This window comes from Tachypleus tridentatus, chromosome 4, assembly GCF_004210375.1.
Source record: "Tachypleus tridentatus isolate NWPU-2018 chromosome 4, ASM421037v1, whole genome shotgun sequence".
In the NCBI taxonomy this organism is placed as follows: Eukaryota; Metazoa; Arthropoda; class Merostomata; order Xiphosura; family Limulidae; genus Tachypleus; species Tachypleus tridentatus.
Window position 1 is genome coordinate 62,460,245 of NC_134828.1, and position 72,089 is coordinate 62,532,333.

At 32.4% G+C, this 72,089-nt stretch overlaps 1 protein-coding gene across 1 annotated transcript; it reads left to right on the forward strand.

Annotated features, from left to right (window-relative positions):
- Positions 1-7,984: 7,984 nt before the first annotated feature.
- On the forward strand, positions 7,985-58,050 carry LOC143249267 (uncharacterized). The gene is made up of 3 exons (XM_076498801.1): positions 7,985-8,226; positions 55,384-55,519; positions 57,259-58,050. The coding sequence occupies exons 1-3, from the start codon at positions 8,174-8,176 to the stop codon at positions 57,475-57,477; spliced, it is 408 nt and encodes a 135-aa protein (XP_076354916.1). The 5' UTR covers positions 7,985-8,173; the 3' UTR covers positions 57,478-58,050.
- The last annotated feature ends 14,039 nt before the right edge of the window (positions 58,051-72,089 follow it).

A 72,089-nucleotide genomic window follows, 5' to 3' on the forward strand; every position in this document is an offset into this window, starting at 1 on the left:
AAATTAAAACGTCATTACTTTTATGCTTCTGATTTTTTCTGGAAGTGGGTGTAAGAATTACTTTTACATCTATGTTTGAACATAGATTTTTATATGTGTAAATAAAGAGGGTGCTGGGCTTTACAAACTCAACATTTAGTTGTTATCTACCTATAACCTAATCTCTCGCTGATCAGACTTTTCGCAGAAAGAAGCTGTTCGTGTACATACATCCATCTGTGGCGTCCATAACTGTATGAGCATTGAATTGCTCCAAATATTAAATGTAAGCCAAATCTATTTAAAGGTTTTAAGAATCGCTACACGTGCTTACATTAATAATATTTAGTTAAAATATGTAATTTTCTGTGCAAATTACAAACGATCAGTGTAATATTAGATAAAAATTGATGTTTATATATCGCTTATTATGTTACTTGTCGTGTATGTTTTATGCATATATATTGTGTGCATATAACGTTTTCTGTAAGCAGCACGTATTTGATTAAAAGTCGCGGAGGTCGAGGAAATAAGGGGTCACGTGACTTCCTGGATCTGGTATTGACAGTCTAATCTCCTAACACGATATGCTCATGTTATATTAACAGTGAGCGAACGCTTTACCACAACACAGTGTTTATACCGTCGTTGGAGGAGATTGCTTCTCATACCTTATTATACGTTACACCACTTGTTTGTACGAATCTTTGGTGACATATCTGAGACGAAGAAAATCAATTAATGGTAGAGAAAAATAATCATAGAGTTTTTTTGGTCTGTTTTTTTTACCTTTACATAACGAGAACTATTTTGAAGTAACAAATTAGGGGGATGGTGGCAAGTTCAACACAACCCCCACCAACTCTCGAGCTACTTTTGTCAGATATGATAGTGGACTTTGACCATCACTTTGATAATTCACCCACAGCTCCCATGAAGAAGGCACATTTTTGTTTCTCATGGTAATGGAACCCAAACCACGTTACCTCAGATCTAGTGTAGGGAACACCAATTCATCATTTAAGCGTTTTTATCAAACAAGACGGAAGAAAGATATGGTAATAGATATTAATTAAACATTGAAATTATATATATATATTACCAGCCTTTTATTGTCTTTTTGATTCTGCTACAAGACATTCTGCTAATAGTATTGGTGTGGAGAGAGTACACAGTTATGGATAAAGGTTTTCGATCACCTTAGAATTTTAAGAATGACGCGTACATAAAAAGTAATTACATAAACATAACTGAGTTGTTTTTTTCTCTTAACATCGTTAAACCAAAGAAAATGCCAAATTATATGGAAAGTCTATCAGAAGTCATAATGACAGTACTTAATATCTACCAGAAGTCGTAATGACAGTACTTAATATCTATCAGAAGTCGTAATGACAGTACTTAATATCTATCAGAAGTCGTAATGACAGTACTTAATATCTATCAGAAGTCATAATGACAGTACTTAATATCTATCAGAAGTCATAATGACAGAACTTAATATCTATCAGAAGTCATAATGACAGAACTTAATATCTATCAGAAGTCATAATGACAGTACTTAATATCTATCAGAAGTCATAATGACAGAACTTAATATCTATCAGAAGTCATAATGACAGTACTTAATATCTATCAGAAGTCATAATGACAGAACTTAATATCTATCAGAAGTCATAATGACAGTACTTAATATCTATCAGAAGTCATAATGACAGTACTTAATATCTATCAGAAGTCATAATGACAGTACTTAATATCTATCAGAAGTCGTAATGACAGTCGTAATGACAGTACTTAATATCTATCAGAAGTCGTAATGACAGTACTTAATATCTATCAGAAGTCGTAATGACAGTACTTAATATCTATCAGAAGTCGTAATGACAGTACTTAATATCTATCAGAAGTCGTAATGACAGTACTTAATATCTATCAGAAGTCATAATGACAGTACTTAATATCTATCAGAAGTCATAATGACAGTACTTAATATCTATCAGAAGTCATAATGACAGTACTTAATATCTATCAGAAGTCATAATGACAGTACTTAATATCTATCAGAAGTCATAATGACAGTACTTAATATCTATCAGAAGTCATAATGACAGTACTTAATATCTATATCATAATGACAGTACTTAATATCTATCAGACAGTACTTAATATCTATCAGAAGTCATAATGACAGAACTTAATATCTATCAGAAGTCATAATGACAGTACTTAATACTTAATTTATCAGAAGTCATAATGACAGAAAACTTTTTCAACGTATTTTTTTTTTGAAAACTCTTAAAAATTGACTCAAGAAGGATCGAGTTATTGTTTAAATTCCTATATGCAGCCTTTAAACGTAACATTATCTTCGGTCCACAAGCATTTGGAGCAATGAAACATCAGTCAACAGTTATCAATTCAACAATCCAAGAAGATTAACCACATGGAAACAACCCATACATTCAGAGAATTTCATATAATTATATCCTAGCTAAAGTCAACTTAACAAATCAGGTCGGTATTTGAATGATACGAAAACCTTATGTTGGTAGCAAAGAAGAACTTAGAAAATCTTAGGAGGGTGGAAAATTCGACTACCAAGAACAAACTTAAAAATAGCCCTGAAACTTTCGCAGGAGCTTGTTTAGTAGTTGGACATAGACATTGGCACAAACACATAGCCGTTTTTATTATAGGCTTTGGTGCTTAAATGGTTTCGAAGAGAAATTTAATAGTAACGATAAAAGATTATTAAACTGTCTTTCTCTCTTTCAAGAATCAATACAAAAATCATCCTACGATCTGCTCAAGAGGTTTCTTAGTAGGTTGAATAAAATATTCATAGTTTTCTTTTTCTGTAGGCTTGTGAAACAACAATGATAATAATATGAAGACCAAATGGATGAATTCTGTCAAACAATCGAAAAATTAAACTTTTTTGCTATTTTTAATATTTGAGCAGCCTTACTCATTGAGATAGAAGATCTTGAGTGTTGGTTTTGGAACTAGCCTACTTTTAAGATGGCTTTTTGTCCGTATGTTATATTAGAAGTTAACTTCTTGGACGACCCCCATTAAGAAGCACTATCGTGACGAATGATTACGTAAGATTTTATTTTAGAGTTTTAAATCTGTAATATTAGCCTTTAATTTCGAAACTTGATGCCTATATTACTTTAATTAAGTTTATGTTTAAGTTATCAGAACAGAAAATATTTTAATTACATGAAAAATTAAATTAGCTAAGGGAAAAAGAACTTTAGCACTGTAGATGGAACAGCAATATATAATGGAGTAGAAACAATTCGAGATGAATATATTATCCTTGTTCAAGATAATTTAATAATTAGTAAGTACGTGATCTCTGCTGTTCGTGCGTTGCTTTTTAATAAAACACATAATGTTTCTATAACTCTTTACAAGACTACACACCCAATTTAATACTGGCGCATTGTTGATAACAAGTAGCTGATGACAGTAATAGCATGACAGTGACTCCATGAATTGACTGGAGTTATACAGTTGATTTGCTATGGCAACGTTTAGAAAGGTTAAAGCACGCAGGAAACAACTCTAGAGACAAAACTAAGTATCAGGAAGAGATAATATTTTTTAAGAAACCAGCTGTATCGACCATCAACACCAGTAGACTAGTAAGTTCATGTGACTTGATGTAAGTTTTCTGAAGTGTCTTTTTTTCTGCAATTAACAACTTCATTATTATGAAGAAAAAGCATAAAAAAAGGCTACACTAATGAAGCTTTTGAAAGAAAATGAAAATAACTTAGGCTTGTGCTGTGTACTTGAGTAATGTGAACTTCAGCAACGTGTGTTTTATAAAGCTGAACATTAACACAGTAAATGCCATACTTCTTGGCATACATTCAGTTGTATCAGCTGTATCTAACGCATAAGTCATTGTATTTTGGAGACGTGATGTTTCTATGAAAGAAACAAGAACTTCATTAAACAATTTCGGAACAGTAAAATGTATGATATTTAAGTTAGAATGACCATAGAATAGCCTTTGAATAAAAATGAGAATACTCCAGAAATTATTAGTGCTGTCAATTTATGAATAGTTCTGATTGAAAAAAGATAAAACAACCTTTATTTCATGCATTACACAATTACCAATTACTAAGTCTTCTTGCATTAAGTTTCAAAAGAATTGGCAAGATATTTTTTTTTAATTTTGCGCAAAGATACACATGGGATACTTGTTCCTAATGTAACAGTGTAAGACTAGAGGGAAGACAGCTAGTCATCACCATCCACCGTTAACTCTTTGGTTATTTTTTTACCAACTAATAGTGGGATTGATTGACACATTAAAACGCTCTCACGGCTGAAAGCGCGAGCATGTCTGATGTGACAGGGATTTGAACCCGCTAACATCGGTTTATGAGGCAAGTGCCTTAACCACCTGCCCATGCCGGACCGCGAAGGTTCATTATCTATAGTTAAGATACGTACGTTGTGTCCACCATGTGTATTAAAATCCGGATTTTTAGCATCATCAGATTTCAGGCTTACTGCTGAGCCATTGGAGGCTCTATGGTAGAATGAACTACAAAATGTGTAAATCGACTATGAATTTTTATACATTGACACTTTATATTTTCTGTCTAGAAATATCCAGAAAATGAATTATATGTGTTCTACTTATCAGATTCTCTGACTAGAAATATTCTGAAAATGAAGTGTATCTGGTCATTCATCAAGATCGCTAACTAGAAATATTTAGGAAGTGAAACAAACAACCCATCATTTTTTTCTAAACAGAAGCCCCTCATTAGCACAGCGGCATGTCTGCGGAATGACACTGCTAAAAACCGGGTTTCAATACCAGTGGTGGGCAGAGCACAGACAGCCTCTTGTGTAGCTTTATGATTAATTATAAACAAATAAACAAAAACACCACTAATACCCATGCCATTTAAATAACATAATATTTTGTGTTATGCTTTATATATTTAATGAAGACGTTAATCACGGATACATAAAATAATTAATTTTAATTACGAAAAGAGAAGAATGACATTCTTTCTTGTTTATAACTTAGTCTCTAGTCTCAGCGACTCTGAATATTCTATACTTCTTATTTTCAATCATTTTTTTTTCAATAAAATCTCAATACAATCATTTGGAGTAATTAAAAAGTACTTTCCCCAGATATTTTTAAAGTTTATGACTCGTTTTCTAGATTACCATTAAAGCTGTCACGTTTTAATTATGATAATTATACCTTCTGGCAGTTTCGAGGTTAAATATTACACACACTCTCTCTCTCTTATAATTATCTTGAAGAGATTCACTTACAAAAAGAGTTGAAGCAAATCAACTGGTTTTAATAGTTATTGTCGAAACTAGTAACTACTAGTATTAAAGTATTTGGCACACAATCAGCTTAAAATACTGGGTTTGATTCTTCGTGGCAAACAGAATGCAGATAGCTCATTGTGTAGTTTGCGCTAAAACAAACAAATCGAAAGTCACAAACTAAGTCATTCTTATGGCATTCCAAGTTTCATATTCTGGTTATGTGGTTTATTAAATAATCCAATATTTAGTTCAGTAGGCATGTGTCGAAAAATGACGCATACAATTAGATGAGTAACTGAGTAAAAGATTGCTTCAAGCATCAATATAACGTTTTGAAACAACATGGGGATCTATTGGTCCATCTTGGCTGTTCCATCTTCTATACTAAACTAAAACGATTAATAACTAAATAAAAGACATCTTAAAGCCAGCAGTTGTCATTCATATACTTTTCAAGCTTTCTCTTAAACCCATTTAAATTTACTGCTTTCACAACATCTGAAGGCAACCCATTCCAGAGGTCAACTACCCTGTTAGAACAATAAAACTGTCTTAGCTGAAGATGACTCCTACCCTGCCAAAATTTATATTTATGTCCTCTAGTCCTTAATACATCAATACTACCAATTCCATTTACAATCTTAAACATCACAATTAATTCTCTTCTAACTCTTCTTTTTTCAAGAGAAAAAAGTTTGAAGATCTCATCTCTCCTTAAATGATACACCTTCATCCCAGGCACCATTCTAGTAACTCTTCTCTGAACCTTTTCTAACAGTTTAATGTCTTTCTTAAGGTAAGAAGACCAAGACTAAACACAATAATCCGAATGTGGCCTAACCAGTGTTTTATACAATGAAATTATAGAATTTTTAGACTTGTGTTCAATATTTCTGTGGATACAACCTAAAATCCTATTTGTTCTACCTCTGCTTGGTCGGCTTCAGACTTATAGATTACAACACAAAGATTTCTTTCTTTCATGCCAGTGTTAAGATTATTTCCAACCAAGTTATAATTTGAATTATGATAACCCACATGCATTATATTGCATTTATTATAAATTAAAACCCATTTACTATTTATTTGCCAATCTCACTAAACGATTTAAATAATTTTGTAAATTAGCAGCATTCTCGTAACAGTTAGTAACACCCAAGACCAAGTTACCAACTGCACATTTAAGTAACTTATTGACCACTCCTTCACCTATATCACTGATGTAAGTCAAAAAGAGCAAAGATCCTAAGACGAGCCCTGAAGTACATCACTTGTGACATTAATCTAGTTTGACTAAACTATCTTTGTAACGATCATCTGCTTTCTTCCATTCAGCCACTCTTCTATCCAACTTGTTAACTTATCTCCTACATACTATGCATTCATATTTATTAGCATCATCCGGTGTTTCAAAGGAAAATTTACAGAATTGCAGGGCTCAAATATCTCGCAGTGGACAGGACACAGATATTATTTATTGTTACGCACAAAACTATACAATGGGTTATCTATATTCTTCACACCGTGGGTATGGAAATCCTAATTTTAGTGGTATAAGCTTTTAGTTCGTTGTTTGTTTGTTTGTTTTAGAGCGAAGCCACATCGAGATATCTGTTTTGTCCACTGTGAGGAACCTAACATTCGTATTTCTGTTCTGTAATTTCGTAAAGTCACTGAACCATTGGGGGACATAAACACTCGGACTTATCGTTGAGCCAAGGGGGCTAGAGCTTATTGAGCCCATATTATACCTTTATTTTTACAAATAAGAAAAACAAAAACATCATTAATCGCTAAGAGAATATATATATATATATATATCTTAACGATCATTCATATGCTGATTTATATTTTACTTAATTACATATTAGTATATTTTTGTTTTATTACAATTTAATTTCGGAGTTGTTTGAACAAGGAAGGCACTTTTAACCATCTGGGTGAATGAACTTTAAGTTTATGACAAGGAATCTAATTACCAATTATAAATTGAAAAGTTAATTAGTAATTCTCAGAGCGATATAAAAATTATGCGTTTGAAGATTAGTTACACTTTTGTACTTGAAGAGTAGAAAAAATAATGCAACGTATTTTCTATACGGCTGGAAAGAATATTAAATCTTGGAACTAATGATCAAAGATATTAATTCTAAACGAAAACAAAATTCCTCGGAAGCTCAGCAGGCGATATTTAATCAACTCCTGAGGACAAAAGAAGCCAAGGTCCTTTGTTAGCTGTACCAAAGAGGATTCGTTCACGAAAGTCATTAAACTAGAAGACACCACTTTGTAAACTAGAGTATTATTATTTTTTAATACATGGATTACGTAATTATAAGTTTGTGCAGAAAAGATGAAAATTACGGGTTCTGAATGAGCCCAGTTTTACAGTAACATCTTTATTTGAAAAATAACTTCTTATTAGATTTCAGAATAATGAAGTTATTATATAATACAACATATAGCAAAGACGAGCAGCCGTTTAGGCATGCCGTGCGTTATTGTAAAGCCTGTCATTCCAAGACTCAACATAATTAGGAGTGTAAGCGAGAAAGTTATGTCGCAAATAATATTTATCTCAATCGCGAGATGGCGCCCTCATCATTGTATGAATTGGTTAAGTTTTCACAATTGTATGGGGCGAGTAGTCCGCGGGAGATCTCTCTCATATGAGTAAAGTGTTCGGACAACACTGCGTGAGTTAAAGATTATAAGGGCCGACCTGTGTCTTCAGACTTGCTGAGCAGCTAGTGCCTAGATTTTTGTCAAACTGCCGAGTGCTAAGTGTACAAAAAAAAGGTATTTCATTAATGAACTATCTGTCAATTTAGTTTGTTTTGTAACAATACCTAGTATACCCTCGACCATGCCTTACCTTTACATAGAAACGGCAAAGGAGAAGTTATGTCATGGAGCAAAGTAAGTTTCAACGATCTCTTCTTTTAAATAAATTATCTGTTAGTTTAGTTTGTTTGTCTTGTAAAAATACCTAGATTGCCATACCTTACCTGTAGAAACAGCAAAGTAGAGGTTATGTTACGACACAAAATAAGTTTCAATTCGTACTGCTTACCGTCGTAAAGAAATGAAGTATATTATGAAATAAAGCTTTCTTAAAGTAATGTTGTTTTATAATGCAAACGAGCCGTCTCCCAGTGGCTCAGCTGCATGTCAGCGGACTTATAACGCTAAAAACTGGGGTTCAATACCCGTAGTGGGCAGAGCACCGATAGCCCTTTGTGTAGCTTTGTGCTTAATTCAAAACAACAACAGCAAACGAGCTTTAAATTATGAAAATACCAACAAAATAAAAACAGGTTTAACGCTACAACCAAATAGTAAGAGTTATTTGACACTACTCAGAACAGTTGAAAATGTACGGGATTATTTGAGGATAACAGGATTACATGAGGATGTAGTGGTGTAACTGAAGGGGTACTTGAGGATGTACACAATTAGTTGAAGATGACAAGGTTACATCAGGATGTACACAATTAGTTGAAGATGACAAGGTTACATGAGGATGTACGGGGTCAGTTGAGTATCACAAGATTATTTAAGGATATACTGGATTAGTTGAGAATGACAAGATTACTTGAGGATGTTCGGGTTTAGTTAAGGATGATTGGATCACTTAAAGATATTCGATATTAGTTGAAGACGACAAGATTACTTAAGGATGTATGTATTGGTTGAGAATGATTGGATATTCGCAATTTTACGATCAGAAACATGCAATAAAAACTTGTAAAATTCTGCCTCATATATGTGATGAGAAAATGAATTACATCAAGGGAACAACTTTAGTTTCTATTTCTTACTCAACAGAGAAATCTGTGTTGGATACTTTTTGAAAAATATTCTATATATATATGCAGTCACCTACAAAACCTAGGATATATTTTATAATCCCACGTTGTAGCTTGTACCCTAGGATCCTTTTAAAATATGTAGGGTATTTTGTTTAATTTTAATGTGTTTTGTTTATGGCTTAAAATTTATGGTTATAATATATATAACAAAAGTGAGGACAGTTCTATATAAACAATTCAGTAAATGAGAAAAAGAAGCTGACCGAGCTTCCTAAGATTGGAAAAAAAAAAGATGAAAATGATAAATATATAAATACTTTTAGAAGACAATTGTCTATTCCAATCAGCATAACTTGATGTATTTCAGCTATAAAACAATGTTTTTAAGACAATTAGACCAAAATGTAATTTCTAGGTGTTTTTTCTAATACAGCTAAGGGTAAATTATCTAAACTTGTTTATTAAACATATTAAAATCAAGTGTGAAGACAGAAAACTTTATGTTCTATTACATTTTCTAATGTGTTTTGTTTTATGTGGCATTACGTTTGTTAAATGTAACATTTGGAGCATAAAAATGATGCTAAGTTGATTAGTAATGTTTTTTACTTTATAATTTTGAGGAAGTTATAAATGAAGAAAGATATGAAGTGTGATTTTAGTTTCGGAATTAATATCAATATCATATTTCTCGCATATGGAACTGACTGTTAAAGTATATACTTTTAACGAATGTCTCTTAAGATAACTTAGTGTAAAAAGTAAGAAGTAAATATGTTTACTCTTCTGTTGAATATATTTTCAGTTTGCTTTTTTGTTATTAAGTGCAAAGCTACACAATAGGCTATCTGAGCTTTACCCAACATGGTATAAAAACCCAATTTTTAGCGTTATAAGCCTTCAGATATACCGCTAAGTCGCTGGGGGTGTGGGGTGGGCTCAATATTCAGTCCAATGATAGCAGCAGCTTGGCATAGCCAGGTGGGTAGGGCACTTCATACGTATTCTGAGAGTCGCAGGATCAAATCCCCATCACACAAAACACGTTTTCCCTTTCAGTTGTGGGGGCGTCATAATGTATCCTTCAATCCTACTATTCGTGGGTGAAAATCTAGCCCAGAAGTAGGAGGTGGGTGGTGATGACCAGCTGCTTTCTTTCTAGTCTTTCACTGCTAAACGAGGAACAGCTAGCGCAGATGTCGCCTTCGTGTATCTTTGCGCGAAATTCAAAACAAACAATCAAAACTCTCAGCAGCTTTCAAATAATCTTTTTTTTTTTCAATTCATCAAGTGACATTCACGTCACACTACACAGTCATTTGTAAGAAATTTTACTTTTGTCTAATTTAATTAAATAGAATAAGGAATGAGCAGAAAATACAAATCATACAACATATTGAAATACATCTACAGAAAAAAATCAAAAGTATCTCCCACATTTAAGTTACATTATATGTCCAGTAATAACTATTTTTTCAACAAATTATTTAATAACAATATAATCTTGAATATTATAAACACTTTTAGGTAAACCTACAACTGATGAGCCGCTAGAAGCCCAAGATGAGAGTGTACATCATCGTTTGTATATTTACCAGTCACATAAGCACACACTTCTAAGTTTAATGTATAAACATAAATAATTACAAAAATTAATGAATTAAAGTTCCATATTTTATTAATGCACCAAAATGTATTACAGAAAATGTATTGTAGTAAATGTGTTGTAGTTATTGTAAACACGTTGAAATGTTCTTTGTTAACTATGTCAAAAAATGACTTTAAACGACTAAACAACAAATTTACAAATTAGTGTTTCCGAACAGATTTTTAAACAAAGAAATATTGTTACACTCATCACCAATTCCACAAATAAGTTTGCAAAATATTTGTTTCTTATGTCAGAAAGCTTACGTATCACAGTTCTCAAAGAACTATGGTTTACTTCCCAAGCACTAATACAAACAGCTAATTGCTGTTTACAAATAAATGAATATATTAAGATAAAGAACTATTAATTAATTTTTGCATTATTTCGTGAATAATCTTACAAGGAGAAACAAAAATATATTAATTCTCAAACTAAGCCAATTGATATTCTGGGCTGCAGTAAATTTGTATATCAACTTATCCATTCTCTTGCATATTATTTTCATTATTCATTAAGCAATTGTTATTCTTTTCGATTGTTAGTTTCACATAAGAATATAAAATGAATCTAAATCTCCCCAACTGGCTGAACCTTGAGGGATATTAATGGACTAATGACTGAAAATATCATTAATAGCGAAGGTACTCTTATGACGAATCAATGCGTTATACATTTTTGTATCGTTTTATAATATTACCTGATCATTGTTAGATTGTTGTTTTGTATCGTTTTCATAATTATGTTTCAAATTATAATATTACCTAAACATGTAATAATCAGCAACAAGATGACAGAGTAATTGTATTTATGATGCAGGCTAAACATGTATCAGCACGGCCTAATACAGCACTAAGCCTACATTGAAGAATCGAAGTAGTTAGTGAGAATCGAAGTGATTAGTGTTAATCGAAATGGTCAGTGTAAATTGATGTGGTTACTGAAAATCGAAGTTTCTAATATGTATCAAGGTTGTTAGAGTTAATAGAAGGTTTAATATCCCAGAATGTTGGAGAACAGTCCGAGAAACAAAAATAATTATTCTAATATCTTAAATTACTCTATGTTTTAAAGATGTGTTTTATTAAACCTATATGGTTTAATTGTACTTGTCTAATGGTTTAGGCAAACAGTCTGAAATTAATTGGATGTTGCTACGTTTCACGACTTCAAACATTGTTAACATCAAGAATTCTTATCCATTGGCATGATGCACCTTTATCATTATTTTATTTTTAATATGTTATTTCCATTATTTAAAATTATAAGCTAAAGTTATTTTTTATATAAGTCTTCGTTGAGAAAACGTGTCTTATAATGAACTTTTAAGCCTAAGTGTTTCAAAAACACAACCTCTCTAATGAACTCAAAATTAATTATTTTTAAAAGTGAAATTCTTATATTTTCTTAAGTTCTAAAAACTTATTTAATACAATACTTTCAACCACTCATTTTCCCTTATTTATCGTCTAAAAATCGAGACCTTGAGGAATATCGGTAGGTGAAGGATTTTGTTTTTCCAAAGGGAAAGCAGATAGTCATCACCGACTCTTGAGCTACTCTTTTACCAACTAACAGCGGATTGACAGTCACATTATAACGCCCTCACGGCTGAAAGGGCGAGCATGTTTGGTATGACAGGGAGTCCACCCTGCCCTCAGATTACAAGTCGAGCGCCCGAACAACCTGGCCATGCCTAGCCTATGTGAAGGATTTTTTTGTTTTCTTTTAAGCACAAAACTACACAATGGGCTATTTATGATATGTCCACTACAAGTATCAAAACATTTCTTTTACAGGTATAAGGCCTCAGATTTACCGCTGAACCATTTGGGAGCATTTAGTCATATTTAAGCAAAAAGCTGCCTAATGGACTATCTTTGCTTTTTTGATGTACGAGATATCGATACCTAGTTGTTTTGTTTTTCATTATAACACTTTAGGCTTACCGTTGAGCCACTGTGGGGTATTGGGAGAGAATGAGGCTAAAACTTGAATATTTCTTGTAAGGAGCATGGAACGCTTGCGGTTGTACGTTTGAAAAATAATTGTGGATAAAATCATTAAATGACTTGAGGTCTGTGTTGGTCTTAAGCTCAAAAAGAGTGTCTGTTTAAGATGGAGATATATTTTATTAATAACCTGTAATGACGTTTCGCACGTATTCATACATTCATTACGTTCATTAAGTATCAACCACATCAGCCACATAATCCAATTTAAAAGTACAGTATGGTAAGCCACCTATGTTAAGTACTTTGTTCCACAGGAGTAGCACTTATTCGGATGTAAGGTTATTGTATAGAAAAAATAAAAGAGAGAGATATATCCATATCACACACTTATGTACTTTCTTACATTGTTTTTAAAGTACATTATAGTATATTAAAACAAGCCTCCATATTATTGCTTAGCCTAACAATTTAAAGTAGGCTGGAAATGCTCTAGGCTCTTTCACATAATACATTCACTCTTATTCATATAAAAAACACGAATATTTAACTTTTCCCTTAAAGCTGGATGGGCTGATTATACAATGAACTGTCGAAAAACAAATTATTTTAAATTCTAATTCTTATCATGTACAATATGCTAAATCAGCCGAGTAAAATCTCTAAGGATTTGAGTGAAATAACAGAGACAGTGTTGTTCAAAATCTATACACACATTCACACCACATCAAATGAATATTTCACACACTCTTCACCAAAACTACTGCGACAAACTGAAGAAACATAGTTTGGACTTCTCAGTCCTGGACGATAATATCAACTATTGTTTGGATGTTAACATTATCACTGATATCCACTGGATAATGAGGACTTAACAAAGAGTTTTCAAACCCTCTCTGTTAACCTGAAGATGACCTAAGAAGGTCGAAACTTTGTTATCTGCTTTTTCAGTAAAAGTGTTGATAGCCAGCTCTCTTGAGATACATTTTTTACCTCTAATTCTGTTGTTATCTGAACTGGTAAATAAAAAAATTCTGATTTAGCACCAAAATTTAAATAAAAGTCATTAAGTATGTATTATTAAAAATCCAAGGTTAAATACGTCAAAATAACGTTATCATGAAGAAAAAACCCTAATTCATGCTAATTTGTACATGCATCGATGTCACTCCTTGAAATAGGCTTGTTCATCCTCAGAGTATAGAAACACAAGGCAAAGATGACATGAGTTTCTAGTCATTGGCTTTTGTAACTTTTACCAGAGAAAAAGTATCAGTACATGTTAACAACTATTCAGTATTTAGTGAAGAAAAATGTTATAACTACATGCAGAGCATCTGCACGAAAATTTGCCTGATTATATGCAAAGAAAGCAATATTCTAAATTACTTATGGAAAATTGCAATCCATAGCTTTTCCAATTATTATATAATATTATAACACATTGACAAGGAATCTTAATGTTGACAATCCTCACACTGACAAGAATACTTCTGTTAATTAAACCTGATAAACTCCACAACGGCAAAAACACTTGTCTTACTTCCAATTGACAAACCTCACACTCACAAAGACACTTCTGTTATTTTAAATTGTGTGAGGTTTATCAACATTACACAAGCAGGGAATCTTCTGTTTCCCGTACAATGTATCAATGCGCCAGTTGTTTACTATTCTATTTCAACAAAATGTTGTGGTATTGTAACGATTGACTTACAAAGTAACTTAACACAATTTATTATTAAACATATCCTTTCCTCTTATTTCATTTGAATGTATTTCATTTACATCTGTATCTCTGTATAGCTTTATGCTCTTGTTAAAGAATAATAGTTGAAATGTTAAACGCAAAACAAAACGAAACTTGTGTTAAAGGTATAGACCATGTTTCTATTTTAATCAAACTACAGCATTATACTAATACAAAGTCTATAAACTGGAATTGAAAAGGATGCATTATTACTTTCAAAATGACTCAATCCACTGACAGTTAAAACAATATGCACGGTTTTGTCACATAACATTGTTTTAGACACACACAGCGCTGATTATTACAAGGTTTTTGTTTCAGTTATCAGTATCGTTCTAAGCAGACATAATTCAATGAAGACTAACACGATTCATATGAGTTGCATGGTTTTTTTTATCATATCCAACCAAAGCAACAGGTATATCAGAGTTAATCTTATAAAGGAAAATTAATCAAACGCTCTTTTATTATCCGCCTGGTTCGTAAACCATTTTCTCGAGTTAGAGTTGGGAATAACCTAATGTTTTGCACGCTCGAACCGTGAATCAAAAGGGTATCGTTTGTGGTACACTGCCACAAAAAACAAGTTCTCCGTATTTTGGCGCCACTGGTGATCTGAAAGAATCTTAAACAGTACAACGTTAAACGTATCACGTATCTTAATTCGCGAGGTTTAACAATACTTATAGTGAACTCCAAGACATACAAAACTATTTTTCAAGACAGTACTTTGGCACTTTCGAAACAGCGGTCAATACATGTAAGGAAATGTTTGGTTTGGTTTTGAATTTCGCGCAAAGCTACACAAGGGCTTTCTGCGTTAGCCGTCCCTAATTTAGCAGTGTAAGACTAGAGGGAACGCAGCTAGTCATCACCGCTCACCGCCGCCAACTCATGAGCTACGCTTTTACCAACGAATAGTGGGATTGACTCACATTATAACGCTCCTACGGCTGATAGGGCGAGCATGTTTGGTAAGGAAAAGACCTTCTCAAACATTAAATCCACAATACAGCTTTATTTTCTGTCAAGTAGGCTACTTAAATGGTTTCACTTTAAATTGTTCTTTCGTTAACAATTTCGTATTTTTTTGTTGCTCACTCTCCAATTGATTTATCTTTTGTAAATATTTGTTCGCTTTAATACTGAGAAAAGCCTGATTTTCTGGTTTATATATTGGAATTTTCTTGTAATATAAAATGTCTAGAACTGAGCTGCTCATCTGTCAAATAATCTTAAGAACGCTTTAGAACATAGCTCATTACAACCAGTACAATAAGTGGGATGTGAAAATTACTTCAGTTTGGCGATTTTTCGACCAATCAAAACACGCTTGTCTGTGATAGTCATACCCAATGGGCTTAGGTTTGAGAAAAGGAATTTCCTGAAATCTGACAAACAAAATATTTTAGAAAGGTACGTATTTCCTCTCATTTTTGGCACTCTTTATATTTATGCTTGTTCATTAGTTATTCCATTCTGTATTTCTTCATCTTGATGACAAAGTTTTATGAACTTTACCTTTACTTTCAATTTTTTATTATAGCAAAATCCTTTTCTAGCATAAAACAATAACTATTGTTCAGCTCAACTGAACTGGTTAATCCATTCTTTAATAGACAATTAATGTTCTTAAACTTCCAACCCAGTTATGTTACACAAGATTCAAAGGATATATATTAATACATTTATGTATGTAATGAGCAAGTTTTCAAAATATTATACACCACTTAAATTGTAACTTAATATTCGACTCAAATTACCTGTTAACAGGGGGATTTTAAGTGGTGATGATAATGCAAAAGGGCCTAGTTTTGCCCCTACCATCATACTTATCATCCGATCTCACAGACTTACATGTAATCATCTCGATTTCCTTTTTTTGTAGTTTTGGTTCGTTTTGAAGATAGTTTGATCCATTTCACGTTTTCTTTTTTTAACCTGTCTTTTTTATTCGTTTTCTGCGTACCGTAATTCCCAGTTTTCATGTTAATACCTCGACACTGGAGAACAAGTGTTAAATGTGGAAAGGAGCACATATTTAATAAGATAACTGTACAGTGTTAATAGTGAAAAATACAGTTTTTATTTTAGTGATGATGAGGAAGACGGAAGTGGTAGAGTATGCGAAATACAAACGTTAGTGCTCTGTTTCTGGTATTGTTGTTATTAACTAAATGTTTTTGCTAAGTTACAGAAAGTAAACTGCCATAGTAACGGTTGTTAGTCGTAACATGAAATATAAACGTTTACTCAAATTTTGTAAAAAATGTTTAATTATTCACGTTCAAGTTAATTGAGATGCAGGCCCGGTATGGCCAAGCGTGTTAAGGCGTGCGACTTGTAATCTGAGGGTCGCGGGTTCGCATCCCCGTCGCACTAAACATGCTCGCCCTTTCAGCCGTGGGGACGTTATAACGTGACGGTCAATCCCACTATTCGTTGGTAAAAGAGTAGCCCAAGAGTTGGCGGTGGGTGGTGATGACTAGCTGCCTTCCCTCTAGTCTTACACTGCTAAATTAGGGATGACTAGAACAGATAGCCCTCGAGTAGCTTTGTGCGAAATTAAAAAAAAACAAAAACAATAATTGAGATGCAAGTAACGGGCAGTTTTTTACGTCCCTAAATGTTAAAAACTTGCAAACTTCTTTAGACTTTACTTCAGGATTTCCAACATACAATTGTTCTGGGTCCCTAGGGCAGGATTCATACCTACGATTTGCACCTCCCCCCCCCCCCTTAGAGAAGTTCTGATTATCTATGACTGCTCTTTGTATAGAAAAGCTGTGCATTTTGTCAAAATTCAATGACTTTTAAACCTTTCATTATTGTTTAGTGTATAAATCTTATTCACTTGACACTAAGTCAGTTTGCTTGTGAGTTATGCAAATAATGCGTTGGCACTACGTAGCTGTATTTACCCTAATACATTGATAGACTGTTAAAGGTACTACAAGATAGTACGAAACAGATACATAAGTATAAAAAAGAACTGTGCTAGTTTTGTTTCTACTTCTGAAATTTTTGATTTAGTCTTAGGATATTGTTTTTTTGCATGGCAATGCTATGTTTCACTTGTTTAAAGAATACGTACAATATCCTAGATTAGAGAAATAATTAAATGCGATAACATCGGTTGTTATTGTTTTGAAGACAGGCACAAAGCTATACAATGGGCTATCTGTGATCTGCCCACTGGTAAAGAAATAGTTTCTATCGTTTTAAGGCTGCAGACATGCTACTGTGCCACAAAGGATAATTCTGGAATAATTACCGTATTTTTCGGTGTATAAGATACTCTTTTTCTTCCAAAAAAAAAGTATCAAAACCCCCCTGCGTTTTATACACCGAAGGTAAAAATTTCATGCCTCTACTACTTTTGAAATATTCTAAAGAACAATAAAGATTGTGCTGATGTTGAACAAATAATAAATAACTGTGAAAAATATTTTATTCCCTGAAGATAGCCTTGAATATAAGGGTACATCTTATACAAAGGTGGGCCCGGCATGGCCAGGTGAGTTAAGGCGTTCGACTCGTAATTTGAGGGTTGCGGGTTCGAATCCTCGTTGCACCAAACATGCTCGCCCTTTTAGCCGTGGGGGCATTATAATGTGACGGTCAATCCCATTATACGTTGGTAAAAAGAGTAGCCCAAGAGTTGGCGGTGGGTGATGATGACTAGCTGCCGTCCCTCTAGTCTTACACTGCTAAATTAGAGACGGCTAGCGCAGATGGTCCTTGTGTAGCTTTGCGCGAAAAACAAAAACAAAACAAATATACAAAGGTGCGTCTTATACACCGAAAAATAAGGTATATTTATGTTAGTTAACTTATTAAAACAATCATTTTAATAGGTTATCCTCTCTGTCTACAGTTGGTGATAGTTCAAACGCAGTGTTTTCTTTCACGTTTATTTTTCGTGATAGTTAATCTATTTCAGGAGAATAATGTATCTTTGAATAACGTACGTTTCATAATTGAAGTTATTATTTAAGTGTTCTCATGCTTAAACTTAAGTGTTATTTTGATACGGTATACTCTTCTACAGATTAAATTTGACTTTTGGTAAGGAACAAATGTCATAGTTGTTCTTAGATACTCGTAGGTTTAAACATTCATGAATAGGTTTGACAGTTGAAATTCTGGCATGTTACAACTTTTCATGGTCAGGTTTTTATTGTTGAAAGTTGAAGAATATATGCTTTCCCACAATTATACTTGACACAGTTTGGCAACTTCGTTAAGTATATTTTTGTGTGAAAAAAAAAGTTGAAATTTCAGATTTGTTGAACTTTGACGGTTTTAGTTTTGTCACGACTGTATTTAATGGTTGAAACTTTGCTTAAGTATGACTTATCGACTAGAACTGGACACTGAACAATGTGTAGACATGACAACTCTTCTCACCATTAGCGACTAGCACTTGCCGTTCAGGATTTCATAAGTGAGCTAGCTAGACTGTCTACCTTCATAAAAACATGTTTTATTATGATAAGATATGATAATTTAATGATCGCTAAAGCAGCCGTTTTTATTTTATTTTTTATGATTAAAATTACCAAAAAAAGTTTTATTTAATAAAATGCGCCATCTTATTTCCAGTTATTACATCGTTTGGCTATAAAGCCTTATAGATGTATATTTACAGCGCATCTCATTTGATAAGAAGAGAGTTCCTTCGTATGTGAAAAAAATAGCATCTTTCTTTCATACCGAAGCCAGTCTTATTACTGGTACCAGTTGGAATTTTAGTTAGAACAGCTTAAAAGTCATATGCATGAAATTAATTTCTATACAATGACGTCGTATTATCAAATATGTTTGTATTACGTCAGACCATTCAAAAATTAAGTTTATATTTTTGAAATATATCTTGCCATGCATTTAATACGAGATTTTTTAAAAAGGGAGTTCATCGAATGGAGTATATTTTTCCTTTCACTATCATAATCAGGCCCCGTCATGGCCAGGTGGGTTAAGGCGTTCGACTTGTAATTTAAGGGTCGCGGGTTCGAATCCCCGACGCACCAAGCATGCTCGCCCTTTTAGCCAATGGGGCGTTATAATGTGACGATCAATTCCATTATTTCTTGGTACAAAAGTGGCCCAAGAATTGGCGGTGGGTGGTGATGACTAGCTGCCTTCCCTCCAGCCTTATACTGCTACATTAGGGACGGCTAGCGCAGATAGCCCTAGTGTAGGTTTGTGCGAAATCAAACACAAACCAAACCAAATCCACAGAGAAAGAGTTTTATATCATTCAGACTTAATCATCACTCGATCTTTACACTACTTAATACTACATCTTCAGTTAACTGTCAATTCAAACGAGAGGGCAGACCGAACAAATATCAATTATCTCTACCCTCTAGTGACGGTCAATCCCACTATTCGTTGGTACAAAAGCAGTCCAAGAGTTGGCGGTGGATAATGATGACTAGTTTCCTTCACTCTTGTCTTACACTGCTTAATGCAGCTTAATATTTGAAGAAAAAGTTAGACATACTAATTATATCATTTTGAGTTCGTTTTTTTTAAATACAATTGTATGACCTCCAATTTATTTTCATGTTCATTTTATTTGTCGCCTTATTACCTACTTGATTATCGGTCATATTGTGAGATAAAAGAAGAATAAAACCTATATAACCTGTGTTTTGTTAGTACACATATCTATAAATATATATTATTATTAATTAACTTATAATACTTGTGCTATTCGAAAAAGACTTCTGAGATTTGATATCGAATTGAAATAAACATTTTTCGTCATCATTTCTCTGTAAACATTTCGAACTTTAGGAGAATAAAGACCAAAATTTTCTCGGGTGTATTGATGTACTTGTATAAAATATACGTTATTTAACCAAATATCTGTGTTTGTGTGTTTTCTTATAGCAAAACCACATCGGGCTATCTGATGTGTCCACCAAGGGAATCAAATACTTGATTTTAGAGTTGTAAATCTGAAGACTTACCGCTGTCCTAGTGGGGGCCCTAATCCCATGAATCTAGGTAATAAACACAAGGGTAAAGAAAACAATGTGAAAAAGACAAAAGAAATTACACAAACAGGTAGAAAATATTTTGCAAAACAGTACCAATAACGGCTAAACCAAGCCTAAACCAATTATTGAAGTCATGTAAACCAACTGATTTAATAATTACACTGTTATTAATACAGTTTTATAATCAATCGTTTACAATTACTATTCATGACCAGATAGTTAGGGCACTCGACACGTAATCTGAGAGTCACACCAAACACGCTCGTCCTTTCAACCATAGCGGCATTACGTAATGTGACTGTCAATCCCATTATTTGTTGGTAAACGAGAAGGCTAAGGGTTGGCGGTAGTAGTGATAACTACTTGCCTTCCTAATAGTTCTTACACTGCTAAATTAGGGACGGTTAGCGCAGATAGCCCTCGTGTAGCTTTGCGCGAAATTCAGAAACAAACTAGACAATTTCTGTTCAACATACTGTTCTGTTTATTCTTTTTTTATAATTTGTTTGCTTCTTACATTAATATAATTTTGTTTATCTGTCTGTGTAATTTATGTGCCTTTATTATCTGGATTAAATTAATTACAATATAACCAACAATACCTATTGTTATTAATTAATATTGAACTTGTCTTAACCACGTTGAAACTAATTTTGATTTAGAAATTTCTCCTGACGTCTACACAGGTTTTACAAGATATAACTTGTCTTATTTTTGATTTTTCATAATATTGCTTTTATCGTCCCCTAACCTTCATGTGTTTCTAAAATTGCCTTTCATACAAATATTTTATTAAAATTATTTTTATCGAAATGCTTCGACTTTTAAATTCAGTTTAGTATTCTGTCGTGTTGTAAATTCGTTTTCAAATTATGCAAAAACACAAAAAAGTATTATAATAACAATCAGTTTTGTTTAAATTAAACAATCTAATTTCTATTTCCTAATTGTAGGTTCCATATAGATTACATCAACCATGAAAACTTGTTTCTTTTATAAATTTAGACATGCAAAAGATTTATAATTTATCTTTGATTTAAATATACTGAAAGCATATATATGTATAAAAAACACTATTAACATTTTTAGGTACCGTAATTTATCAGATACATAAGACATGAGTTAACCCTAGAAAAGTCATTCAATATTTTGATGAAATTTTCAAAAACTTCATTCGGTAAAAGCACTTCCATTAAATACTTTGATATATATACATATTCCACACTACTAATGCATGATACTTTTATGTTCTTTATTCGGAACACATAATTGATGATACTTAACCCTAACGATATTGCTTTTGATTTCGTTTTAAACGATTCCATTTTATATCAATGATACAAACAATATGTTTCTTGTTTTAGTAAGACCTAAGCTTCGCAATGTATTTTATTTAAACTAGTAGTGAGTCTCTCCCGGAAGTCATCTTTATGTATGAAGGTTTATAATGCTAAAAAACGAGGTTTTTATACTGTGGTGGGGGCATCACATGTAGCCCATTGTGTAGCTTTGAATTTACAACACACAAAAACAAATAAACACCTCTGTTGAAATGTTAATAAGTATTTCATTTGATTAATAAACCAGAAGAACCACCAGAACGTACAGGTGACACTTTAAAATAATATGGAAATTTTCTAATTAACCATCAATCTAAAATATGAGATACGAGAATATTCATATTTATTAAACAAGAATTTTACTTCAGACTGGTAACTAGTCACCTCTTCTTCCAATTAATAATCCTGCACATAAAATAAAATTTGCAGTAACATCAGTTTTACATGTATAACTCAGTACTTTGTCTTGTCACAAGGTAAATCTATATTTGTTACTGAAAAATGAGTTCCTTGCATTTTTTTGTTTATCATAAAGCCATACCTGTCATAACTCGATAGCTATGACGCTATACTCACTATCCCTGATCGAACCCCTATAACCAAACATGCTTCTCCAGTATGGTTACTGACTAGGCCAGCCACCTGGGTGTAAAATTTCTTGGCTCACAAATATAGCGGTCGACGTCAAATTAGTTGGGATAAAGTCGTTAAGAAGTTCACATATAGGTTTTCATTATATGCAAGTTAAAATAAATTATAAACTCTTTGCATGAATGATTTAAAAATGACACAAGTTTATTTTCCAGGCTATTTAGCCCATTTATCCTATAAGGTGCAACCAAAGTTGAAATTACTAGTTTATACGAAATAATTTAGTTTTCAAAAGTTGCTGACGTGATTTAGGATTCCATAATTTTTTTTCACACATGTATTCTAGCGTTTGTATTACTTGATATTACAGTTTCTCTTACTTTATTTAAAGTAAACCTTACGTTAGTTATTCAATATTTAATTTTGAATCCACTGTTCTATATATACTAACATAAAATGTGTAAAATATCTTTGTAAACATATTTATTGACAACAATTAAAGAGATAAAACTGTGTGTTACAAACGTCATTTTATATACAAAATATCTAATGAAAAAATGCTAAACAGTATTTTGTTGCTTAACACACTAACTTTCACCCATAAATAAACCTGTAATTCGAGGGTCACGGGTTTGAATCCCCGTCACACCAAACATGCTCGTGTTGGCGTTATAATGTGACGGTCAATCCCACTATTTATTGGTAAAAGAGTAGCCCAAGAGTTGGCGGTGGGTGGTGATGACTAGTTGCCTTCCATCTAGTCTTACACTGGAAAGTTAGGGACGGCTAGCGCAGATAGCCTTCGTGTAGCTTTGCGCGAAGTTTAAAACAAACCAAACAAACCATAATCCCCTCCCCCCAGCCAGTGGCACGGTGGTATGTCTACGGACTTATACTGCTAGAAACCGGCTTTCGATACCTGTGGTGTACAGAGCACAAATAGCCCTTTGTCTAACTTTGTGCATAATAAAAAATCAATCAATATATTCACAAAATAAACGCTTCCAACAACAATTCTTATCGGCATTTCACAATCAAAGTACTTACGATTTCTTTAAAAAAGCTAAAACCATTTCCAGCCTAAAATAAAACAGAAAATTTTATTAAGTTTTCTTAAGAAAATTGAACAGCATTTTTCAATTACTTTATAAGTTTTACACAGCAAATTTGAATCTATACTTTCTTTTCCGTTCTTCTAAAAGTAAAAGTATTATACTTTGTTGTTTACTTGTTTCAGAATTTTAGCAAAAATCTACATAAAGAATTATTTTTACACAAACGTCTCTGAGAGGTGATAGGTTTGTGTGAGGTTTGTTTGTTTTTTAATTTCGCGCAAAGCTACATGAGGGCTATCTGCGCTAGCCGTCCCTAATTTAGCAGTGTACGACTAAAAAGAAGGCAGCTAGTCATCACCACCCACTACCAACTCTCGGGCTACTCTTTTACCAACGAATAGTTGGGATTGACCGTCACATTATAACGCCCCCATGGCGTGAAAGGGTGAGCATGTTTGGTGCGATGGGGATTCCAATCCGCGATCCTCAGATTACGAGTCGAACACCTTATCCCACCTGGCTATGCCGGGCCCTATGTAAAGTATCTGATCAGCATCAGCTTCCATCAACTCTTGGGTTACTTTTATTAGGGGTGGCTACATCAGAATTTTAAGGGTTCAATTATCTGGCTGTTTAGCCCACTTGTTGTGTAAGGTGCAATTAGCTTAAAAATACTAAAATGTAGTTGTAACTCCTCTGGAACAAAATGATAAATATACAATTCTGTTTTCAATTTCAACAGTTTTACCAATTTTTGTATTATCTCAATTTATTTAAGAACAAATATTTTCTCTGTATCTCAGAACGACTGGCATGTGTATAAACACTTTTAATATGAGGAGAGAACAACGTTTGGACCTTCCTAAGTCATCTTCAGGGTAACAAATATGTTCTGTATTTCTATATAGTTATTTTATTTCATCACATACGGCCTAGCTGGGTTGAGGCGTTCTAGTCCTACTCTGAGGATCGCGGGTTCGAATCCCGGTCGCACCAAACATGCTCGTCCTTTCAGCCGTGACGGTCAAACCCACTATTCGTTGGTAAAAGAGTAGCTTAAGAGTTGACGGTGAGTGGTGATGACTAGCTGCCTTCTCTCTAGTCTTACACTGCTAAATTAGGGACGGTTACCACAAATAGCCCTCGAGTAGCTTTGCGCGAAATTCAAAAAACAAACAAACAATTTCTTGTACATTTCTGTTAACTCCTTTGCTCTTCATTGCTGTTGTACAACTAAATAAACGTTCTTCTAACTTATCTAATGCGCTAAAAGGGTTCCAAAAACCTTTCGTCACAAGTAACCCCCTCCCAAGAAAAAAATAAACTTTTCTCACCATGACTGAGGTTCCACACTCAATAGATTTATAGATACCGTATTACTGTAGTCTAGTTGCTCATACCTTTCAGTTGAACTATAAGGAGGTCTTTACTGTACAACCCACGTAAAAACAACTACTAACATGTAAACTAAAATACACTACAGTTGTATTATATGAAGGTATTCATTTTCCCGCCTTTTAAATTTAATGAAGCATCCCTTGTACAAAACAGCTACTAAATGAGCGAAAATACACTTTTAATTGAGTTTATACAGAGTACTTAATGTTTTGCTCTTGTAATTTAATAAAGTATTCTCTGCACAAATGAAAATAAACTTTCCAGTTGTGTTATACGAAGGTACTTATTGTATTGAATAACAATAATAATACTCTGGTTGCTACAGATTTTTAAAAATTAAATATTGCAGGTTGCTTCTGCATATATTATTATCAATTATTATCTGCTTAAATATATTAGGATATATATATAGCGTTAACAGCCTTGAAAATTAATTACGAGTGACTCGTTCAAACCTGTCTTTCACAGTTATCAACTTGTCATTATATTTCTACTTAAGTTGTTTCATATTAGACCAGAAGGCCAATCTATCGTTGAAACTCTCTCAAGATGGTTTGAAAACGGAAAAAAGTATAAACCCCAGAACATTTATAAAGGATGAAAGCTGAAACGCTGAACATTTTGTATGACAAAGATCTAATGCTTTATTAGCAGAATTTAGATGATGACCATATGGTTTTATAATGGTTCGATATGAAGTCACTTTAAATGAAGGTATTTAAACATTAGTTACAAGTAGCTACTAGAAAATATGCTTAGTAACGCAACGTTTTCTCATTTTTGAACTACACACCAACCGTTACAGCTAAATAATAAGATCAATAGTCCGCGTCGAATTGACCTTCAAAGCTAAACTGAACTTTATGTTGCGGAAATATTCCGTCTTTTCATACCCAGTTAGGTAGAAACTGAATCTTTGAACCCCAAAGTCATAACTTATTTTTAATTATACTGAGCTAAGCATTTGTAGGATTGTGGATCTAAAGTGTTCAAGGCTTTGTAGACTTACCACAGAATCGTGCTCTGCACTTTGGATAAGATTTAAGAGTAATGGTCAAATAATAAGAGTTTGCGATCGGTGATGTTATCTGTTTGTCTTTCTTCTGACCAATAGTTCTAAATTAGGAATATAATTTTCATAAGATGTATTCAAAAACGGTTTTCTTAGCAAAGAACACCACATTTCGGCTAATATTTGTATGACTGCGTTTTTGTTGTATCCTTTAATTTCAATTTAAGAAAAAAAAACCTTCGAAGGTTTTTCATTAATAACATTTTTTAAAACGTATATGTAAGCTAACAGGCCAAACGTTTCATGTAAACTGCAGATCTTTTCTCACGTTGCTTTTAATTTGTCTAATTTGAACCCCAAATCAGATGTAGTAAAAATAATATTTCAGACCTATCTCTTGTCTCTTACCAAGTCTTTCGTTTAATACCAAAATTCATAGTCTGAGTTTTGGAAACGAGAGAGGAATTTTTTTCCTAAATGGTGATTGCTTTCCACCTGAAAGCTGAAGGGCCATCAGAGAGATACGTCCTCTTTTCAACCATGAGAGAAGTTCGATAATGGATAACTGCAAATTCAATGGCTGGACAGGAGAAACGAAGAAGGAGGTGCTCATGATATAAGAAAAGAAGGTGAGTGCAGGAGACAAGTGCTTAAAGAATATCGAAACCTTACTCTGGAAGTAACCAATCTCAGGAAGAATAAATATAAGGAGGAAGAATTATGGCAAAAGGCTCTCTCAAACGCTATTTATATAGAAAATATAAGCTTTTACAGGTTGCGGTTTAAATACCAAAAACAAGTGAAGCAATATAAACCAGTAGGCGTAATATTTAAGAAAAAATTACAAAAACTGCACATTTTCTCCACGTTTCTAAACCACTTAATAGCTCAGCAGTATGCTTTGGGTCTTATGACGCATGACTCCAATCATCGGATTTTGATATCCGTGATGGACACAACTAAAACAGTCTGTGATGTACTTTCTTGCTTATCGGCAAACAAACAAAAAATTCGCATCTTCTTAATTCGGCCATTTCTGATGCTTCATCTACTTTCTTTATATAAACCATAAATTCTAAAGTCTTATACCGCATATATTTGTATTTATGTCAAAGCTAACAAGGCTATTTGCTGCCGTCTCTAATTTTGAATAACTGACTACAGAGAAGGTAGACAGAAATACCCTACCCAACATTTACGCTAAAGAATTTACCATCACTATTATAACACGCCTGCAGCTTAACATGCAAGGAATAATCTGGGGTACTATACGGGTCCGAGCCTGGATCGCCAGTTCTGAGATCTATACGTTCCACTGTTGAGTAAACTCTTGCTCTACTGCATATAAAAAGAGGTTTTAGATAAATTTATGTTTCTTATTGTCCAGTATTGAAACTCGTCAAAGGCCTCTTGTGCAGCGACTTGTGAAAAACAAAAGGTAGCTCTGAAACATTTTTTTACACAACTCTTATTCGGAATTCGAAGTGAATAAATTAAAAAGAATGTGGAAGAAAAACCCTTACAGCTTACGTAATTTTTGCCATAAATATTAGGCTTTCGGTGTTTAACCATTGTTTATAAACTATATAAAATAACATTTTATGATAAGGTATTTAGCGATAACAATTGATTTATCACCTTTTGAAAATTATCAAATCGTCAACCAATAAATGATAATTTTAAATAAAAAAAATGTGGAGGAAAATAATGTATTTGAGGTACAAATGTGACATAACTCTCATGGAGGAATGGTTTTTACCATCTACAGTCAGCTCAGTACAATAATATTTACAGTTAAAAGTAAGATAGAGAATTATTCGTTATGGAGCTGTAATCAACGTTGATTGGTACATGATACAATACTTTGTCCATTACGATCCACCAATATTTCTGCTGTACTTAATTTCTATTAGTACAAGATACAATACTTTGTCCGCTATAATGTAATAGCATTGTGGTTAAACTACATACGTATTGGTACTTGGTATGGTACATTAAACGACATTGTTGTTTTTTTCAATGAACAGCTACTGTAACTGGTAGATTGTAGATTATTGGTAGATAAAATAATGTTTGAGAAGTCTTTAACTTTCTATAGTACACACTACAGTTTCTGAAAAACCTGTAAAGCGAAATGTTGTCTCATTAAATAAAACAAAATTTTGGTATTATTTCTAGTATTGTTATGCTTGGGGTGTCATACTCTCAGGCAAAAGTGGTATAGACTATATCACTGTACTTATACGTGGTAACTTGACGTACTTTACTAACAAAGATCATCCACAATTTTGGGAACATCAACCGTGAAATATAATATATAACAAATTGTTTCTAAAACATTCAACCTCTCATTATGGATTAACATGTATCCCTAATCTACGTACATAAAACTGGAGCTATAAATATGAAATCCATGGCGTTAAATACCAACCTGACGCTTGTGATGGAATAAATACAAGGATATTTCATTTCATTATACCATTCCTTGATGTACCAAAGTCCATTTAATATTAAATGATTCACTTGTTGTTCAGAGTACTCAAAAATACCTAGTAGATTGAAAAGTTCTATAATAATTTGTTAATGCTGACAAAGTAAATGTTCAGTAGAATGAAAAACTATGAGAAGTAATCCTCTCCACTTATAACTAATGTATTGTTCAGAAAAGAAAGTGTAAGAAGTCAAATAATTTCTGACGTCATTACAAAAGGGCTCAAGCGTTTCATGATGGAAAATTTTCTTATTTTTCTACGTACTGTAAAACTTGTCAATTGAAGGAAATATGTCGGCTACTGAGAAAACTTACGACTGTTAGCTGTCGGTGACTAATCAATAGCCTTCCAAAGAACAAAAATTTCAATATATAAACCAAACTTCAGTTTATTCAACAGTGGTTAGGAGTTGAATATCTCTCCTCGTTCCATGTGAAAGTCAGTAAAATTATTCATGCGGTATTTGGTAATCAATTTAAGAATTGTTCATCTCAGGTGAACAAAAAAATAGGGGTTTATCAGCAGCACTGCTTTGACCACAATCTATGATCAATGATTGACTGAAAGTGAGTAATTTCAACGGATAAGACTTGTTTCAGTTTCCAATGTTTTGACCATAAACTTAAAGCATGAAAACTGTCACACACACATCAGGTAATCGACTATTGTTGTTTCAGCTTTCATGCAGTTGGAAGTGGTGTAATAGTATGGGGAGAATTTTTAAATGTGCAATATCCAATTGTGCTGTTTCCGCCCGTAATGGAACTTTTCTCTTTGATTAGTAAAAGCTTTCCCAAGACGCTAATGCTATTGTAAACAGTGAAACCATAACTTTAATTTTACTCATTCTCTATGACAAAACACAATTACAGGAATTTAATCCAAATGAGCTTCTCCAAGAGCATCAGACATGCCATCGCAATTATTTGTCATATCTACAAAACATTTACAGACTATAACGAGTGATAAATGAGCTAATCTTATAGAGTTTACGTCATATCAATTTCGGGCTATCATCAAAACGAACGGTAGTGTATGGTCAAAGAATTTATTTCTGTCAGGGTGCGAGGATATAACATTAAGAAACAGTTAGTAGCTTTTAAGCTTGTTTTACTCTGTCGACTAATTGCAATGGCTGTATAAATAGTATTATTGATTATTAACACTACTTATACATAAACAACAGAATAATAGTGATACTTGATGGGCTTTATAGCACATCTTTTTGTTAGGATTAACACATACATCCTTTAATGTTATTGATATTGTTATTTAGAGTTCTGGATATCTTATGAATATGTAAATTATCTGGGTTAGGCCTAAGTATTGATATACCAAAACTCAGCTAAAATGAATCAACCATGTAATTAATACATGAATAATACAAGCAAATATAATTTCTAACAATAATTTATTTTCTTAATGCAAGGCTACATAATAGCCTATTAGCACTCTGTCTAGATGTGGAATCAAATCCTGGATTTTAACATTTTAAACCATAAAACCACAGACCTACATGAGAAAAGCTACTCAATAGACTATCTGTTGAAGATATCGAAGCCATATTTATAAGTGTTATAAGTACGAAATCCCACTGCTAAACCCCAAGACAACATTTGAGCTAACTGCACTCTGTAAATCAAATCCTGGATTTTAGTATTAGAAATCCTTAAACTCGGTGCTTGGAAATATGTAGCGACAATACATTGCATAGTGATGTCAGTTTTTACGTGGGCTGGATTCTTTACTGTAGGTGTCCGGACCTTGTTGGCGATAAATTTTACAATAAACAGGCTGCACACAATCCACTTGTTTTAAAATGTATGTACAAAACTTTTGTCACACTATCGTTTACCACAGTTGAATCTAAAGCTTTAAATAATTTTTTTTTAAATTTTATTATTTATTCTCTTCTCTCTTATCACAATGCAATTTGTGATAAATTCACTTAATATACCCCATGGGTTACCACAGTTGTATATAGAGCTTTATATAATTTTCTTTCACATCAAAAGTCCACAGTAACTGATTCAATTACATTAGAATCCATCTAATAAAAACGAATCACTCTTCTTGATGTGCGTTGCTACAATACTAACTGTGAAATTCACGTCACCACTATGACTGCTGGTTACCACAGTTGTATCCTTTTCGTCATAATTGTTTCCTTTTCGTCAAGGTCCAAACAGGTGGTTCAATTACTTTGAAACAATCTTTGACAAGACAAAGTATTATCCTCTCTCTTTGTTATTAAAACGTAAGCTGTGAAACTCACTTTTAAAATTCGTCCATTATGGCTAAATTCATATGCAGGTTAACTTCACATTTCTTTCACTTTCTTTAACTTAATTTTATTTTCACTTACTTAACTGCACACAGTTATAACACACGACAGAAAAGTCTAGAAATATTAAGTGACAACAATATTCACATCATGAGAAAACCTAGAAGCTTCGAGAAATATGACGCCAACAATATTTCAAAAACCTAATTTAACAATTAAACTGCATACACAGCTTACATAATCCTGTACGGATTATGTAATGAAAGTAGTCGTAACTACCGCTTTTAAAATAATTAACGATTAACACTTGTTATGAAAACTAAATAATTAAATGTTAAACCATTAAATAAACTAAATAATAAATCTTAAACTGAACTTTCCTCTATACCCAACAAATGGCATATTTCATCCTAAAACGTAAGATTTACAGAAAGTAGATGAAATACTCTGTCCTTCGGCGGCTCAGTAGCAAGCTTGAAGTTTTATAGCGCTATACTTCTGGGGTCGATTCTCTCGTGGTTACAATACAAATAGTCCATTTGGTAGCTTTGCTTTTAAACAAATGAAATAAACCAATTCCAATATACTGTTGTATTCTTCAAACATGAATTTTTTTTCACATCCAGAAAATGAACAAGATTCTTATTTAAAGTAGTTTGTTAATTGAAATTTCCCTTGTGGGAGAGGGATAAGTTAACAGACTTACAATACTAAAATCCGGTGGTCGATTCCATCATGTAGCCCAGTGTGGTTTTACTCTAAAAATAAAAACGAACTGGATTGAAATATATTATGTCATGATTACCAGGAAAGTAAAAAGTTGGTTAGTTATGGATAAATAATAATATTGTAGGAATATTTTCATTACTTTAAAAATTTAACATTATCATTGTAAAGGAATACAAAATAACAAACACTGCATTTAGCTAGGATTTTCTTTTTAACGTTAAGCACGAAAGTTGGTCTTTATTAAAATAGCCTCGTGTGATTTAGTTGCAAAAATAAATAGCATGCATAACGGAAGTTTGCTCTAATATCGTCTTAATTAGAGAGAATATAAAAAGCTTAATTTTTTCACTAATATTAATATAGATTTTAGCTGTTGTATAAACTTGTCGGGTGAAGTTTGTACAATAGAAAGAATAGAGTTTAACAAGTTAAAAGATGTTAAACGAAGTACATTGCTATTAAATAAAGAGCATGTGGTTATTACGATTACAAAGATTATAGAAAGCTATTATTCAGAAACAATACCTATGAGTACTTGTAAACAGAAACTGGTGAAAATTTGAAACAAAGTTAGGTAATTAAATACTTTAAGACAAATGGAGTTTCTATTATCAATAATAACAAACCATGTGTTAAATCTCTCAGGGTCTAAGTGCTCATTGAATTTTAGTAATAGAATGTGAGTAAAGGTAGAGTTATCAACAACAAGTGTTGCAGACGTTTCTACATTCGCTTGGATATCGTATCATTAATCATTTTAATCTTTCGAGAATATTCCAAACATCAAACCTTACGTTTTGCTTCGCTACAACTTTTGGTCTAGTTTTCACACAAAAGATCCGATAATTTATTGCATTAGACTGTTTCTTCCTTAAAACAATAACAGGAAAATACACATGTAATATTTCTCGCAGGATTTTGAACACAAAGCTTCTGAAATCAGTAAAGTACCAATAGGGGTTTTCAGCAACGTTAGTTAAAAATATGTTTTGAATATCGTTAATAGGCCTGGCATGGCCAAGCGCGTAAGGCGTGCGACTGGTAATCCGAGGGTCGCGGGTTCGCGCCCGCGTCGCGCCAAACATGCTCGCCCCCCCCAGTCGTGTGGGCGTTATAATGTGACGGTCAATCCCACTATTCGTTGGTAAAAGAGTAGCCCAAGAGTTGGCGGTGGGTGGTGGTGATGACTAGCTGCCTTCCCTCTAGTCTTATACAGCTAAATTAGGGATGGCTAGCACAGATAGCCCTCGAGTAGCTTTGTGCGAAATTCCAAAACAAACAAACATACGTCAATAATATGTGTAAAGTTACTGGTGTGTACATGTGCAAGAAAACAGTTTTCTACTTTAATGTTGCAAGAAGAAATGAAATATGTTTTCTTATTACTAATAGTATTTCTCCTTTGTTATAAAGTATACCTGTGGAACAATCGAAGGAAATATAAGATAAGGAAACAACACATATTAGAAACAGTTAGCGAACGAAAACTTGGAAATTATATGTGCTCATAATAACTTTAAAACTTAGGTGCCACATCAGTTTGAAATATAATCTTGAAAATCATTCGTTTGAATAGAAAACACAGTAAAAACAAACAAAAATTAAAATATTGAAAAAAGGCATTTAAAGTTACGTATTTTAAAAATATATATATTTAAGGTAGATTATTTGGTATTTTGACACTTTATAAGAACTGATATACTTATTAACAATCGATATTTGTCTATATGTTTGTTGATTTATATTTATACACACTTGTGGAGATATGTAATTTCCATGTCAGTGTTCTGCAAAAGTGACAGATAACGGAAATTTAAAACCAACGTCAATGAAAGTATGCTCGCCATGTGTACGTTAAAAGCAAGTGGTTTTTAAAATTCTTGCTTCTCTTTGACTGAGCTACATAGTAGACACGTTTTAATAATACACATACTATTAATACACACCTCTTATTCTTATTTGATTTCTCCTATTAATTTGCTAAAAATCTGACATTGATGTGACGTCTTCGAATTTGACTCTATGAAAGTAATTCTGTTTTACTTAAAATTTAAAGTTTTTGTTGTATTTTTTTTACGATATAAATAATATAATTTTAACCAGATTTGTAGGGATGCTTCTCTACAGTTTAAACACATGTTAAATAATATGCCGCAGAAACCTAACACATTTCTCTTTTAGCTGTTAGTCTAATGACGCATAGTATGTTTCATTTAGTTGTTTCTGTAGTAGAATCAACTCGTGTGTAACATATGACAACTGTACATTACACTATGTAACAAAATTTTACCTTTTCTTGTTCCAGGACAGAAAGTGTTATTTCCCAATTGTTTATGCCTAAAGTAAATGGAAAAGACCTATTTTTCTCTTCAAACTTTGCTTTTGTAATCTGAGAGCGTATAACGAAAACATGATGGGAGACTATATTTGGGGGCTGATACGTGAAACTCATTTACATTACAGTCGCAAATCTTGAACAACTAGTCACTTCTAAACATCTTTGTTCATTTTCGTATAACTTTAGTATAAATACATGTAAATCTTCATTTATATGTTGTTTTATTCAGACCTTATGTAAACAAAATGCGCAAATTTGCCCAATTTTACATATAAAATAGGTTAATTTCTAAATTTCATTATCTAGGTCACAAAAGCAAAGTTTGAAGGGAATAATGGCCATTTTCTGTACTTTTACAACATAAGTAATTAAGAAATAACATATACTATCCAGGAACAATATGTGTGTTACATAGTGTTATTGTTATCTTAATATGAAAATAATGTTTCAGAACATTACAATGGAGAATATATAGAAACGGGTATGAAATCACCATAGAAGATTTATTTGTTCAAACTGTCCCAGCATTATAGCCGATATTATATTCTTGTTAAAATCTATTTATTTTATTCGGTTGATTGGCTGTTTTAGAAGTTTGCATAAAGCTACTTGAGGACTATCCATAATTTTGTATTTGTAAATTACAAGAAAGGCAACTAGTCAACAGAACCCGCCGCCAACTCTTTTTATTATCTCGAATGCAGTTTTGCGGCAATGGGCCACGAGCCATGAATTCTCGAAAGCAAATAAAGTAATAGCAGTAAAAACTTGCTTTAGTAAAAGAAAACAACAGCATAAAACTGAAAGATAAACGATTTTAGACTGATTTTATAAGACATGTTCAAGTGATATGTAGTATTTGTCTACTTGTCACTGAATCGTTTTCAGACAGCTTATGCATCGCCTATAAATGCTAGTTTTCTTATGAGTTCAAAATTTTGCAGCTTAAACACCGTAAAACAGCGCCAGTTGTTATATTGGACCCATGTAAAAACAATATCAAGAGGTTAGCTTGGCAAGTAGAACCATGTTGAATATCGTATATCCTTTAACATATTAAAGAGTTGTTAATAATTTAATGCTTCTGAATAAATACGTACTGAGACATTAACATACGATTTGAGTCCAAGTGAGTACAGCACGAGTAACGTTCGTATCGCATAATGTAGTACTGGTTGAGCTTATAATAGGATTTCTGATTAATTGTAAATTTCATATTTAACCAATAAACCAAATAAATTTTATTTCCCGCGTAATAGTGTAGGCCCTACAAAATAATGCATTTTTATTTCCCTTTTTTATGCCTGGATATAAATCTCGAATTACAAAGAAAATTTTCTCAAATACGTTATTTTTCGTAGCGTAGCTCAAATATAGGAGAAATTAGGATTTAGTGTTACAAAGTGAGTAGGGTATCTACTCTAAATGTTCATAACCGTAACACTTGATTGCTTACTACCATCTCGCGAAACATGGGAGAGAAACCTGCTTAAAGCAAACTCATGTTGACTAAACAGAAAACTTAAACCTAAGTTAATAAACCCATTTATTCTTGCTGGCAGCTCAGTACGAAATAAAGAAAAACACACCTCAAATAGTTTTTTAATATTATAATATTTATTTCTAATCAAATTTTAACACAACTTTTCTGTATAGTCCCCTTTTTACGTTTCTGTCATTTTTGTTACATAAAGTTGTATCATGTTATTAATAATAAGCTTATATTCGAAATAGCCGCACTACGCTAGGAATATTCTGCGTTTTGACATACATTATTTTCACTGAAAGCACCTGCGAGAGCTATAGCTGACGTATTATTATTGATACTTTTCAAGCTGTGTGTAGTATAAAACCCATAATAGTACTAAGATGACTGATAGATACTTTCTTGATAAGATATAGTTCTGACGATTGTCTCGAAACTTGAGTCTTTCATTACGTTGCATTTTGAGTCCTTTCTCACAGAGCAATTTACAGATCAATATAGCATTAATAAAATCCGAGTGCTATTCTGTTCTCAATAAAAAGCCTTTTTATACATTTCAAACGAAAACTGGATTGCATTAATGAAAATAGATTTATGTAAAATTTTAGGTTATAAATGTTTTAAAAATGAGACAAAAGCAGATCTAACATTCTTCATTTTATACTTTCACATATTATTTAAGGCAAGACGCCATGTATTGAGTTTTATTAAATAAAATTTCTTCATGTATATATCAACATAATTTTCTATCTTGAGGCCTATAGGTTAACGATAGATCAAATTGGAATCACGTGATATCAACGTTGTATTTTTAAACATGTACTTTCCAAAAGCATTACGTTTGACATTTCATAATACGTTTCATATGTATTTATAAGTATGGTAATATTATTTTTATATTCATCACATAGGTTTGAATGCACTAGAATTATGTTATAATATAATTATGTGTAAGAGGATATAAATAAAACCAGATTGATTTCACTCTCTTCTCTGCTCAGTATTAATATAGTTTGTGCAACGTTACATGAATATTTTATCAGTACAGTATTTTTGGATAATTGATATTTTGTATGGATGTGTTTTCTTATTGCAAAGTCGCATCGGGCTATCTGATGAGTCCACCGAGGGTAATTGAACCCCTGATTTTAGCTTTGTAAATCCATAGACGTACTACTGTACCAGCAGGTGACTGATCTTTCATAACTGGTAAATTATATTTTCTATCTTTTCGTTCGCATTGACTAGTCCTGCACTTAATTTGAATGTGACATACAAGAAAATCGGAAAATGAACAGATGATGCATTCGTATTAAAATGTTGAAAAAAATTATATTTTAAGTTCGATTTGGATACTTATTGAAGTTGTATACAAGTATGTGAATCGTGTAAACTTAAATATGCGGGTGATGAAACCAAGCGTGACAAATAACGAAATTTAGTGAACCCCACAATAATGTGGGAACTGTCAAAGTAGCAAAGGCAGTGTGACTTTACAGCAATATAAGTTGTGTATAGTTTGTTTATTTGTTCGTTGCCAAGCGTTAAACGACACATGTTTTTGTTTATGAAGCTATGAATTTTTTGTTGCATTTTTTAAAGAGAAGCATACGAACCATCATTTAATAATTGAATTACACTAGAAATGCAATCACATTCATTTAACACAACTGCACACCCTCACATCGCCAGCTTGTATGTTGATCATTGTATAACTTTTTCACCCGAGCACCACCAACAACAAAAACAGTTTGATTCCCTCCAGTTTTATCTACTATGTTTCTTTATTTTACTTAAGATTCATAAGTTCAACAATAGCTTTAGACCTTCTGTATTTAACGTAGGTTCCTGGTTTCAGTATGTTACAAAGTGTATTGTTCAACGGTTTTCGTAATTGAAGAATAAAAGTAAATATACCATTAAATTCTGCTGAATTTGTTGAAAAAAATTAAAAAGAATAAAGTCAGTCTTTCTTTTCTGATAAGTAGGCATCATTTGATGTAGTTTTGTTGTTTATTAAAGTCCCGATGGATTTGTTTTTTGTTTTTAATTTCGCGCAAAGCTATACGAGGGCTATCTGCGCTAGCCGTCTCTACTTTAGCAGTGTAAGACTACAGGGAAGGCAGCTAGTCATCACCATCTACCGCCAACTCCTGGGCTACTCTTTTACCAACGAATAGTGTGATTGACCGTATCATTATAACACCCCCATGGCTGAAAGGGCAAACGTATTTGGTGTGACGGGAACTCGAACCCACGATCCTCGGATTAAGAGCCGAGCACCTTAACCAACTGGCCATCCCGGGTCGTCTCGATGGAAGATGCTATTAATTGTTTTCACTATAGATTAGTTCAAACTTCAATTTCTCCAATCATGATTGTTGACCTTATTAATGAGAGTGTGTTAAAAATTCTTTTTTCACAATTAATGAAATGTATTACGAACAGAACGTTGAATCGGCTATGGCTCTTTCTTCACTCCTATGTGACATTTATATGGATAATTTCGAACGTGTTGCCTTTTATAATGTTTTTTTTCAAAACCTGTTGGGTTAGATTTGTTAATGACACGTTCTTGGTTTAGCGGCATAGAGATAATGATTTAAAAACATCTGCTGATAATTATTTAAACAGTGTTGGTCCTTCTAAACCTAATCAGTTTACGTATGAGACTAAACAAGGCAACTGTTTATCGTTTTTAGATGTACTTCTTAAAAGAATTAATAATGGAACTACTGTAATAACTGTTTATTAGAATAATGTTCAGTCTTTATGCCGCCGTATCAAAAATCATGTCACCAATTTATTAAAAAGTAGCAATTTCTCATACTTTTATAAATAGACTATTTAAAATTTGTTTCGATTCTACTAATTTGGAAAACAAATTCAATTATATAAAAAGCATTGTTAATGACAGAGTTTATGATGCTAATATAACTGAATGTTAATGCATAGAAAATACAATTCAATTTTTATCAATGTACTAAATTAAACAGCGTATACGATAATAAAATCAATAGTACAGTAATATTACCATATATACAAGGTGTGAAAAGCCAAATCGTCAGTGTATTCAGATAATATAATTTTATTACTATTTTCAAACCATTTAAGTAAATTAAAAACAATAGTTATTGGAATTAAAAATAAAGAAAGCCATTTTAGAGTAAAAATGAAATTTGGTCTAAATGTAAATATATTTGTCAAACGTAACGTAATTTGAAATATCGTCTTATTGAACATAAAAGTTATGAACGTAATAATCAGATACTAATTTCTCTTTTCTGCTAAACATATTTTTGGAATAAGCCATTCGATACAATGGCATGAAACAATAATTTTTAAACAAGCCTAACATTTAAACTGAATTGAATATTATGAAATGAATAGAAATTTGAGCTGTAAAATGAACAATTCTTTGTTAAATAGAAATGAAGACTTAGCTGATGATAATGCAAAGTTTTGGAGAGAAATATTGATTTCTTATACTCAATTCTCATAATGAGTTAAACCCTTTTCTTACCAAACTACCTAGTTGTCATGTAGGTTTTTACTCCTGATGATTGGCCAGCCGATTAAGGTGCTTGACTCGTAATTTGAGGGTCGCGGTTTCGAATCCCCATCGCACCAAACATGCTCACCCTTTCACGCCATGGGGGCGTTATAATGTCACGTTCAATCTCACTATTCGTTGGTAAAAGAGTAGCCCAAGAGTTGGCGGTGGGTGGTGATGACTAGCTGCCTAAATTAGGTACGGCCAGCGCAGATAGTCCTTGTGTAGCTTTGCGTTTAAATTCAAAAGAAACAAAGCGTTATAAGAAGTAAATAGCTTGATTACAGTATTTATCTTACTTATCTCTGGAATTTTAAGAAAACCTTCAACGTTAGCATCTTTGGATTGTTGTAATGTTTTAGATTTTTCTGAAGTACTAATTCTGGGATTTTAGTTCCTGCCAAGATTTCTTCATTCTCTATCGTTCTCCCGTTAAGTAGTCTAACAAAGCAAACTAATGATCAGACAACACATTCATCTTTCAGTTGTGTATCGCCCGAGTGTTTGTCTTAAGCCGTCTTTGTTGGAAGACTGAATACGTTAATGATTTGAAAATAGCTTAAGATTTTAAACATAATAATAGTACACATATAAATCAGGCCTTTTTTTGAAAGCAAGTGAAAATATTAGAGTTTAAAAGACTTTTTTTCTAGTTGAAAAAACATACCGTAGGAAATCGATAAACATTTTGAACAAACTTTTCTAATTAATCAGTTTTTCATGACCCGTCTTTGTTAATTAAGTACTAATAAAATGACCATTAGTCCCTTGCATACAATAATGAAACGCATAAGTCTACAAATATTGTTTACAGAGTAAATTTTAAGCTTTGATGTATTTTGTTTTTGAAACAATAAACAGAAATCACACTTTGCCATATCCGAATGTGAAAAATAAAATTAATATTTTTATTTTCATGATTCGTATTAAAGCAATAAGTTTTTCAAGTACATCTTACCATTGCTCGAGGTCCTATGCTAAATTAGCCGGATATTTTCCCCTATCGGTTAGTTGCCACATGTTTCAGTCAAGATTCTAGCTCTTTCCACACTCAAAATGCTTAAAAGTGATTTTTGATTTTGATTTCAAATTGCTGACAAGACTTCCTAGCTGTCCGTTTTGTTTGAAGACAGTAAAAAGTTAGCTGTGCCGAAACTTTTGTAGTAAAAACAAAACACTGGATCGCATGTAACCAAATACTGAACCCACGTTTATGCGTTTCTTCTCTGTTGAAAAGCTGCGAGTATAATATATGTTGGGTGTTTCCTTCCGTTGTCGTATTAAGAAATGTTAACCGTCTACAAGAACTATCATACACTTGGACGATTTTTAGCCATTTGGCTCAGTTGCCCAAATGAAATACTCACGTATTTTTTTCTTTTTGTCCTCTTTCCATTTTTATAATTCTTTTATCACAAAATTCTGTGGTTTTTTAACTTCTGAGGCAAAGTAACAGGAAATTACAGGAGGTTTTTCATTACTTCTAACAGCACTAATTTCTTCATATCTTGTAATGGTAATCTTTTCAGTTTCCTTTAATGTACATCTTGTTTCAGAACATTAAGAAAATTTGTTTTTGATTTTCGCACAAAACTACATGAGGATTATCTGCGTCAGCTGTCCATAATTTAGCAGCGTAAGCCCACCGCCAACTCACGGGCTACTCTTTTAATAAACAGTAATGGGAGTGACCGTCACATTATAATGCCCCACGGATGAAAGGGCGGGCATCTTTGGTGTGACATGGATTCGAGCCCACGACCCTCAGGTTACAAGTCTAGTGCTTTAACCACCTGGCCAGGCCAGGGATTTTTGAAAAAGACATATTTTATTTTTTTGCTTTGCTTTTCTGATATTTAGTATTAGAAATCTTCAACCAGTAATCTTTTCTTAAGTTCACTACTTAAGCTATTTAACTTGGTAGCAGTTTTAGATATTTACAGATTTAGACGATATATTTTCGAGCATATTTTTATTGCCTGATCTCCTTTAAAAACTACTTGTTGTTTGTTGAGCATATCCAAACTTTAACATCTTGTGATAAAATCTGAACACTACCCTCGCACCTCTATAAGCTAACCACAACAGATGTACTCAGGAAAAACGTAACAAGATAAACTATAATACGAATTAATATCGACTTAAACAAATACATTTATTGAAACATTGTTTTTATTTTGTAGCCCTACACGGCTGATTACTTTTCTGAAAAACACGGGCCTCTTTGTAGACTTGTGTGAGAGTGAAATCGACAAATATTAAACGTGGTAAAGTGTCAGTTGTTAACGTATGCATAGATTCGGTTAAACATAGCATGCAAACGCAGCTGTCTATATTATACACAATTTAATATAATTGGGTTAACTCTGAGATTAAAGCTGTTTTTAAACATTGTGGCGGTGAGCAACAATGTTTTTTAGCTACTCAAACATTTGTCTTAGTCTCACACATATAAAGACAAGTCATACACATTCATCAAAAATAGATTTTGAGTAATTCAAAAGAATCTGGTATTAGCATGTATAACCTTTTTTTGAATGAATATAGAATGTTATTATCTTATAAAATGCACGATCGTAAAGCACTAATAAGTTAATAACTTGCAGGTCCATTGAGTGATATCAAGTCGTTAAAATCCATGATCTTAGAGTACCAGTAAGTTGATAAAATGTATGGCTTAAGAGTATTAAAAACTAATAAGATAATGTAATGCTAGACACCAGAGTATTAACATGTTAATAGCATGCAGCACCTGAGAGTATTAAAATTCTAAAATCAAGGACCCTAAATTATTAATAAAGTAATAAAATGTCAGGCATTAAAGTATAACAAATATAATAAAACGCATGAATTTAGAGTATTAGAAAATAGTAAGATAATAAAATGCTAGACATTATAGTATTTATAGTATTAGTAAGTTAATAAAATGCACGACTTTAGGGTATTAGTAAGTTAACTAAATTTAAGACTCTAAAGTTAATAGAATGCAGGACCCTAGAGTATTAGTATGTTAATAAAAAGTAAAACCCGAGAGAATTAGTGTGTTAGTGAAGTGCAAGACCTTAGACTATTAGTAAGATAATAAAACGTAGAGTCTTAACTGTATTGGTAAGTTAATAAAATACAAGAGACCAGTGTATTATCAAGTTAATGTAATACAGAATCTCTCCTAATTAGTTTATACAATACAGTAGTTTGTTATTGACTAAACACTACCAATATTTCTTGATACCCAAAAATTACTATCTTAGTATTTATTTTTCATTTATTATACATTTATACTGTCTATTGTTTTGTCCTTGCACGTGCTATACTATAACTAGTTTCCACACACTGTTTTAACTTGTTGAATTAGTTGGTCTATATCATTATGTTGTGTACCACACTTAACAAAATACAATGTGACGAATATTTGTTTTCTTCTCACGAAGAAACAATGCAACGCTAATAAAATCGATTCAGAAAGAAATCGCCAGCTATATCAGTGATTCGTGTAAACTTTCAAACGTTTCGCTAGAGTATTTTGTACTATCATATGAATAGTTCAGGCATTGTGTAAAGAAACTTTAAATCTCATCTTGAAACTATAAACCATGATTTTAAGATCTATACGACAATTCAAGTTTATGTTTGTTTCTTTAAGGATAAGCACAAATCTATACAATGGACCATCTATGCTTTCTGTTGTAAATCCGCAGATATATCGCTGTGCCGATGCGGGGCTAGCTCCACGTTTTTACCGTCACCGACACGTGGGCAGCAACAAACTATTATCTTAAGCGTGAAATTTAAATTTTGGATTCTTCATGTGCAGAAATTTCTAAGCCTAAATCTCTTAAATATTTATTGTTCATACCCTTGTTTTAGTTTTTGACAAAAAAAAGAAAGAAAAGAAGGCTGCCAAATCAGACAGTAAGCGTCACTTCACTTTATACTCATAACAAATATTTCACCATGAATAATAAATACACTTTGGTACATGAATTCAGCGTCAATGTTATTATTTTCTACTGTAGTTCTTCGCACTTCTGTCGTAATCTATCAGCCTAAGAATGCTTGTAGATTCTTAGAGAAGAACGCCACACACACACACAGTTTACATACCACTTCAGCACGGTATACTTCTGAGATGCTCTCACGGTAGTAGCAAAGGAAGTAAAATGTTCATTTTAAGCTTGGGAATTTAAAAGATTCGAACCAGGTGTAATTTCTGAGCACTGAGATTTGTGATAAAACGTTACACTCCGTAATGAATATCTCCGAACCCCTAACTGCCGAATTTGTAATTATTATTTTTAAGCGATGTGTAAACTAAGGTTGATTTGCTTTCGTTGATGTATATTATTATAGCTAGTTGAATTTTGTAAAATGACTACTACTAACCTTTTGGAAACATAATGTAAAATGAATATCCGGATTTTAATTTTTTTTCTGTTTCCTGAGAAAGGGGGAGTGAAAAAAGAGAGTTTGGTTTGGCTTGAATTTCGCACAAAGCTACACAAGAGCTATCTGCGCTAGCCGTCCCTAATTTAACAGTGTAAGACAAGAGGGAAGGCAGCTAGTCACAACCACCCACCACCAACTCTTGGGCTATCTTTTATCAAAGAATAGTGTGATTGACCGACAAATTATAACGTCCTCAGGGCTAAAAGGGTAAGCTCGTTTAATGTGACGGGAATTTGAACCCACGAACGTCAGATTACGAGTCGAGCGGCTTAATCACCTGACCACGCCAGGTCAGTTTGTTGTTAAGCACAAAATTACATAATGAGCTCTACAGGTACGGAACCCAAGTTTCTGATTTTTCTTAGTGCCATATGGCTACAGGCTGACCACCAACTTACTCAACGACTTCGAGACTTGTTTCACAGATTTACTTATTTTAAAAATAACATCTTTTTACTGGTCTCTCAGTGGGACAACGGTAAACTCACGGACATAAAATTCGGTGATCGATTGACCGCGGTGGACACAACAGATATCTCAATGATAAACAAACAAATAATTCTCCGGCGTTCTTCAGCTCAACAGGTTCATGTGTATAGTATTTCTTTCTGTATTTCAACGTTAAGCCAATTCATTTTATAACTAATAATATATAGGTGTTAATACCTCAAAAACAGGTGATATCAAGTATTTTTACTTAGTAATTACATACGTTTACTTTGTAAACAATGATATATGGTTGTTCGTATATCAAAATTAAAGACAGTAGTACGTTTTCATGTTAAACATGCCTTTTTTCTAAATAACAATAGTTGTTTGTATATAATATGCTAGTGAGTGAGGCTTATTTTCTTCTACATAGTAAACATGTTTACTTTCTAAACAGTAATATATAACTTTCTCGTTTGTTTGTGTCGGATATCTGGACAAAACTCAACAGTCGTTCCTAATTCTGTACTGTTAGATGAGAGAGAAAGCAACCAGTGAACAGCAATTACGAACAATTCGTATGCTACTTTGATCGAACCACGAACCCTTGAATTCCTAGGCCAGTCTGCTAAACAACTAGGCAACGTCCATACATCTGCATCTGAAACATTTGTATTACCCATTCTTTTTCCACAAATGAAATGACATTGCTACTTTGTTGAATGTAATATAATATTTATCAGTGTAACCAATACCGATAACTGATATGGTTTTTTTTTTATGCAGGTGAAACTATTTTACTTTTACAAGGTAAAAAAAAAAACCGTATTCAACTGGCGTAAGAAACTCTGCGTTTCTGTACTTCATGTTATAATTGACTTAAATAGGAATACCGTCGTTTGTGGATTTTCCGTAAAGAAAAAAAAACACTGTTCAAGTTAATTTAATGGTTTGTTCAATCTGAGGTTTAATTCCGAAAGGCCTCGAACTTTGACTGAATTGATACACTTCCGTTTCCAAGTGGAAACGAGTCTTCTGGCTATACACTCTGCTAAAGTAATTTGATGGTAGCTGTTGCTCTTGTTTCTATCTTATCAAGTAAGTAACAAGGAACGTGGAAGAGTATATACAAAAACAAACACACTTCAATCTTTGACTGGAGGGGTTAGGAATATTATTCAACACATAATCCAGTTTCACAACATAAGAATTCTCTCCAGCTGGAAGTTATCCTTTACTTTAACACCGGAATTAGCACAAAGTGCAACTAATTTCATGAAATATACCTGAGTTTGCTTTAATTATTTAATTTATTATCGAGACTGTATAAAAGAGGACATTACATAGATAAAGGCACATAGATGATATTTCAAGTAAACGTACATCAGAAAGTTGGTGAGAGCAAACTTAACTTTCTCCTTTATTTTTCACTTTTATACATCGATGTTAATGAGAAGCTGTCCGGTGCTCTCACTGTGTGTCTCTCACATCGTAAACACTTAGTTCTAATTTGAATCCACACATACATACAAAAGGATCGCAGAGTGTTACAGTTACAAACATTGTTCTATGAGAAGCTTGCTAAGGTCTCACATCTTTACCTGCTCGGGAGCTAACACTAGCTTTGAATAGCTGGCACATATTGTTCTTCCAATACAAACGCAGATACACCTTTGTTAAATACTGTTTGTAAATACAACACCAGCTACATTCTCATAAGTGATTTCGATAGTATGCATATCGCGTTTTGATATAAAAGAAACCAACGCTAATAATCGTAGGTTTCAAACACTTTGAATTTAACTATAGAATGTACAATTCTAAATGATTCAACACCTATACATGCATCATATGATAGATACTATACCAGTAACATTCTTCAACATAGGTCTTGATTCGAATAACGACCACTTACTGATCATGTGTGTCTCCGATATCGACCTACTAAAACAGCCAAATTCAAACAGAAAAAAAAAGTTAATTAGAGTAAAGCAAGCTCGTCAGGTTATGAAACAAATGACGACACACTACTCCCAAACTCTGTTATAGACTATGCTGAGGGGCCATCACAAATAGAACTTACTGTCAACAAACTAATGCCAAACTCTGTCACAACCTGCTGAGGTACCATCACAAATAGCTTTTACTGCCGACAAACTACTGCCAAACTATATTATAGAATATGCTGAGGGACCGTTACAAATAGAACTTACAGCCAAACAATTACCGGTTCCCTTATAACTTAAGCAAATAAATCAGTTTCGAAATTTACATATGTTACAAATAAACAACATAACATTAAATAATGTTGCCAGTACACAAGGTATCCATTGATGAAAACGGATATAAACATATTACGCAGCAAAATTCTCATTGAAATACATCAGCTTAAAGAAATACATTGGGACGCCTTTTGTTCCCAGCTTAACAATCAAAATAACCCTAAAGGATTTTGGACAAAAATGAAATGTTTTTTGCTTATATGACAAAAATATCGTACATACCAACATTTATAACTAAAACCGAATTGACACATACAAATAAAGGAAAAGAAGAGGTGTTTAGAATAAAATTACAAAACATTTTAAAAACACTCAATAATCCCCAAATGAACATTCGTTTCTATAACTAAGTAAAAGTAACACGTAAAGTTAATTAATAGTACCTACAAACCACAATTCTCTACATATATTACTAACGCTATATTCACACTACAATGAGGGTTTGATCACGGCGCCGCTCACCGAGTACCTAAAGTATTTACAGTAGCGAAGGCGATACAGTATATTAAATCAACAAAAACAAAGTTTCAGGAGATGATGGCGTATAGTATATTTTCCTCTATAAAAAGGTACCCAGAGATTGTTTGAACATCCAACAGCACTGTTCAATCTATAATCAAACTCTGGATACATTCCGCTCTTTTGTAAGTCAGCAAATACTCTTCATGTTGTAGAGTAAGAGAGAAAACAACAGCTAATAAGCCGGAAAGTTATCAAACATTCAGGCTGATCAGCTGTACAGGTTACAGACTATCTACATTTCTAGACGTCACATCCAAATGGTTTAAAAACTTCGATAAACAAAAGACAATATTTAAACTCATTGAAACAACAGTAGACAGTTTTCATAAAAACGAATGAACTATTGCCTGTTTTCTTCTCGATATAGAGAAAGTTTTCGACACAGTATGGAGCAGTGTTCTAATATTCCGCATGGTGGAAATGAAACTATTGCGATTTATTATTTACTGACTATCCAACTTTCTGGAAAATAGATAATGTATAGTATACGTGGAGGGCACCTACTCAGAGTATTTTATTTCTCAGGAAGGCGTCCTCCAGGGGTGGTTAGCAATATACCTTTTACAGATACAAATGCTGGTTTTGTTTCGCAATTTGCTGATGATGTGACAGTCTGGAAGAGTTCCTCCCATATCCTCTATAGCTCCAAATCTACAACCCTGATTGAACACAACGATCAAATACTATGAAATATATACAAAGAGAATAAACATTCCTAAAACCAAAGTAGCACTGTTTATTAAATAAATTAAAACTAGTAGGTCCGAGTTATATTTGCACAGAGCTCTTGTCTAGACTCCCACAAAATGTTTAGGATTGATTCAAGATTCTAAATTACAGTGGGACAAACATATAGATGAAATCCGAAACAGAACTGGCAACGTACAATGTATCTTAGGAATCTGCCAGACAAAAATAATGAAACATCAGCTAACTGTAACAGATGGATAAAGTATTGTTTTCGGTGAGAATATGAACAAATGTCGAACATCACGTTAGTGTTGCAACAACAGACCTTCCGAACTATTGCTTTAATCAATGTGCACTCCTAGCGACAGGAATCAGAACTATTAATCAACTTGCTTTGTTATACGCTGGTCACCAGGGCCTACCATACTTTAATGAACACTTTTTGTGATTGTGTACCAAGATAAATTGCGTTTAGCTGCTATTCTTTAACACAGAAGCTGTAAAAATCATGCACCTTGTTAGGATGATACTTTAATGAATGGTTTTAAATAAAATTATGAAGAAAATCAAAATCAAACAATATCGAATGGAAGAACGTAAGCGATTATGCTTGCGTGATGTTTAAGCACAAACGTGGTCTAGGAATAACTTGTTCATCTTTATATCGAAGAAAAGAAAAACTTTAAGAGCATTTCCCAATATTAATATAAAACTTATTCACCGATATATACCTTGACCGCTAATTTACGTTATAAGTTTGAACAGTAAATCTTGTTAATTTCAATGAATAAACGTAAGTCAGTAGATTAACAGTTACGATATATCGCAACCATACTGAGAATCTTATATCATTTGGAAAAAAAAGATATTTAGTAAACCTAAAAAGACGATTGTACCTTTTACAGCGACTTATTGTCAAAGTGGACATATTGATATTTCATTCTTTAATACACAGTTAAAACAAAGAGTAGAAGATAAAAATGAAAATATATATAGATTATCAAATAATATCGAAAAAAATTAAGGCAGATTTTTTCATTTGTGATAAAAGTGCTTTATATAATATAGGTTCTATTAACTCTACGAAAAATAAAGAAAATAATTGATGTTTTTTTCGTTATTAATTTATTTAACTAAAAATCAAGAAATGTAATTTACATTTTAGAAAGTGTAAACTGTGATGAATTCTATATTAATAAAACAGTAATTTGATATTAAAGATAATGTGCATATTGCATGTAGATTTTCCGATAAACGTCCACTGTATTCCAGTAAATATTTTATTGAATATATTATAAACAGATGTAAGAAAATAAAAAAGAAACATATTTACATCTGTAAATATAAAAGATCAATATAAGAAAACAGCTTCATAAATAATAGAGGTAAGAGAGAAGAAATAATAATAGTTGAGTAGAATCAGTTAGAATTGTGCAAAGATTACAAGTGCTATTAGGAATCGTAGAAATAAAGGCTAATTTTCACTGAGCACAGTTATAAGATAGAATAGATGTTAACGTTGAACAAGCACAGCATTAGTGTTAAAACGTAGATTAATCTTACTGACCATGATATTAGTTAATTTTCGCTGAAATACGTTTTTCTTAGCACAATGTTAGTTTTAAAAATTAATGGTTAGTGTGAAATTTTAGATTAATTTTACTGACCGTGATATTAGTTAATTTTCGCTGAAATACGTTTTTCTCAGGACAATGTTAGTTTTGAAAATTAATGGTTAGTGTGAAATTTTAGATTATTTTTACTGACCATGATATTAGTTAATTTTCGCTGAAATACGTTTTTCTCAGGACAATGTTAGTTTTGAAAATTAATGGTTTGTGTTAAAATTTAGATTAATTTTACTGACTATAATATTAGTTAGTTTTCAATGAGCACAGCATTAATATAAAGTAAAGGTTACTTTTTACTCGGTCCCTTACTGGTACAGCAGTAAGTCTACAGGATTATAACGCTATAATTAGGGGTTTGATTCCCTTCTGTGTACATAGTAGCTAGCTCGATGTGGCTTTACTAAAAAACGAAACATACAAGCATCAGTGCAACTGTTAAAAATATATTTTTGTCCCGCACTGGTACAGCGGCAAGCCTACGGACTTAGCACATAGCCCGAGTGGCTTTGCTATAATTAAATACACTGTTTTACTCATTACGTTGTCATTGTTGAAATAAAAATAATATTCATATAGTAGAAATGGCTGACACGAGTACTAAAACTAAAATCCATTATTTAAAATACATAAAACAAGTAACAACGTTTCGACCTCCTTAATTCATCATTATTCTTAATCTGATGATGACCAAAGGAGGTCGAAACGTTGTTATTTATTTTGCGTTTTTAAAGAAACGTTTTTAATACTATATCAACCAACTCCACTATATATATATTTCAAGCGTGATCTTGGTTATCGTGAAAGATAATTTTTATTGGGTACAGTGTTAAGGCAAAATAATGGTTAATTTTTACTAAATGCATGTGAATGGATAATAAAAAGTTAATCTTTACTGAACACATTGTAAGTAATGCAATACGCTTTGCCGTAAGTTGCATGGATTCATGTTGAACACAACAAACAAAAGATGAAAACCTTTCGCACCTCGCTTGTACAGTGGTAAGACTACGGATTTATAACGCGAAAATCAGGGGTTCGATTCCCTTTGTGGGCTCAGCAGAGAGCCCGATGTGGCTTTGCCATAAAAAAAAAATTATTTAAAAGAGTCTATGTCTTCACGTACGAAAATAGTCTATCTGGTTACCATGTATCACAAAAATAGCCATACAGTATAGTTTTAATTACAAAAAACTCTGGCGTAAGGATGTCACATTAAAAACACAGTTCCCTTCCCTGCAGCTTTCCATAATCCATTTAGTGTTCGAGGGCTGGTAATAATAATTGAAAAAGATTAATCTGAATTGGATAAAGGTTATAAGTTTTACTAGGAATCAAGAAAATGAAGCTAAAGTGAGTAAAGTGGATTTGTAATAAATTTGTAAAGATTCTGGAAATAAGTTGTTTTTCTGTAATAAAATAAGAATGTGTTATTCAACTAAAGTTTTGATCTAAAGAAAATCCATAAAGGAATAGAAAACAAGAGAAAGTGTATTCTGTAAGCTTAAGTTAATTTAGCGTTGAAAATATTTTAATCCATTTAACTTATACAATGATTGTATTCATGTATGCATATTATGGTACTTATTTTTAGTTAAAAATTTATTTAAAGTTTTTTATACGACTGTCTGAAACATTACACCTTGTGGAGTGATCTTTGAAGTTAGAAAGCTGGTTGAATGTTAATAATGTCATAAGAAGTTAAAAATTAATAAAGAAAATAAGAATTTAATGGTTCAAATACTGTTGTGTTTAATATACGTATATATATGTTTCGTAAAATCTCTAAAATAATTAATTATATATAAAAATTGTACCTTATTTTATACTAACCTCACAAGGAAATTAATTAAGGAGGTGGGGTCTGACCATTGGATGAGCAGTTTTCGTTATCGAAATTGCTTAAATCAGGTGCATGCACTATCGTTGACTTAAACATAGAAATTAGTAAATCAAAAATTTAAAAACTTCAAATTTGTTTTACAATTGAACGGGCCTATAACCTGAAGCGTATTAAACTGGAGCACTTGCATCTAATGATTAACGTTCGTATGGGAACGAAACGTATTTCATCCAATTAAAACAGAACACTTTCGCTACACCGTACCTTCACGCTAACGAACATTTGAAAATATAATTCTCTCATTATCAACCAATGTCATATGTATCTGACTCTGTTTGTGTATCTCATTTAGCAGTAATTGCTGTTCGCGATGAAATCAATTACGCAATGAAGAGGGCCGATTTTATACTGCATCACATGTCAAACGCTTCCATTAGTCAGTTTCCTGATGGGCTGATGAATATAAATCGACGGGCTGAAAATGCATTGTTCAGTGAAACTAATAGTAATAATAATAAATGGAGCACACGAAGGTTTTCTCTGCCGTTTCCGTCACGCGTGGATTGATGTTCCTATTGACATATTTGGAATGCAAGGACTGACATATTTGCTTCACGCGCATCTAACACCAATCATCATATTTAACACGTTGAAAAAAATACTCGTAAAAAAAGCAGTCACATGTACGTACGTTCGTTCTTCTCGAAAGAAAAAAAATCTTTAATAACTGAAATATGAATTTTGTATGTAATATTAGCAATCAGTTTCAGTAATTTTTAAAATTACTAAACAATTTGATATTTATTGCACTATTTTACACAAGCAACATATTGTTAAAAGCCTATATAATTAAAATATTTAAAAAATTAAAAAGCGACTGAGTAGTTAAAAAAACGTTGCTTCTCCCTTTGACTTTGCAAGTGGGTAGGTCTTCAAATGTTAATTTTTGCAGCTGCTCAGCGACAGGGTAGGCTAAGACAACGTAGCAGAAAGAGAGATGAAATACTGTACAGTGTGATACGTTTTTGTCAGGCACTATTTCAAGCAGAATTTGAAGTCGCTGCGTTTAATGGCAAACCAAATACGTCAAACTGATAATGAGGTACAGAGAAACTAGGAGAATTTAATACTTTTACTGTTTATTATCGAGATGAAGAAAAATACACACACAGTTAAAAACTGTGATGATTTCAGTCTTACATGGGCGTTTGGTAACACTCTAAGCATCAGAATCATGACAAACAAATTTTTTAATAATCTCGGCTCTATTATGGTTTATCTACTTAAGGTTAGATGTATCTTAAAATCTCTTATGCCATATGTATTATTTTATAATTAAAAATAAAATGTGATAATTACGAAAACAGCACTGTGGATCTTCACAATGCATAACTACCTAATAAATACAGCTGTTTCAATTGATAACTATATGCATTAGGAAACAGAAGTCACAGATGAACCATGCTGAAACACTGACGATGCAGGGAGGGCTAGCTGTTTTCGATATCAAACGCTTTTATACAAATAGACCTTTAGCTTGCTTGAAGTTTTGTATTGTATTTTTCGTCCTCTCCTATTCTGTAACTTATGAGAATTTGCTGTTTTGAAAGTAATTTTCTCGAAGTTTACCATTAATACCAATAACTTCTTTATACCAATTTGTAAGGAAGTTTATTTAAAATGCTCACATTTAGAACTAGTTATGCTCAGCAACTTACCTCTAATGATAGTAATATACCATACAGTTTTCATTTCCAGCTACTGTACAAAACTGTTAGTCACCTACCTAGTCCCATGGAGACAATAGCTTTCTAGTACTTTTCTTACGTGCTAATGTAATTACGCTGTTGCTTTTGTGTTACTTTCCGCCACTTGGTGGCCATTTTAGTTCTAACGTGAGCCATTAAATATATGTACTGTGTGCATTTTGAAGTTTTCATGTGTATGAAAACAGACGTAAATTAACACAAGGGGATTTGAATGGAAAATGACATCGTTTTACAGTATTTTTATTTACATGAAAGTTATTTCGTTTTGTCCAACACATTTTGTGTACATATACGTACATATATATATATATTAAAAATCTTGAATATGCAGATCAACGAGTTACGTGACAACCACAGTCGATATAATGTTGTAGTGGAGCGGTATGTATCGGAACCGCATGCTGACATTGTTTGGTGTTTCTTAGGTAGGGCAATGTTACCTAGAACTAATCGCTTTTGAGAAGGGTATGAAATAGTTCTTTTCGACAAAAAATATTCATACTTTCAGATGTTAAAGGGGTTTACAATTTCCAAGACCGGGATATCCATTATATTTAGTGGTTTAAGGAATCACACGAATATGGATCGACTTGGAGTACCAGGACCGCATATAAAGACACTTGACAAGTCGTACTCTGTTTCAAGCAAAGTGCAGGATATTGTAATAGATAAAAGTCCATGAACACAAAAATTAGTACCAACACCAATTCACGAGTCACAGGCAATACAGTCCAAAGTGATCTCCATCTGGAAAGGCGACATAAGTTTCTTCCACTATCTATATTTTCAACTGTCACATACCTCAAGTAACTGAAGAATGAAATGGATAGCTATGTTATTTTATATGAAGAATACCAGTTAAGACACGTGTCTCAGCTTCTAAGGATTTGTCTGGTATCAAACCACAGAACTGGGATGGAAGCTGTCCCTCTCGTACACTAGGAGCATTGTGGAGGAGTGTGTTTTGAATACGAGAGCCTTATGACAGAGCCTTTTGCAATGGAAATTACATTGCACAATTACTGCCAAGGTTTAAGGTTGTAAGAGGATGCATGACTGGATAGATGAACATGGACTGTAACAATTGGTGAGGTTCCAAATTCGTTTTAATATAGTTTTCAGCTTCTATATTTAATGTATGTATATGTATATACCATGCTATTGAATTTTTAATTTCGTAAGTTGAGCTTTATGCTTGAAATATTTCGATATAATACATTCATATATTTGAAGTGACGCTACAATCACTCCAAATAGTTTACTGTTTTATATTTGTAATTAATATTTTTACGACATTTTTGCTGTGATCCTGTAATTACATAACTCTGTTCTGTGAATGCTCGCATTTCGTTGTAAGAATGTACTGAGCGTCTAAGTACATTGCATAACGCTAAAGCGCTTGACTACACACTGAAGTTCAAAGAACGGATCAGTGACCTACTCAGAAGGGATCAGAAACTCCACTGATTGTGTGCATCTCGGGAAACTCTTAGAGACGAAATGTAATTTCAGTGGTGTAGTAAATATTGCTAGAGAAAAAAGGACGTACCATGTTATGATTTTTGAAGATCTTAGTTACCCTAAGAAAGTGAATAAAATATAAGATCTACAAATCGTTTGCAAAAGGGGTCCATGGAAGACAAGCTCTACGAATCTTGTGAAAATCACAGAAGAAATAGTTTTGAAAGGAAATTCTTAGGTAAAATTATTACCATAATAAAAAATTGTTCTCTCACATTTATGAAGAGACTTAGCCAGAATATGCACCAGAATTTCATGTGTTACTCTCACTGTGTCTGATTACTTGTTACGCTATTTCTTCTACTGTCATGTGAAGTTTTAACATTACGTAAATATGAAACTGCAATATGGAGGTGAAGGTATAAGCTACTGTTGAATTGTATATTAAAGCAACAACATTTTTAGTGAAACAGTGAAGCGTAAATATTATAGATGGGAATAGAAACAAGTTATACTGTTCATAAATACGATGCTTTTCGTTATTGGACATAAACATTCCAAAACTAATATACAATAGGTATATGTATATCAGTATATACTTTTGTTAATATTAGGAAAAATGTGAAACCATTCATTTTGAACATACAGTATAAAAAATTTGACAGAATTGTTCAACATTTCTTAGATGTCAACTCATGAGGAGTATCATTTTTAACTTTTTTTTTCACTGATGTTTCACTTGTTAACGCACCCATGAAAAAAAATAAAAAAATAAACATACATATGAGATAAAACAATACCATGAAATACTAGGAAAATACATGGACATATAGATCTTCAATATGTGGACCAAATTTAAAAGTTTTTATACTGTAAGAAAAGGCATAATAAAGTAGCTCTTAATTTAAGATAACTTGCTTATTTTAAAAAATAACTAAAGCCTTACCTATTACTTCAGAAAACATAACTGTATTAATTTAAACCAATGTTTTGCCTTAACGTCTACAACGGGACAAACAGCATAATATATGTGTGCTTTAAATAGTATAATATTGTCTCTTAACATGTACTTTCAAACTTTTGAATTTGAAGTCCCACCCCTTATGGTGGCTTTATGTACAACAGTATAATTTAGCAATAATGATATTTGTTTACTCTTGCGTGAAGCTCATTTCGCTCTTCGTTGACTCATATTACTTTGAAATCTTTGGAATAGGCCTAAAATAAATTAGGAAGTTCTTTATTTCTCTTGACGAAGGCGCAGTGGTGAAACGTTGGATTAAGAATAAAAACAGCTATGTTTTCTGGAGTAATATATGGTGTTTTATGCATTTTCTAACAATGAATACAAATCTACATTCCACAACCAACTTTAAATTGTCATAATAACGTGTTTTTTTCATTTACTAAAACATTGTCACCTCTTCTTTTGTCCTGCTGTTTAGTTGACACGATATGATAGATAAAAAAAATGTTTTAACCCAAACATTTATTCACCCATTACGAGAGCATTATTATGAACAAAGAGTTCACATTTCGATTGTTTCATGCTTAGGTTACTTTCAAGTGGTTTGTGCAACAACACTCTCACGGCCAGTGCTTTACGAGCAAACCCCCAGAAACTAGACCCCCACCGTACTGTTCGAGTGGTTTTTCCTGACCAATCCACTGATGCCATTATTTACGTAACGGTAAGTTCATTATGATAAGTTTCGCGCAAAAGTTAATTTTATGGAACCAGTAATGGTCGGTTCACGTCGATCACCGGAAGGTTTATAAGCAGTTATCAGTAAGAGTTTCCCTGAAAGAGTAAAATAACCGAAATACGTAGATATTTTTTTTATGATACCATTACGGTAGAGTGTTGATTTGGTAAGTAGCAGTGTTTGATATGTTTTACAGTAGAAAAACAATCAAATTCCTTCTCACCTTTAACTTAACGCTAATGACACTTTGTTTGACACTAACGACACTTTGAAATGTTACAATGGGAACGTACCGAAGTTGGCGCTTACAGGACAAACAAACTTTGAGATTGAAATTCGACTTGCATTTATAATATCAACAGATAACAGTGAACATATATATTGTTAATGAGTTTTAGTGAAAAAAATAACTTCGCCTAACTTAGGTTTATCCAAACTGGAATTACCTATTCACACAGTGTGACCAACAGATATATTTTGAATTTCATTCATGGAATTCTCTATAAAGTGATGTCCAGTATTGTAAAAGTTTATAAAGCTTCTATTTAATATTAATTTCTTGAATCATAACTTTGTTTGCTTCAATCAAATCAAGTTGATATTTTAGTTCCTTTACACTGTAATGCTGGTGTCCTAGCAACTAAATAGAATCGACAGACAAAAAAATGACTTAGTAATCATTTGCCTTTCCAATTCATCTGAAGAAATCAGATCAGATGTAGAAACAGATTTCTTATCTCTTGTATATGGTGTGAATCACCTCATACCTCACGAATCTTCCTCTCTACACTAAGTCCATTTTCCTCTCTAAGCAGCTTATCTTCCTCCTACACAACTACATCAACCTCTGACCAACATCCTTGTTTTGTTTTCATACCACAATCTCTACCTGTTCGAAATATCTTCTTAATTATTCAGTTGTTATAAAGGTATTTACTTCTTTGAAAACTACTCAACTTTTAATTATAGTTTCTTTCCTAACTGTGTTCTCTATCATCTCCTGATTTAGCGTTTTTTGTTTGGCATAGAACAATGTATGAATTTAATATCCTTCCTCCAAACAGTTGTCCAGAAAGAGATGATATTTATCTTTTGTCTCTCTCTCCGATTCATATCTAACTCTGTGCTGAAGAAAAAATAACCATTTTAGTTTACTTTAACAGATTTCTGTTGTGGTGTTCATTCTTCAGTCTAAGTTGCATTTGTAGTTGTTTTACCCTATATTATTACCATCTTAACAAAAGGTTTTCATGGTTTCACATAATACACAACAATATTAATATAGTACTCTCATGGGGTTGAAGATTATTTTAGTTGACTTGACTGATTCATACCAAACTCTTCGTGGTGTTATTTAATATACCACGATATTAACATAGCACTGTCATGACGTTTGCGGATTCCTTTAAGTTGATTTTATGGCTTCATACCAAACACTTCATGATATTATTTAATATACAACGATATTAATTAACGTAGCACTGTGATGGCGTTTATGGATTCCTATAAGTTGATTTTATGGCTTCATAAAAAAATATTCACGGTGTTTTTTTTTAATACACCAATATATCAACATAATACCATCATGGCGTTTATTTCTTCTTTTAAGCTGATTTGTTGGCTTCATATTAATCTTTTCATGTTGTTTTTTCATATATTACAGTTTTAACAGACTGCTGTCATGACACTTGTAGTTCTAAGAGATGTGTTTCACATAATTTCAGGTAGTTATCGTGTTCTACGCCGCCATAATTCTAATCCTCGTTGGTACCAATCTACATCGTTTTCGGCGAAACGATAGGACTAGGAACAATGGCCCTTCTGATGACGAAGAAGAAAGTGTGGAGTTGGAAGAAAAAAGACACCTAGTGGTCCATCTCGACAAAAATGCTCGAGTCTATCAGACGGTTACGCCTGAAAAAGTAAATGAGTTGGCTTTGTGACTTCACCCTTGAAGAAAACATGTAGAAATATCAGAACATTGGTTATATTTCTAATAAAATATATCACATAAGCTCCACAAGAGCTTATAAAATTCAAATTTTCTTGACTGTGGAGTATTTAGCTATGTCGTAAGAAGTATCATTTATGTTAGTAAAACAGTATTAACGAAACACGTTCTTAGTTTTAAGTTACTGTGGTAACGTGATCCCGTTATTTAATTGAATATATATTTTATACAACCTAAACAAGAAACGGATAAATAGATTGATGTGAATTTTTACTTTGACTTCGACTAGTTTGCAATTATAACTGGATACATGTGAACAATGTAAATAGTATATTCTACCTATATTTATAAGTACTAATCTGTTAGTCGTATATCGTAGACTGAAGTTAATAAGGAAATAAAACATGGTTTGTATCTAGCACAACCCCTATAATATCCTGAAAGTACCACCTTATATGTCAAGACTTCAGTTCAATCACCTGTAGGATTATCTTTTATGTATGCACCCCCCCACACACACACAGTCTTGTACATAATATAAATTAATAAATGTTTTCACTTGAAACGTTGTGAGTTACAATTTCAATGCTCTAAAGGCTTAACTTATAAACCACAAATTGCAATAAGTTGAGTCTATTCAACTGTTCTATCCTAACGAAAAACCAAATATTATTTCTAGAACGCCACTCTGGTTGTTGGTTTTAGTTTGTTTCAACAAATGTTCTCATTCGTAAATTCAAGAATTCTTGAAGATAATTAACTTTGATCATTCGCTAACACGTTCGATACTGTGGTGTTTCTCAGTTCGTCGTTTTCTCCTATAGTGAAGTTACAATAATTAACGGATACAGGATATGACGATTTATTCGGTACATTTACTAATATATAAAGTTTAAACTAACACCTATATAAACGTCTTGTGAATCTGAACAGATACTTTGATTATTTGCTTAATATACTTTTTGCATCAGTAGCACCCATGACAAAAGAGCATATCCAGAAAATCACAGTTGATCGTTTTGTCTGGACATCAGATAACTGATTTAGGGTTAGAGATGTAATAAGGTCTGTCTGTCATATTTGTTGCACATTGTAATTTGTATATAAAGAAACCTATTATGCATAGTTGACGACAATATGTATATATATATATATACATGTTTTTAACACTTCCCTTTTCCTTATTTCAGTCTTTTAGTACGCCTGAAATCAGTTATGTATGCAGCATTCTCAGTGAAAGCTAACATAAATATTTCCATTTTGTCATGGTGAGCTGATGGCTATACTCATGACGTCACTAAAATTCATTTCAGTAATTTTCACCCTTTAAATTTGCTTCTGGTTCCAGACTCTCTCCCCTCCAAGAAAAATGGTCTGACTTTCGAAGGCGTTGGAGTTTCTTATTATAAATTAACATTTGACTCAGCAGTAGTTCTGTGATTATGACATTATGCTTCACAGGCAATAGTAAAGCAAGTTAGGAATTCTAAGTTCCAAATTTTTACAAGGTTGATATGAGTGGTACATATATAAAAACAAAACAAGTAACAGTATAAAGCCAGCCTGCTATGAATGTTGAGTGAAGAAATGAAACAACTACAGGTTTTTAAAACACTTTTTGGCTTATAACATAAAGCTTTATGCTTTGCTACAACAAGAGCCATTATCTTACTTGTGCATTCATTACAAGCTTTTTTTGAATGTTAGATAATGTATACGTCAGTGACCTCTTGTGAAAAATGTATAAAGTTTGTATTGTTTAAATATTTCTATGGAAATACATATTTCATGTGTAAAACTATCACGGCAAACAAGTAAAAATAATTAAAGTAGAAATGAAAGTAAATACGGTCCGGCAGAACAAGCTAAGATTTAAAACAACACCAAAGGAAGTGCTGATGTTGATAAAGAAATACAATATTTGCTCTTAATTACACGATATGATATTTTAAGGGTAGCCTCAGGGTTGGGCTTTGCTGTTGCTAGGCGTCTGTATTGTCTAAAAAGCTGACTTCCCTATAAATAATATCCAGTGGCCTTCGAGCATTTGTGACATTACTTTAATAAGTATGGCCTGGAATGACCAAGTGGTTTGGGCGCAGAACTCGTAATCAGAGGGTCGCGGGTTCGAATCTCCGTCGCACCAAACATGCTCGATCTTTCAGCCGTGGGGGGCATTATAGTGTGACGGTCAATCTCACTATTCGTTAGTAAAAGAGTAGCCAAAGAGCTGGCAATGACTAACCACCTTTCCTTCAGTCTTTGTTTTGTTTTTGAATTTCGCGCAAAGCTACACGAGGGCTATCTGCGCTAGCCGTCCTCATTTAACATCGTAAACTAGACCACCCACTGCCAACTCTTGGGCTACTCTTTTACCAACGAATAGTGGGATTGACCGTCATATTATAACCCCATCACGGCTGAAAAGGCGAGTAGTTTTGATGCGACGGGGATTCGAACCCGCGACCCTTAGGTTACGAGTCAAGTGCCTTAACCACCTGGCCATGCCGGGCCTACCACTAGCCTTACACTGCTAAATTAGGGATGGTTAGCGCAGATAGCCCTCGTGCAGCTTTGCGTGAAATTCAAAAATAAACAAATAAACTTTAATTAGTCAAGCTACAATTTTTTATTTCGTAGCCTGTTTCTTTGTTTTCTTAGGTCGAGCTTTGAGTTATGGCAATAATTTTGCTAATTGTATTGGAAAAAGTTTTACCTATAGGTTTTTAAGAGCGGCACATTTACCAAGGATGCTAAATATTCTCTAAATAAAATAAAATAACAAGAACATTGAAGTCTCTATTAGTCAAGATTTAGTTCACTAATAAATTAAATATGAAGTTAAGAATCTCAAAACGTTGTTAAGATAAATTTCAAACCAATTTCATTTACCCAACAGGCTTTATTTTAAAAATGAAAACGCGTGAAAAATATGTCAGAGGTAAAATATTATGAGAAAACTTTGTACGAAATGTTTGGTAACCGATGTGCCTCTTCAGAGCTTCAGGTGTTTCTAGTTACTAAGACATAAGAAAAGCCTTCAAGAGCCCGGTACATTGCTTGTTTAAAACACACTGACAACAATTTACAGACTTTTGGTTTCAAATGAAAAAAATAATGAGGTTCTGGGCATGTATCGTAGCTTCATCTTCCTTAACAACTGATCCAATATCCTTGAGCTTCAGTGTTCATGTTCTCGTAATGAAAAACCTTATTGGCAGAATTTCTGGAGGCAAACTAAACACGTATAAAGAACTGAGATTTATATGTTGCAAACATGACTTTTCAGATGATTTGAATTATATCAAAACAAACATTAGATGGAATACTAAACTTATTTCCTTAATTAAAGAGATTCAAGAATGTCTATTTCACTATAGTTTGAATTTTATCTATTAATACAATTAATTTAAAGTAACATTTTTTGTAAAATATTGCGCTTAGAAATTGTATGTTTGATATTTTCCATTGAGCATAAGCAGATCATTAGAATGTCTGTAGGCTAAATTAATACGTTGTGCTTTAAGGTTATTAAATACGCAGTCTCTAGTTATATATATATATCCATATGCTTATATGTTCCAAAACTTTATACGCATTTATGTCTGACTGTGGAAATTTAATTTAACTACATGTGCTTGATAAGTGCATTAAATTGGATATAGGAGGCAAAAGAAGGATATATAGATATTATTCTGTAAACGAGAAACGAACTGCATACACACTTTATTAATTAATAAGTATCGCATATCTGGCTGAGAATAAACCTATCTGATACCGATTAAAAACTAACATTTTGAACTATGCTCTGATCATAAAATCTATACGATAAAAATATGTGCATGAGAAAGAAAAAGAGATGCTGATTTCCTTACATTTCTATGTATGATAGTTTAATTTACATCGATTTTACAATATACCGTTAGAGAGCACTCAACAAAAACAATGAAGAGCTAAAGAAATTCAAATCTTACTGTAGAGTATCTCTAAATATACAGGACTGGATAATAAAGAATTATGATAGCTATTCTGATGTTTCACTTAAAATCATTTAAATACAGGTGTCTACGTCCAAATAAAGTGTTACACTTTTCGAATGTAACGTAGAGGAAACACAATTTAATATCTTCATTAGATGTAAAATATAACATTGATATGTTAACATAGCGAAGAAATATGAGCGGGTGCTCAGGTAGTTCAACACCATTTACTTCGTAAAATAACTAATTATTTCACCTTTGGTATATTTCAGTGTGTTTGATATAGAATTCAGATAAAAGGATCACAAACATCAGTAATTAATATATCAATTAGAGAGAAGTGCCATACACAACCAGCTTATGATAGTTGGGTTACAATATGCTGGCGTTTAAAACTGCTTAGAAAGAGAGAGCAAAATCGAACCTTTTACAACTTTCTAAAATATTGTCGTTATCTGACTGATGATGTAATGCAAATTACTGGTCATAATGCTTTCTTAGATACTATTATATCAGGCGTAATACATCTTAGAACTGTTACACAAGTCATAATATGTCTTAACTTTGTTACGCTGGACGTATCGCTTCTTGATACTGTTACACCATGTATAATGTCTCTTAATATTGTGTCACCAGGCATAATTATTCGATACTGCTATGTGAAGCATAATGCCTTTTCTTACTGTTACACCACTTACAACTATTCTTAATACTGTTACATCACGAATTACCTTTCTTAGTGCTTTACTCCAGTCACAACATTTATTTTTACTGCTAATGCTTCGTAATACTGTTACACAGTACGATAAGAATGAAATATACATATACATTACATAACAATCCACTTGTCAACATTATAAGTTAAAGAACATATACATAAAACTACTTAAAAATAGAAAGAACGTTTCGGAGTATAAATATGAATGACAGTCTTGAAAAACAGAATCATGGAACAAAACATAATAATTAATTATGTGTAGTCACATTTTTGTTCAAATTGCTAAGATGACATCTTAACTGGTCTAATTTACCTATATGTGTATCTGATTACGTGTTACAAACGTAATTTGCTAGTTAACGATAGCTAACTAAACAGTCTAGATATGCCATAAAACTTTCAAAATAAATTATAATAGTAAACATTGTTATTATGTTAAATCTTCATTGTTAAAATAATATTTGTTTTGTGTAACAGTCAGATCTAAGATACGTTATTTAAATAATTCGTTTACGTAGCAGTTCTGTAAGTGTTCTGTATATTTTGTAATAACAAAATAATTCACATGCAAACAATCCCTGTATTTTAGTCTTAGTTGTTGTACTTTAATAATGCGAAACGCTACAAGTTGATTTAAAAACACGTTAGAACGATACCTTGCATATAAATTAAAAATAATTCCACTTTTTTCTTTAAATAACTGAAATTGATTACGTTATTATCTCGTTTCTTTATGACTTTATATTAACCAACATCGTGAGTCTAGTATTTTACTATAATATTAGCTCACCTACTGCGTGACGAGCGTTAAGATGGTTAACTTTGTAAAACTTTTATACCTTTTACATTATGCATAAGGTAGAAAGACTTAACTCGTGTGTTAATGTAGTTTGATGTTACTAGTAGATTGGACCTGGCTTTATTTTGACAAGAGGAATACCACACTGATACGAGTGGGGATTATATGGCAAAATGTGGTTCTGTGAAAAATGGTTCTTGGTTCGCATATAAGTTTCATGCAGATACATTCATATGTTTCGACTTTTATTTAATTATATACATAGTTTTGCGTACAACTCACAATTTTTTTACATATTAAACACGTTTCTTTTTTTATTTAAACATAATGAATACAAAACGTACTCTCCTGCACTTCTGTACAGGAAAATAGACTTAGATGCAAGTATTGTGATTCGTTCCAATCTAGGTATGTTCCTTAAGGAATACAACTATTTATAATTTTAGGCTAAACTTCTTTCTCTGGTATAATTATGTGGCTTGTTACAAGCTTGTTAGTAAGTCATTCTTTTTAATTAAGCTGTGGAAGAAAAGATGATTTGAATTTTCCAAAGTTATTATTATTTTTCCGTAAATTCACAACTATTATATAGTTTGCTTAAAACGTTAATTTCATGGCATATTGTATATAGCATCATTCCTCCTATTTCATCTTATTTGTAAGCATTAATCGCTCACAATAACACCAAGTAAGCCATGACCGGTATAGCTATTAGCTATTACAGCTGATATACAAACAAGTTGTGAATGTTTGACTGACACATCACATGAAATTGATTCTCTGAAAACTTCGCGACATCCATTGTAATATCTATCTTCCTTATGTTGGAAAACAAATTCTCTATCTGAAGTACAGTAGCAAGAAAATCAAAATGATAGAATCGGCTGGAAAGTTAGATAGATTTACATACCAAAGAAAATAATGCGTGTAGGTATAAAGCAAGTCTACGTATATATCCTATAAAATCGATTTAGCAGTAAGAAAAGACCATGTGTGTCTACTATTACTAACTCTTTCAACAATATGATTAGAAATATCTTATTTTGTACGTTCTTTACCCCTTGTAAATATCTTTTGATGTTTAGTTATTAAGCACAAAGCTACACAATGAGTCGTCTGTGCTCTGCCCACCACAGATATCGAAACCCGGTTTCTAGTTTTGTAAAAGTTTTTGGTACTGACCATTTAGTACAAGAAAATGTCGATTGAGTGTACACATTTTTTTATTTACCTATACATAACTTTCTCAGAGTTGTAATAACTCTTACACGTAAAAAATATTTTATTGTACTTCAAAACTCGAATAGCTAAGTTTAATGTGAAATCTTGTTTTGTTGTTGTTATATAAATGATTAGTACAAAACTATGATTGTTTTCAGTATACCGTATATCTTTGAACTTCGAATATAGTTTGTGGTTGAAGTTTTGGTTACAATGCTTGATATTTTAATGTATTATTATCTTTATTGTATGTAATGAAATGAATTTTCGCTCGGCAGTGATGTTTGTTACGCGCATAAAAGTTTTTCTATAGAAAACAATTCAATTTTAGTATGCTGAATTTAAATATAAGTATTTTTAATAAGTTCAGATATTTAGTTGGAACGTAAATACACATACTTTTAAAGTGCGTTTGTGTGTAAGTAAAACTACGGATATGTGTTGATTTTTTTCATATCACGATGCAGTAAAATAAAATATAACATGTAAACTTTAACTCACAACTAAACTAATTATATAGAATTTCATAGAAATACATGAAATGTTGAGACAGTTGATTTATTCATTATGTACAAACCCTTAACCTATTATATTCCGTTTTTTAAGCATTTCTCCCTCAAAACTTTCCAGCAAAATCAAAATAAACCTTTTACACGCAGTAACACACAAAATGTAAGGGCCGTTTTCAAATTATCTTCCTTGGACTATAATACCTATAGGACTTTTGTAATAGTTTGTAATAGAAACTGTTTGAAGTTAGTTGAATATGAGTTTATAAAATGTGAATCATGTGTTATTCCATCTGTCATGTGTTAGGATTAAAGCGTAATCTGATGAAATTTCTACTTTATATTATTATTTCTAGAACACAACTGATTTATAATAGCAGTTTTATTATACGTGCATTTTAGAAATGTAGTTAATAATAAAATATTAAGAGTGGCTTTTTGCAATACTGTTAAAGATGTTTTTTATATTGTTTTTAAATATGGCTATGGGTATTCAAAATAACTTGGGGTAACATTATTATTTCATCTGTTTGATCTCTGTCTTCATAAAACATTATCCACAGGATGTAATAATAAACATGACGTGCATGTATCGGCAAAGGTGAAAAATAAAAGTTGAACTGCAATTTATTGAAACTTAGTATTTGATAAACTAAATATAAAATAATCTAGGTGAGATATTGTGTTTGTTAAACGATATAGAAAAAATATCGGTGTTATAGTGAACTAGGAGTTTGAAACTTCGTTTTTCCAGAAGCAGGTATGTAAAATATCTGATCGATTTGATTCAATTTTAAATTATACGTCCTGTTAAACGATAAACAGTGAGCCTTAACAGTATCTTTATTGTTTGGTTTGATTTTCGAACAAAACTACACGAGGACTATCTGAGCTAGCCGTCCATAAGATAGCAGTATAAGACTAAAGGGAAGGTATCTAGTCATCACCACCCATCGCCAACTCTTGGGATACTCTTTTACCAACGAATAGTGGGATTCGCCGTCACTTTATAACGCTCCCATGGCTGAAAGGGGGAGCATGTTTGGTGTAACGGGGATTCGAACCCACGACCCCCGATTACGTGTCGAGTGCCTTAACATGTCGGAGCTCGTAAGTTTACCAGCGATCAAGAACTCTTTAAATGTTTGAAGTTAAATGAATAATTGATTCATATGTATTTCATTTAAATGTTAATGTAAGAGGATAGATCTAAAGCTCATTTATCATTTAATATTTGAATTTATAAATGTCAGATGTTATTGACAGTTTTTTACTAAAATACATCTTTTAAGAAATTAAAATGAAATTATTTTATCATTATAAATCCAATTTCTAAGTAATACTAAAACAAAATAAGTTTGGTTTAAGCACAATCTGAGTAACAATGGTTCTTATTACAGAACCAATGAGTTTATATTTCAGTGAAACAAACATAAAAAAGGCACAACAACAACTAGGCACACTTCTTATAAAGCATTATATTGGCAATGCATTAAAATCAAAATGACTTTGGCAATTTAAGGTGTAGAATTTCAAATATAATTCCATAATTTGGTAATTTGGTCTGTCTTTAGTACAGAGAAAATAAACTGTAATATATGACAAATATATGGAGTGTTAGGTCTAAAATGTTATGTTTAAAAAGGGACATAACAAAATTCATTTAACCAGTTAAGATAAGAAAAGTTTTTCTAAACATTTTAGAACTTTGTATTCCATAATAAAGAGAAGAGCAAGCGAAAGTGATATAAAATGAAATAAAATATAAAATGATATAAAGTGAAATTAAAAAGAAATATTATTTGTAGAAGTTTTATATTTCTAGTAATATCAGAGGATAAGATATAAAATTAAGTTTTAAACAACCAAAAAGGTAATATTGTGAATGACGTAGTTTACCGGAACATTGGAGAATCTGACGTATCACAAAGTATTTTAGATATGGTTTGCTTACATGTTACAAACTTCTTTGTTCTATAACATCAAGTATTTCACACTTGAGTTGATATAATCTAACTCGTCAAAAATGTAGACAAACGTTTGAGCATTTCAGTATATTTGGCCAAGAGCGGTTGTACTTTCTAGATGTGGTTACGTGGTTCATATTCCGTCAGTTCTAAAAACAAAATAATAATTATAATCCGCAAGTTAGAACTTCTTTTGCATTATAAGAGTGATTGTGAAGTACTACCACTTGGTCTGACAAGAGTGGTCCAAGAATATGCTCTGACTATTGCTAACTAGTTACCGTCCCTTTAGTCGATTCCTTAAAATTACCATAAGCTAGCACAAGTAGACCTCGTGTAGCTTTACGCGAACTTCAATAAACTTAAATGAAAGCTTCTAAGAAATACTAGAAACTTACAATGTGGAAATGATATGGTTATGATTAGAATGATAAAGTTTGGTTTAATAATAGAAAGTTTGACAAAACTACAAAGTTATTACTTGGTATTCAAGACGTTCATGATACGAACAAATTGTTCATTCTAAGTTCGTGTTTCCCAGTAAAACGCATGAAGAGAAGAATAGAACAGGAATGAATTCGAGTTTCCTATTATAAATATATATGATTAGAACGTTGCTGAACTTCTATTGTGTCTTCATATTTCTTTTCTGTAAAGGAATCCCCGATAATTTTATTGTATTTAAATAATTGAAATACGAGTGTTCAAGTTTGTTAATTACTTAAAAATAAACAATCATGAACGGACCATTGAATAGTGGTTAGTTTTCTCTGATTGTGTACCTGATGATACAAAGTTTATTAATTGTTGCCACAAAAATGCACGTTGCTCTTTGGGATTACGGGTGCTTTATAAGAGCAACACCTAATTACATAATACGATTAGACAGCAGTATGTCACGAGACAAGCTGCCTGTCCTCTATCAAACAAGCCAGCAGCAAACGACTGCACTTTAAGTTATTGCAAGTTATAAATAGTTTTAATAGCAACACTTTTGAAAGACATATACCTAACTCACAAACTGAGAAGTTTGATTGCAGCTATAAAACGTTTTCCTTGGAGTTTCTAGAAATACTTTACTCAAAAGCCATTTTTGATGTAGTTTGCTTTTTATAAGCTCAATTACGCATTATATTAAGAAGTGAGTTTTCGTTAACTTAAAATAGCTGTTTGAAAAATTCTCATCAAACATTTTCACTCCCAAAGATGTAATACACTCTGCACTAAGAATACAATGGCTATTTCTTTATAACTCACTATGGACTACATTCATCTAAAAAACAACTGAGACCAATTTTCAATCAGTGATTGTGTTCATTGTGTCAGTTATTTATTAGACACTTTATCATTAACAAGGCCTACGCCAAATAAACTGTTTTTTTTATAACGATCAGAAAATTATTGCTGTTAAATGAGCACTTTGCTCCAATATTTTATGTTTTATTTAAACTAATTCTAAACTTAAATTGTTTTGTTAAAAATGTATAAAGAAACTTGTTAATTAAATGTAATGTTAAAGCTACATGTGGGAACTTAAAATCTACATTCAAAAATGGGAGAATAGTATTTAACGGCTCAAATATCAACCATAAACACCTCAATATTTTTTTTATTTCTTAAGGATCTGCTTTTGTGCTAAGATACAGAAATTATGTTGACAAATTATTATTTTTTTTTACCTTTATCTATCATTCTATTCATTTTTCTTAACTATGCACTTTCAGTGTCCAACTATAGAATGAATAAATTATTTTTCTGGTTGGCTTCTATAATAGAACATGGCCTATATTTTTTGTAGTTTGAAGTTAGTTTTCATGTTAGATTTTTTTCTCCAGACTAAAATGAAAATTCTTTGCTTAATAGAATATCAGACATCTCCTAAGCTTGCTTTATTAGAACGCTGTGAGTTTGGGCGTTGAGACGCTTGGCACGCCCATTTAGCTTTGTGATGAATTCATACACGTATGATATGTTTTCCCGTCAGAGTTATTATTATGAGGCCAAAGACAGGTAGATGGCATGTATTATATTCTGAATATTTTATTACTCGGCTTAAACATCATATTCGTATATGCTAATCAAAAACTGCATCATCTTTCATTGTTTCAACTTAGTACATTTTCTAGTAAGATATCTGAAAGTTAAAGTCCACTGAGTCCAAACGCTATTTCGAACGGCTGTTGTGAAGCTCGTTTCTTTAGATTCTTATTTGTGAGAACTATTCATAATTTATCACAGTTTCTAATATACTTATTCATGAGGGTAAACTCCCTGTATTTACTAAGTGTAAAATATTACTTGGATCTACTCTACTTTAGAATATAGGGAAAATAACAAGCAACTAGCAAATTAGAATCTGTCTTTCAAATAACAATTTGTTCACACGTTTGGAATTCTAAGTTATTTTCCAAATAAAAAAACAACAACTAAATAAAAACAGAATGGAAATCTTGTTGATTTACAAGGAAAACTAGTTTTCCACACATTGAATTATCCTGATCTAAGATACTTTTCTTAACGTGAATATAACATAACGTTTGACTTATTTGATTCAAAACTTAAAATGAAGACTTAAGAAGAAAACAAACTCAAGGCCTTAGCACATGCATACAATTTTAACACAAAGTAAAAATGGCTTATTTATTTCTTCTGTGTGATTGGATGGCCCGGTTATATCAAATTACGTCAGTGAAGAAGTGGCATTACTACTCTCGATAACAAGGTAAGTAGTTAGGGTACCTGTCTAATGATAAAAGGATACTGTCGCCTGGGTTATGTAACTGTTAGGTAATAAACTTAAAATTCCACATACCTCAGCTTTCTTGCTGACACAACAACATGTTCTTTACATAAATACTGTTATATATCACGCAGGTGTGTTGTCACAATTTTCTTTATATTTGTATTGTTATATACCACGTAGGTGTGTTATCACTATGTCTTTTATATAAGGAGTGTTATATATCACCCAGGTGTGTTGTCACAATGTTTTTTATATAACCAATGTAAAATATCACGCAGTATTGTTACAGATCTCAGCCATGGCAGAATAATATGTAATCTTTGCTCAAAACATTGAGCCTTACTTTCAAAATTATTCAACTTATTTTAGAGTCACGCTAAACGTATATCTCCAGGTTTTGAGTTGCTTCACTCAAGAAAAGATACAAAATTTGTCTAATAACATGCAACAACAACAACAAAAACCTCCAAAAATGTTGAAAACTATAACTGTTCATGGTACACGACATTGTAATATATCAGTTAATCCAATTACAGAGTTTGTAACAGTTTAAACAGCGGTGTTATATATTTGTTTTTCTGGTTTCTGACACTCGCTACAAAATATGATGTCTGGGTTTCCATGTTGAGCTAAAACTACAGCCAGTTGAGTCAAGGAACACTGGAGGGGTGTGGATTCAAGATTTACTTTTGGAGCAGCGGAAGACTTAAAGGACGATGGAAACGGTTCTAAAAATTATTGAATTTTTGAAGAAACAAATCAGTAGTTCGAAACGTAATGAATGAGTAAAAATTACAATTATTTTTAGCTTACAAGTTTATTTAAAATGATAAAAGACTGAGTTACAGACTAACTACTAGGGGTACTTTGAGGGTCTAACCTGCACCCCCCAAGAAAAAACCGAGTAGTTTGGACTAAGCACAAATAACTTTAAAAACACAGTGTCACTATTTGAAAAAAAAAATTATAACTGAACCAGTGTGCATGATATATATACGTATATATATCTACCAATGCCAACAGAGTATAATGGCGCGATTAAACAAATGCGAATTTTAATTTATTGGTGTTAAATCGTGTACGTTGTCACTTAAGCGTTAAGAACGTTAAGTTTATCGATACTTGCAATGGATATTCATTAAAACATCACAAATATATTACTTTAATAAATAAAAACACACCTTTATATTTCTTCAGGACCACATAAATATTGTTAAGATGATAATTAACTTATGATTTAAATTTCAAGCTATTGCTGCTATCTATAACCTCACTAAACAGTTTAGCTCATAATATTTAATATTAATAAACAACGTTGACATAGAGCATAAGTGATTTTCTAATCATAGGTAATTTATGATAATTCAGTGGCTGAATCTCAGTGCTGACATAGTATTTTTTAAAATTAGATTTCTAATGGATAATTTTAAGATATAAGCATTACAAACGATAACATTTTGCAGGAGGTAGTTGGCCTCACTTGTTTCAATCGTGTCTTTTGCACTACGCAAGAGCTTTGTACTTAGAGAACTAAAGCAATTTGAAACAAGTCACATATTACAAACCTAACACATGAGTATTTTCTCTGTATTAGTTTCAGGAGAAGAACAAAAATACAGATATAAAATCATACTTTCTCTTTTTACAGGTGACTTTTGAAGTGACAACAGTGTGAAGTGAGCACACATCAAATGTTTGTTGTCCTTAGCAACTTTAAAGGAAATGTTTTGGAAACTATTTTGTAGCTCCATAGTCGATTATTATACTTCTTTCATACATATTGCCTCTTTTACACAAATAAATATATAAATATTAGGATTTTTTCTGGAACTGCTTTACTTTCCTGAATCTAGTAGATAAAAACTGTTCATTTTTTAATTTATTGTTAGTCTTGTGAGAAACAAAACGATGACAAAATAAAGTTATAAAAGTGGTATTTAAAGCAGACATATTCGTCTTAGTTATTATCTATATAGTAGTTGTATATGGTTGTTAGTGCTTTAGTAGGACATTATTTACTAAATGTCGAAGGTGCGCAACAAGACTTCCATTTCTAGAAATGATTTCGAGTTTTGATTGGCTGAACTTTAAAATAATTCTGACATTTCTTGGAGACTCTTTTTGTACGGAGAACTTATTTAGAGCTGAGAGTGATAGTTTTACCGTTTTATAATTTTTAACTTTTAATTCTAAGATATCTTTATTCAAATTCAACTCACTATAGTTTAATGTAGTTTTGCTTTTATATTGATTAATTAGTTTCTTTTCAAAAACTGCTTCAAGTTATTCTGATTCGTTGAAATGTCAGGTAACTAATGCATGAATAAATAATAATTAACTGTATTGACCTCACTTGTCTGTCATTGCTCTCAAATACTATTTTATCTAAACCTTCAAACCTCTTCTCATACAGGGTAGTTTTCTCTATACTATTGTCCCTCTAAACGAGGAATAATGGTGTCATAGTATAAGCCTAACGTAGTCGTTTGTGTAATGTTGTAAAATTAGTACATTTAAAGCTCATTCCTTTTCTCACTATAATATTCCAATTTTACAAAGGGGGAACACAGAGGTCTCTTTTTACATATCGAATATCATATTTCTCTGAGTTAGTCTTCTTGTGTTTTATTTCTTTATATATTATTTTTTTAAATCTCGCTCATAGTT

What these genes read in the sequence shown, in the direction of transcription:
- LOC143249267 (XM_076498801.1), top strand. Translation starts at nt 8,174, where the DNA reads ATGCCTTACCTTTACATAGAAACGGCAAAGGAGAAGTTATGTCATGGA. An exon ending in AAGTTATGTCATGGAGCAAA is followed by an intron (nt 8,227 to 55,383) that starts GTAAGTTTCAAC and finishes TTTCATGCTTAG; the next exon opens with GTTACTTTCAAGTGGTTTGT. An exon ending in ATGCCATTATTTACGTAACG is followed by an intron (nt 55,520 to 57,258) that starts GTAAGTTCATTA and finishes ACATAATTTCAG; the next exon opens with GTAGTTATCGTGTTCTACGC.